This window comes from Lepeophtheirus salmonis, chromosome 1 (genome assembly GCF_016086655.4).
Source record: "Lepeophtheirus salmonis chromosome 1, UVic_Lsal_1.4, whole genome shotgun sequence".
Lineage (NCBI taxonomy): Eukaryota > Metazoa > Arthropoda > Copepoda > Siphonostomatoida > Caligidae > Lepeophtheirus > Lepeophtheirus salmonis.
The window spans coordinates 13703962-13776050 of NC_052131.2; the positions used below are offsets into that span (position 1 = coordinate 13703962).

At 31.7% G+C, this 72089-nt stretch overlaps 6 protein-coding genes and 1 long non-coding RNA gene across 8 annotated transcripts; 4 read left to right on the forward strand and 3 right to left on the reverse strand.

Moving 5' to 3' along the window:
• Positions 1-2160: 2160 nt before the first annotated feature.
• On the forward strand, positions 2161-2628 carry LOC121132105 (THAP domain-containing protein 1-like). Its single transcript, XM_040727553.1, has one exon. It carries the CDS (start codon positions 2161-2163, stop codon positions 2626-2628), a length of 468 nt encoding a protein of 155 aa, XP_040583487.1.
• Positions 2629-6194: 3566 nt separating this feature from the next.
• On the reverse strand, positions 6195-8700 carry Rheb (Ras homolog enriched in brain). The gene is made up of 5 exons (XM_040711557.2): positions 8375-8700; positions 8236-8307; positions 7814-8021; positions 7239-7368; positions 6195-7175 (listed from the first exon to the last, which is right to left on the reverse strand). Exons 1-5 carry the CDS (start codon positions 8424-8426, stop codon positions 7083-7085), a joined length of 555 nt encoding a protein of 184 aa, XP_040567491.1. The 5' UTR covers positions 8427-8700; the 3' UTR covers positions 6195-7082.
• Positions 8701-8855: 155 nt separating this feature from the next.
• Positions 8856-11057, forward strand: LOC121117210 (uncharacterized). The gene is made up of 2 exons (XR_011779917.1): positions 8856-10672; positions 10732-11057. It is a non-coding gene; the product is annotated as an uncharacterized lncRNA (long non-coding RNA).
• A 2989-nt stretch (positions 11058-14046) lies between these two features.
• Positions 14047-23615, forward strand: E(bx) (nucleosome-remodeling factor subunit NURF301 E(bx)). Of its 2 annotated transcripts, XR_011779918.1 has the most exons (10): positions 14047-15815; positions 15902-16197; positions 16260-21514; positions 21581-21748; positions 21808-22003; positions 22066-22150; positions 22202-22534; positions 22738-22819; positions 22883-22982; positions 23039-23615. XR_011779918.1 is itself a non-coding variant. In XM_040711574.2 (7 exons), the coding sequence occupies exons 1-7, from the start codon at positions 14291-14293 to the stop codon at positions 22399-22401; spliced, it is 7725 nt and encodes a 2574-aa protein (XP_040567508.1). In that variant the 5' UTR covers positions 14047-14290; the 3' UTR covers positions 22402-22658. The 2 variants fall into 2 exon arrangements, 1 of the variants encoding a protein (XP_040567508.1); XM_040711574.2 differs by lacking the exons at positions 22738-22819; positions 22883-22982; positions 23039-23615 and having other exon boundaries at positions 22202-22658.
• On the reverse strand, positions 22821-23303 carry LOC121117244 (BAG family molecular chaperone regulator 2). The gene has a single exon (XM_040711617.2). It carries the CDS (start codon positions 23301-23303, stop codon positions 22821-22823), a length of 483 nt encoding a protein of 160 aa, XP_040567551.1.
• LOC121117234 (AP-4 complex subunit epsilon-1) lies at positions 23322-26178 on the reverse strand. Its single transcript, XM_040711607.2, has 6 exons — positions 25835-26178; positions 25484-25742; positions 24583-25418; positions 23752-24530; positions 23602-23686; positions 23322-23546 (listed from the first exon to the last, which is right to left on the reverse strand). The coding sequence occupies exons 1-6, from the start codon at positions 26036-26038 to the stop codon at positions 23445-23447; spliced, it is 2265 nt and encodes a 754-aa protein (XP_040567541.1). The 5' UTR covers positions 26039-26178; the 3' UTR covers positions 23322-23444.
• Positions 26179-30089: 3911 nt separating this feature from the next.
• On the forward strand, positions 30090-46290 carry Su(z)12 (Polycomb protein Su(z)12). The gene is made up of 7 exons (XM_040711596.2): positions 30090-30354; positions 30450-30496; positions 30559-31035; positions 31340-32053; positions 33932-34200; positions 36954-37142; positions 44761-46290. The coding sequence occupies exons 1-7, from the start codon at positions 30243-30245 to the stop codon at positions 45413-45415; spliced, it is 2463 nt and encodes an 820-aa protein (XP_040567530.1). The 5' UTR covers positions 30090-30242; the 3' UTR covers positions 45416-46290.
• The last annotated feature ends 25799 nt before the right edge of the window (positions 46291-72089 follow it).

Below are 72089 nucleotides of genomic sequence, written 5' to 3' on the forward strand. Positions count from 1 at the left end.
AGATTCTCCTCATTATAGCAGTAATTCATTTATCTCCCAAAAATTATATAACAGACAGCTGATTTTATCTTAATTCAGATGTACCATATGTCTCGCTCCTACCTTCTCCCGCACTCTTTTTTTCCTTACAAACATATCAACTCTACCTAGGGATATGGTCAGTTTATAGATAAGTATAGATTGCTTAAGGGCGTTGGTGTCGCTTAAGATAACGTCAACTGTTGTTAAACCCGTCCTCACAATTTTTTGGGGGATGGATCATATCAATTGCCCTATTATTTGTTAACCATTTCTATGTTGACCAACTACCAGATTTTTTTATTAGTTAAATCCAATTTCAATGAATCCCTTTAAAAAACATATCATTGCTTTTTATTGAAAATTACTTTGAAGTGATAATTACTGGAGCTATTACAGTACTCTTGACTGATCAAAATCTAAACACAACCTTTTTAGATCCTAGAAGTGGAGAAGATCCTATTTTATACGAACATTTATTTTGATTTTTTGGCCATCCCGAAGTTCATATGTTCCTACAGTATGGTATATTACTATATAGTATGCTATCGTGATGGGCAGTGATTAGCGTGAATTTGAACAGCCTTACCTAGTTTAATATTATTTGTAGTTGATATGCCTTCTTTGTATCTATTATACATATTGACGAAATATAAAAATTTTGATTTAGGTGTAAAAGTAAATGGATATCAGTAATATTGAAGTTATGATATGTACCTTGCTGAAGGATTACTTTTAGACTGTTTTATGGTTCCAAGAAAAAATACTGCTCTTGGTCAGACTCGGCTATTAGAAAAACATATAGGGGAGAGTGATAATACATGTTACAAAAAAAGTTTTTTTAAACTCTGATAAGTTTCACGATTTTAAAGATAATTCAACCCGAGCAATATGACATATGTAGTTACCTAAGACAAATAATTCCAAAGTATTTTTGATGTAGTGCAATAATAAATAGCCACTTATTAGTGTTTCAAAACTAACTAAAAGTAGGATACTTGATATACCAGGAGGAGACATGACACAGGCTATGATGACTGATGAGACATGTTACAAGAGGAAACATGTAAAAACAGCCATTTGTTATATTTAAAAATTTATTTTAATTTCTATTTCAGTTTGTCATCAGGAAGCAAATACTTATTACATTATACTTATTAAATATTACATATTTAAGATAAACAAATAAAACATTTACAGAAATACAGCATAGTTAATAATAAAAATATATAAATAGATTTTCTACCATTTACATTGATTAATAACTAAACTATAATATGAAATTGCACTAAAAACAAAATATAATTAAATATAATATATGTTCCAGTTAAAGTAAGAAATCCGTTAATATGCAAAGTAACTGTTTAATGTCCATAATAACTGAAAAAGTTAGTTAATGTACAAAAACATTGAAATTGAAGCAGGTTTTATGTTGATTTGATAAACAAAGGAAAACATTAAGTAAGAACAGGGTGGTTAGATAACTTTACATTTTACAGTTATTGGATGTGTAACATGTATCCTCCGTAACAAGTACCCTCACTCTCTCCTAGCCCTAATTTTACCTTTTAAACCCAAGGAGACTATAAATAAGGTTTGTCGATAAGAAATTTTTTTGCTCATGTTTACTGGATATTTTAATGACGTCACAAAGGAGCCAATTTGGGAGGAAATTCGATAAAACAATGGTATTAATACATAATATAGTATTTTATTTACTCATCATACGATACTAATATTGTAAATTTTTATCCTCCAACGATTACAGTACTAATTTTTTTTTTTAAATCATTAAAAAATTGTTTTTAATCGAAAAATAGGTCAGAATATAAATTTTCAAATAAATATACAAACATAGTGCATATCTTATGGATTTGTACAGGTTGCTATAGCACAAATACGCCTAGTATCTTTAGAAGAAGACATGATTCTTGGAATAATATGACTTATGAGTTAACACCACCGAACTATATAGTAACTGGATGCATAACCTATAGAATAAAAAGGAGAAAAAGAGTGAGTTACCCTTCTACTGTTGGCAGCCATCTTGAGTACCTATTTGTACGAAACACTCTTTAGTGACTTTACTTATTCATTAATAAGTTAATTCAAATTATTGTTGCATACAAGTCGAGGATTACCATGTCTTGTGTCACATTTGGTTGCAAAAACAAGTATGCTGCTGGCAATTCAATTAATTCAATTTCATATCATCGCTTTCCTACCCAGGATCTAGAGACGTGCAGACAATATGTAAGGAATCTCAAGCAAGATGAATTTACTCACAAAAAGTTTTCGAGAATTTGTTCGGAACATTTTACTCTGGAATCCTTCAATCGGACTCTGGGCGTTGTAAGCCAGAGAAAAAATGCTGTGTCTACTCTATTGAAAGTATTCCTGCCTCGCCTTCAAGAAGAAGTTGCAAAAACTCTTCGAAAACACAAGTCTCCCACAAGGAGGTCCTCCTCACCTCCTAAAAAGGTCAAACCATCTGGACTCGAGATAGATCCTTCCCACTTTGACGCTACGGAAAATGTGCAATTGGTCATCCCTATTCTCTTCCATCAGCTCAAGTCATTAAGGAGAAACTCCAATGGCAAACCAATATGATTTCCGAGCTTGCAGACCGTTCTAAAAAATCCAGATGTCAACGGAATACAATCTCCAAGAAGTTAGGAAACTTGATTGACGTTCTAAAAGACCTGAGGTCAATGAGAATGCTATCAGAAGAGGCTTTATCGATTCTTGATACAATGTCTGACGTTACTAAAAGCCTATTAAAAAGGATGCAAATCGGAAGTGGTATAAAGGGAATTCGCAGTAGCTACTCTCCTGAGCTCCGAGCATTTGCTTTGACATTGTCACTCTACTCGACAAAAGCATATAGTTATGTAAGAAAGCCCTTTGACTTATGCCTACATAGTCTCATTACCATTCGAAACTGGTATTCGAATGTGGATAGTGATCCGGGTGTTACTCAATCTTCCTTTGATATTCTTAAATTGAAAGCCAATAAAGCTCTCGAATCTAAAGAAGAAATTATCGTCAATTTGACATTAGACGAAATATCAGCTTTCAAAAAAAGTCAATGGAATGGGAAAAGATTTGATGGATATGTCAACATTGGTCTTGATGAAGAAGAACCTAGTGAGACTTTACCGTCAACACAGGGCCTTGTCTTTACGGCTGTGTCTTTTAATCAGAATTGGAAAGTTCCAGTCGCTCATTTTTTCATTCATAGTTTGACTGGCTCCGAAAAAGTAAATCTTGTCAATCAATATAAGAGTAACTTTCTTAACTTGCGTAGCCATCAAACTATTTTTAAAAAAATTGTCCTACAAATATGCAATAATAAATCCTAGATATTTAAGGAACTTTAATCTCATAGTCTTGACAGCTCATCATTAAATTACAAAAGCGTATTATATTGACATATTCTAAAATGGCTTCATGATGAAGCCTAATTTTAGAATATGAATGATGAAGCCTAAGCCTCATTTCTGAGCATTTAAAAAAATAATTTATACGAAAGTCTCTTTCGAAACAGATTCTTTTTAAGAATCAATGATTAAAAAGCCTTAAATATCATGTGTATATTATATTTGTATTTTCTAAAAATAAATAGTATCAAAGATTGTTGTAATAAAATGATTCTAGTTTATTGTTTGTTCTGATGCAACATGGCTTCTCAAAGAACACTGACTTTATTGTATAACATTTGTTATCAATGAGAAGGATTAGGTCACGGCGCAAGATGTAAGTGAGTGTAGACGCTGAACGTTGAAAGTGTAAGAATGCTTTAGCTAAAAGAAGGATTCCAATTATAGGCATTAACAGACGACATAGTACATAAATGAATTTGGATTAAAAGGGCAAGGAGAATAACTTGAATCTTATCCTTATCTTAAGCCTTATACAGCTTCGAGAATATCGTTGTGCCTCCAATGTTCGAAGTGAGAGAGAAGTCTCCTAGATATCTTCATATACAAATTATAGGTACCTAAGATGACTACTGACGGTTGACTCTCCTTTTTTTTGCCTATTGAGTATACAGTTATTATATAGGTCGGTGGTTAACACTTAACACTAGTCACTAACACTGAACTTGGCTCCGTTGTGACGTCATCAAAAAGTTGTAAACTAATATCAACCAGACGGCGCTGCAATTTTCATATCGACACACCTTATATATAGTCACCTTGATTAAAAGAATGTTACAATTTATAGTTTCTTCTAAAGAACTAGGAGTTAAAACATAATTATTATTTAGTGCAGTAATCCAGGTTTTGTTATTGATGGGGCAAGTGTGGAGTTACTATGGTGACTCATCCGTTTTAGGGCCGATAAATAGTTATTGAGGCTAGGCCTCCCTTCAATAATTACGGCCATGTTATTATGATGATGCCCAGTTCTTTCAATCCTTAATGAGGTCTACATATACTTAAAACTGAAACAAACATATATAATGTACCTATGTTTAATTTAAATCAAATCTAAGTAATTGTAGATTGCGTGCTGTACGTACTCGGGAGAATGAAATTACTCAAGACCGATATATCAGTATAACATTAAAATGTAATTTTAAATTAAACTCTTCGATAATAGATACCTATATTTTTTTACAGCTTCTTAATTTACTTCACTTTTACCTTCCGCTTCTTAAAGTAATGTTTTTCTTTGTGATGAATTAACTAGATAGATAATATTAACAATATTATTATCTTGGAAAGAATGAAGGGGAGCAAACGATAAATACTACATCCATTTTGAAAAATACTAGTGAAGTATGTTCATAATTAAAGAGATTAAAAAAGGTGACCAAATATGGTATCAAAATCTTTCGTTATAACACTAAAGAATTGATCCCTTTAAAAAAAAATGGTTCTTGAATAGACAATGAGTACCTGACTTATACAGTAGATTTCCATAGTTATGAAATGCATGGCTGGTCAATAACTTCGTCCATGTAGGAAAAACGATAGTAGTTTATGTCTAGGCTCGGTTTGGGTTGGGGGGGAGTGTCACAAGCTCCACTCATAATTAGGCCCCACGAGGGGTGGAATTTTATTTTAAATATATACACCAAAAATATTTTTTTATAAGAGACATAAATATTAAACCTTTTATAAAAAAAAGGTATTTTTATGAAATTAACGAAGTCATTAAATGAAATATACACAAAATAATAATAAAAGGCTATAAAAACAAAATGGAACATATGGATAGGCTCTGCATTCCTTGTTTTCTAAAAAAGTGATTTTTTTTAAATCACGCTAAAATCAGTCCTGTTTATGTCCCGATTATAGATAAATAAATATATAGACAGATTGTTTTTATGGAAATTTAGTATTGTGAGGCATGCATCTTTTTTTAGTCTAAAACTCGAGTAGAATAAAGCATTAAACATTTAGAGTAGTAGAATCCCGCTGCTATAAAACGAGAATTGGGTAGGGATATTCATAGTTTTAGAACATTTCTACTTTTTTTCTGTTAACAAAGAGGGGCGTAGTCGAGACCAAGAGAATTGGATTGTCTCTTGGTAGAGACTACACCCCTCTTTTTTAACAAGTGAAATTTAGATGAAGCCTTTTCCTAAATTGGTCGACTTTAGACGAGCACGATACTTTTTTGAAGTTGCAACCTGAACAGTATTTTATATTTTCCTCAGATGTTTTCCATTATTATTTTATTCTTTAAGCAAGAAAATCCAAGTAGATTTGTTAGAGAAGACAAAAACTGGGTTGGGCTGAGCCTGAATTTTACCTTTTTTTCATAAAAGAAAACTTATAAAAAAAATCTTACAAAACGATAATTTCCAGCCAGCATTTGTGCTCATAAAAGACAGAAAAAGTACCACTTAGGATTGTTTGGAAGACCTTGTTGGAATAGGACTAAAATGGAGGATCGACATGTGCTTATGTCCTCGCAAGAGACGGAGAGGGGTTTTTGCTTATTTCCTTCATCTCATCGCTATTCTCAGCTAATCTAATTAAACGTGATGAGATCTAAGCTCCTCTATTCCAAAACATTCTTCAAAATGTCAGGACTACCACGTTGATTTTCGCTTTCTTTTTTTTTAGCTTACCAACGGGTAATATATTTGGCAACTCTATTAACTGGCTTAACAAAAACAAATACATAATAGAAATAGGGATAAAATAAGAAAAACATACATATTTTAGTGAGAAAAATAGCTTTTGTTTATTTCAAAAAATAGGCAGTATCTTTCCACGTTACAAAGTAAATTTCTAAAGCTCAAATAACAATATCTCAACAAAAGAACTCTTAACATAAATTAACAACCAATCTATCTCTTTCTTTTTTTACCCGTAGCAATTTTTTTTTTTTCAATAATAATTTTTAGGTTTGATGATAATAATTGGAGTTTACAAATAGATAATTTCGTTAGAATGCCATGATAATAAAATATTATATGTCTTACAACTTTTGAAGACGTACTTGTGTGTATGTTAGTATTAAGCAAAGAAAGCAGTTACCATATGTATAATATAATATATTTATTTAAATTGATTCAAAATATTGACACATTGAGCTTCTTTTTAAGTAATGGTATGTCACATTTCTGTTTATGTTAAAAAGTGAATAAATGGTTATTATATCATCTACTTTTTTATCTTTTTTTGCGCTAACTCAGAAAAAAACTATTACATAGCAGGTAAACCGATAGAAATTAACTAATAAAACATGTTTTCAACATTCAATTTAAAAAAAAAAAAACATAACTCATCAGAACAATTAAAACCATGTATGTTTTGTGTCTCTTTATGTCTATACAGTAAAAAAAAATAATTCAAGAAATGCAAAATGTTCAGCTACTATAATAAAAATATCTTATAATTATGATTTGTTTAGTCTTTACGTGTTATTGAACAAAAAATTAATAAATAGAACAAACAGTTTTCCCGTTGAACAAAACTTCAAAAAATTATGGACTTTCTTTCCTTTCATTCTCAATATTAGTAATTGTAATCAAATCAAATTGCTTTGAGATGAAAGGCCAAATTTTGACTATTATAGTTATCATGGTTATTTTCTTTAGAACATCAAGAAATAGTACATTTTTTCTCCTCTTCTGGGAGATTTCCATCCTGTTTCTCGATTTCTGAAATCACCTTATGAAAAATATCTATAACACACTATAAAAGAAAAAAAAAATTCATAGATAGGCGAAGAATGTATTTTGATCATTGTAATATTACTTGGTTTTCCTTGGCAGAGGTCTCAAGAAACACTGCTTTCATTTCTTCAGCTCTTCTTTTGCCTTCTTCAAAAGAAACATATCTTTCCATATACAAATCATTTTTATTGCCAACCAAGACAATGGGAACACTGAATAAAGTATTAACATTAAGTTATTATTATTATTTTATTTTTTTGCTAAAAAATATAAATAAGAGAAGCACGGTGTACGCGCATGCATAACTCTTATAATGAAAAATATGCATATATTACTTAACTTGAATAACTTTATAAATTATAACTTCACTATTCAGGTATTTAAACTCTTAAACATTAATAAAATAGCTTTTTATTAAAGTGAATATAGGTTAAGATATGTACAGATCGTTGCAAAATATAGATAAATGTCTAAAAAATAGGAAAGTAAAAATCATTTCTGATATGGAAAACAAAAAATAATATCTAGTAAATAAAAATGGACTTTTAATATCGTACATAGAATGAGATATTAATATTTTCTTTAGATCGTCATCAATTATGATATTTTTAAGTGGATATAATGTTGTGTTTAAAAAAAAGATAAAGTAGAAATTACTTTGGGTTTCCTGTGAATTCTATTAATTTTTCCTGTATGATTTGACAAACTTCTAAGCTTTTAGGTGAATCAATGGAGTATACAAGAACATATCCATCTATTCCTACAGAATATTCCAATGGAAAGATAGAGTATTCATTTTGGCCTGCTGTATCAACAAGACAAATTTCATATTCTTGTCTATTAATTTTAACTGTTTTGGTAAATGCTAGAAAGAAAATTAAACAATTGAACATGAATGTACTTAAGGAGATAGAATAATATTGAAGTGTCAGCACTCATTTGAAACGAATAAGTAATTAATAAAAGAATGTACTACGTAAATCGAATACGAAATCCAATATGGATATGAATCAACTCATAATTAGATGAGGAGTCTCAAATTAGTGCACTAAGGCCCAAGAGAAATAAAATATATCTACTATTTTCGATTGTTGGTTCGTAGGAATCGACAAATTGTCCTTGTACAAATTGGATGGCCAGAGAAGATTTGCCTGTAATCATGAAAATAATTAATGTTCAATGACTTTGATCGATGTGATGTTAATGTAAGACACTTACCCACGGAAACAGCTCCCATTAAGGCAATTTTACGAGACTTGGGAGGCCCCATGATATTTTGACTGGGTCTTACAGTAAAGATAAAACAATTGGCGAAAGGGTTTTCTTGTTTTTGGGATATACGAGAATAACGAAGCTGTCCAAATGGAAATAATTACATTTTTTTCTCAGGGACTGAGATGAGATAATTATACTATTAATATTATTATATAAATAAAATACAAAAACCGCGAGAGACTTTCCTCCTATTTTTTTTTTGTTACTACACAGAAATATCATTCACATTTATACTGCGTACTGAAGAGTCCACTTATGACGTCATCAGTGAAAATATTCCTGTCTCTTCACGTAGTAAATTTTAGGGACATCCTTTTTTTTATGAACGTTGTAGATTATTATCTTCAAACTTTGATAATTCTCTTTGAAATTAAGGAGGTTTTGTTATTGCTAGTGTTATTTTTTCATAAAAGAAAATTGCCACATTCAGTTGCTGATGTAATTCCAAAATTACATCCTTAATGTTTATTTTATCTATTTCTCGTGGCATTTCTTCATATAAGCAAAAAACGTTTGTGCTAACAAAACCTCTATCTTTTGAAAAAGAAAGCTGTTGAAAGTTTGTAGAAAAAAAGTGCAAAGTCCTTATAAAGTTATGTAACTGAATTTGTGATAATTACGTAGTGATAAATCAAGACCTATTTGAAAATATGTATTCATGCCCTCATATATATTTTTGAGGAAATCAAATGCTGACTCGATATCTTAATCATCTAAAAATTTCATTAAAACATGGCCTAGGTATATATTTTCCTAAAAAAAATGATGTTGATTGAACGCTCCAATGATGTCATATTTTCAGTTATATTTTACATGCTGTTGCGATTACCTCTCCGTACTACGTTTGTACGTGTAGTGTTGGATCGGTCCTATGACTGATTATGTAATCAGTCTCCCCCCTTTTTAGTCTATTTTTTTATCGCTCCAATCTTTTTTACTATTCAATCGTTCCAAGGACCGATACATCGATCTTTTAGTCCATATAATGCTATATTTTTAGTATTATAAGTTCATTGCTACAGTCATAGCTGTCTTTTTATTTTCTTCACTCTTCACAACTGGGATTGAAGAATATAAGAACTAAAAAATAATGAATAATGTTTTCCAGTCAAACACCCCTTACTTTTAACTTCAAATATCTTATCTCTTTCAAGATACTATGAGACAAGTATCTGGTCTCATAGAGAATATACTTGGTCTCATTGAGAGAGGTTAAGAATTATGATGAAATTTCAGCAACTCAAATGACGTAGTAGGTAGCAACTGCAGAACTCGGTAGTAACTACATCATTTGAGCTGTTGTAGTTTCTATAAAAGACTGATAGGTGATAAAAACCTGTCCTAGGACTGATAAATTTAATTAGGACCGGACTGTAGTCTTTTTAGACCGATCCAACACTATTTACGTATATTAATAGAGAGTTGGACAGGTTGTCAAACTTTATGTGTTGATAATCATTAATATTATATTGACCAAGGTTAATAGAACTACAATTAACCTTGATATTGACAAATTTTATCAATCATTCAATGACTGATGGATATGTAATACACGGTCATTATGATTCAAGCTTAAGCAGTGATGCTTAAAGTTATTTTTTACAAATTGCTTCATTAAATTTTAATAAATCATTGTAAGTTAGTTATGAATAAGGGGTTCAAACAATTTTTTTCATGGGACTAATTAGAATTATATCAAAGATTCTGACAATATTAATTAATGCCTATTCATTAAGATTTGGTTAATCTTTGGAATAATTTATGTTTGTAGGAATAATTAATAAGATCATCTGAAGGCCCGATATAATCGTTATGATTGATAAAAACAAATTATATTAATTTAAAAATTGATTGGCATACGGTTTTAATATTATAATATAGATGTTTTGAACAATTTAGAAAGTAATAGATACATAAACAAGTAGATATTTAATGTTAAGATATCATTTTTGTTAAGAAACGCATTGATTAGTTTAATTATATCATCATACTTTTATTATATAAGAAGAATATAAGATTTGAAAATATATTTTAGGTGGTCAACATGTACTAACATCGTTTTTTAAAGCTCCTACTCCACAACTCAAAAGTACATATCGATCGAAGTATTAAATGCCATCCCACTCAATAAGTTTTGTAAATTCGTTCCTCGACAGAAGCTTACGGAGTTGAGAATAAATAAGATAGAAGCCTCAGTAACTCCTGCTAGATTTCTTCCATATGATTTTAAACACTGCTCTGGTGAGTGATGACTTTTAAGGTATTCATTTTGTATTATTTACTATGTGAAAATGTCGCAGAAATGAAGGAACCTGAATAAAAGCTCGCTCAAATAGATAATTCCTCAAATGAATGTTGTAAGATGACACTCGCTGAAATTAACGTTGCTCAAATGGACTGACACGGTTTGGACTATTCCCCCTAAGGTGAAGCTTATTTTTTTTAATTTGAATAATGTTCAAGTTGCAAGGGTCAGAATTTTTTCCTTTTAGGCGAAAAACATCGTATATTGAAATTTTACGATTTATAAAAAAAAGTGTTTTGAACTGAATATCAACTAAACCTTTTGTGTTACAACAAACTTTATAATACAACAAACTTAGTTAAATAAATTTACAATCGAAAATATTTATAATTTTTTTGCTTATGTTTGGTTCTAATTGGTCAAAAAGTGCGAAGATTCTCATTAATTGCATTATTGCTAGATATCTATCTGTTTTTTAAGGGGTGTTTCTGCTTGAATCAAGGACATATAAGCTTCGATGGTCTTCGGCTACTTGGAGGAGGAATTGGAGCTGACATTCATCAGATGTTAGTAAGACTCGATATTCTTTAATGAGACCGACTCTAAGCTTAGCAGGATCATTAACTACTTTTAAATTAATGATAGTATCAAGAGTTTGTCGGTGGTCATCTCAATCATTCCATAAGTTAGAATCGTCTCAAGAAATTTATCTTGGAAGTGCAGACTTTGAAACAGTTTCTTTGATTCTTCCTTAGCGAAGTCTTTCAAGTTTTTGTATATTAATTCAATTGAGAGTAAATCACGGCCTTTCTTAAGTTTCATTACTCAGATTTTATATGGCCTTTATTATCATCTTTTTAATTCTGAACTTGATGCACTGTCAAATAGAGATAATCCAACAAGTTCCTTGGACAAGTACCTTAAGTTCCTGAATATTTTTTTGATATTGAAATTCGAGATGTCTGATTAAATAGAAGAATGTTTAAGGAGGGACTTTATTAAATTCAGGTCATTATTAGATAAACTTAAGGCTTGAGGAGCAGACATCCAGGCTCGGAGATACGCTCTCGCTATAAACACAAAAATATTGCGCAATCCTCGTTCCTCTATGTCTGTCAATTTGAATTGTGATCGAAACATCCAAATTTTTAGGCAGTATAAAACTTTTGATAGCCAACGGGCGTTGTGTAAAGCAACCAGGTTACATAAATTTTACAGATCGAGCATGTATGTACATCATCAACGAAAATATAATTACTAGCTCTTTATAGTCGTGTCGAGGAAGATTTGTTTCCATAAATTTCTTCGCAAAATCAAGGGGCTCTTGTCGCACATCTTCTACAAGACTAGCTAATTTGAAATCTTCAATTCTCGTATCATACTTATACATATGTATTAATGGATGGCCATTTTTATTGAAATCTTTAGAACATCAGGAGAAAACGTAGGTCCAACACATGACTGGAATGCTGTGCTTATGGTTAATTCCATAATATGGTGTCTAGATACATGCAAGAGGTAAAAGATTTTTTTCCTAGTTTTTTTTTAAAGTAGTGCACAAAGCAGTCCCACCCGTATTTGAATATATTGTGCACATGCCTTGAATTTGATCACGTATTTTCTATCATGAAAATTGGAACTAAATAGCAGTGCTCAGAAATGTTATCTCAGTTTAAAATAAAATAAGGTTTAATTACTTTAATTATTAATTAAATTTTGGCCATTAAGACTTTTTGGATCAAGTAAAGGTCAGAAAAAGGTCAACATATATCCAATGAGTGTTTATTAATACTCAACTACGAATTATTTAATACATTTAGCTTATAAAGTCTTTTTATTCAAAAAAAAAAAAAAAAAAACTCAGTAAAAGTTCGGAAAAAGGTCAAATTTATCTTAACTGAAACTGATTTTTCGATTTTGAGTAATAAATTAACAATTGCTAATAATTATTTGGGACACATAAATTGTTAATATGGATACTATATCTTTCAACGAGCATCAGATAGACATAGAACAAAATATTCTAAGATATGGTAGTCTTTGCTCTTTTTGACCAATTAGCACAAAATGTTAGTGAAAACCCTATAAGATATTTTCGATAGCTCATGTATTTAACTAAATTTCTTGTATACTAAGATTTGTTGTAACACAAAGTCTTTCGACAATATTTAGGTAAAAATACTCATTTTTGCAAAAAAATGGTAAAATTTCAAAACTTTGGAGCCGTTGAGCTACCTCTAAATATTTTTTTAAACCGTTCAAAATTTGTATACGATGTCTTTAGTGTAAAAGGAAAAAATTTAAGACCCTCGGAACTCAACATTTGTCAAATTTAAAAAATAAGCTCCACCCTATACCCCAATGCATTTAAAAAAAAAAAAAAAGAACCAGTCAAACGTATATATTTTTTTAGAAACATTTTAATGGATTAATTAAGATGGTTCATTATTACATTTTATCATATTTATTGAGCAATTGATTGTGTAATATGGTTCAAATATCTTTGCTTTGCATTAATATATGATAGGAAATCGATGAACAAGGCGGAAATATTTTATACAATAATACAAGGAAATATATAGATTTTCTTAAATAATACTGTAGGCATTGAATTTTAATCATGATAGCTAGTTACAAATCTCACAGATTTCGCGTCAGGTTAAAAAATATCATATAAATAAGTAAATAATTTTCTATATTTCACAATCTATATCATATTAATTTCATCAAGTGGTGCAAAAGGTATATTTTATCTTAGTGTTGAAATATATCTATACATAACATTACTTTATGTATAAATAACTTTTTGGCGGGAAGTTTAAGAAAGACGCTTGTGTGCTAGCTAGAAAAAAAGACGTCGTTCAACAAATCAGTATAATTGAGAGATTCTTTAAATTATTCATTTAAAGTCTATTGAATACTGTCTATAGTTTACAATTACATAAGACGTGTATCAATTTAATTAAAAAAACTAAATACGACTAGTGAAATTCCATGGATATGACAATTGAACTTGTGTTATGTCAATACTGTATATTTATATTTTTTATGTACTAAAAGTAATCCAAATTACTCCAAACTTTCAAATCATGTGATGATATACATCCAATCAATTCTAATTTATATTAAAATAGATTTAAAAAAGCTATAAAAAGTATACAGTAAAAGGTGAGGAGGTGTGAAATTTGGGTAGAAAGAAGGTAAAAAAAGAAAGAAGAATACCATCATGGCTTTTAGCTATTTAGGAAAGAAGAGGAAAAAAGGAGAAAAAGTGGAAAAGTGGAGTGGAAGGAAGCGACGCCATGTTGAAGTGGCGGGAGACGGGAGAATTGGCAGGAGAGAAGGGATGTTGGAAGAAAGAGAAGAAGATAGATAGACGGAGACAAGGAGGCGAAGAGATTGTGAGAGTGAGTGAGTGAGATAAGGGTGAGGGAAGAGAGAGAAAGATAGGAAAAAGAAGAGAAAGAAGAAGAGAGCAAGCTAGAGACTCAAAGTGGGTAACCTTAAGGGATATCCTTTGGAAGCCCGGAGGAGATTCATGAAAACAAGAACAGCATATAATAATAATAACAACAAGAAGAAGAAGAAAAAAAAACAACAAAAGTCAAAGAAGGATGAACACCTCGGCGGCGGCAGCTCGGAGGAGCTCCCGGAGGAGTCGTTCGAAAACTCTACGAGCCCTTGAGTCGGACGCACAGCAGCAGCAATCCCGTTCAGAAACGCCGAGGGGAAGCCGGAAAAGCTCGCGTGCCTCTTCTCCTGCTCCTACTCGATCTCGGAAAAAGAAGAAAAAGGGCGGCAAATCCTCAGGAGGCTCCAGTTGCAAAAGTAGCAATACCCCAAGTTCTTCAGGAGGCTCTGGAAGAGGCTACAATCCCAATTTAGTCAACTACAAAGACTCTGAATATCACTATGGATCCGATTTCGAGGATGAGGACGATGGAGCCTTTGATGAGGATCAGGATGGAGATGAGGATGACCCAGACTCGAGAATGGACTCGGATGAGTCGGATATGTTATCCAGTATTTGCTCCACTGAGGAGTGCGACGTGGAAATCAACCCTGAGGACCCCGTCTTCATCCCCCCGGACACTCTTCCTCTTTGGCTCGCCCAAGATGAAGAAGCCCCTCAACTGCATTTGCCAGACAGCTCCGAGGATCTGGCTCTCCCGCCCGAGGGCCTTCTCGATGTTGTTGCCATCTATGAGATTCTCATTCATTACAGACTTCTCCTGAGGTTAAGTCCCTTTCTACTAGAGGATTTCTGCTGGGCTATGAACTCTGATGAGCAAAGCAATCTCTTAAGTGAAATTCATATTGCACTTCTCAAAGCTCTTTTGCGAGCGGATGAGAAAGAAGGCTCCACATATGGACCTGTAGACCAAAAAGACTCTTTTCAATGTACTTTCTATTTTGTGGATAGTGTCACATGGCCAGAAAATTTAAAAGCTTTCCTTTCTTCCAATGACATTCCTCCATTCCGTGAAGCGGTTGAACTCATGAAAGAGAACGAATATCCTTTTGGCGAGGACTATACTAAAGTTAGAATACGCGTTCTTTCTATACTTTGCAATCAATTCCTCGCTACACTAGCCGTTAGGGAATACATAACGAGCGAAGGAACTCCTTCAATTGAAGATCATTGTCGGGTTTGTCATCGCTTAGGGGATATGGTGGTATGTGATACATGTGGTGGAACTTATCATTTAACTTGTCTTAATCCTCCACTTACGGACGTCCCTGATGAGGAAGAATGGACTTGTCAAATATGTAAAGATAATTACATTAAAGGAGTTACAGATTGTTATTCTAAAGGTGAGGAAAGCTCTAAAATTCGACATGAAGTATTAGGCTACGATCGACGGGGAAATAAGTATTGGTTTATATCTCGTAGAATTTTTATTGAGCATAAACCGGAAGAAGACGATGATAATAATGAACCAAAAGTGTCCTATTTTTCTTTTAAAAGTCAATTTGAGGAAGTAATGTATGCACTTGATCCTGATGTCTACGAAACGGAACTTTGTGCCACAATAGAAAATATGAGACCTGAAATTGAAAGGCAAATACTTATGACAGAAGAATTAACGCAGGAAAATAAAGATAGTAGTCGAAAGACATATTTAGAAATAGAAAATGGTAAGTGAATTTTTAGGTTTTAAAGTTGTTTTCTTTGCTTACGATGAATATTTAAATGTTTTTTTCTCTTTGTTAATCCTTTGTAGAGGCCATAAAAAAGGTCCAGGATCAAAGATCTGAGGCAGAAACTAAACGTTTCGAAGAAGAAAAACGTGTTCAAGAGGAAATGCGTAGTGGGAATGACCACGAAGATGAGATAATCGAGAAGGATGAAGGGGAAAAAATTAAAGAGAAAGATTCAGATCGTTCAGATGAAGAGACTGAAATTAAGGACGAAGATCTTTCATGCAATAATGATATAGATATTAAAGATGAGATTAATATTGACTCGAAAGAAACTATTACTGATGATTTGAAGGAAGAAGATGAAATAAAAAAAGAGGTTTGTTTATATATAAAATATACTTAATTTTTATTCTTTAATTATTTCATTATATTTTTAAGACTAATGAAATATCAACGCCAAGTAAAGAAAAAGTAGATGAAAAATTAGCCGAAGAACTCCGTTTGACGCGTCAAAGTGTACTTCAACTCAATGCTGGTACTTTTTACTATAAATTGGGACAAGAAGGCAATTATCGAAACTATGTCAATTCTTACACAACGAATGCTTTAGCTATCAGTAAAGTTCAAGCTAATGAAGAGAGAGATAAAAAAAGATATATTAGCCACAAGTTCTCTTTGACGGATGCCTCTGTATTCAAATGGCAAGGAAATCTTTTTGGTACTCGGAAGTTGTTAATGAGCACTGTGCGCCAAACACTTATACATTTGGAAAATAGTATACCTAGTATGTTCATGCATGCAAACTGGAGCATTCTTCGTAAACCCTGGATTGGTGCAGTGAATCAAAGTGTGACATCTAGAGATTTTAGTCGTGCTTTAACTGTCCTTCAGTGTTGTATGAGGCCTTGCATTATGCTTAATGTTTGGAGGGATCAGCTCGGTCATATCAATCTCAAAAGGATTACTGCTGGAATGAGAGAGGAAAAGAAAAAGATGGAAAAACGCGAAAAACGTGAAAGCGATGATCGAGATGAGAGGCTGAAGCCATACATGACATTTGTTAAGTATACATTAGGAGTGAAACATTTGATTGTGAAGCAAAAAGGAGAAGAATATAGGTCCCATGGCCAGCACGGTTGGCTATGGCTTTCGTCAGTACGTAACTTCAACCCAACAGATTCACGTACGTTAGGACTTAGGGCTGGTCCATATCGTCTTGCAGTGAAATATACTGATACCAGAGATGGCTCTAGTAAAGTTGTTCTGATGGAGCCTCGGGCGTTTGAATATCTATTGAAAAGACAAGCAGAAATAGAAGCAAAAAAGAACTCCATGTCATCTGAAGAGGAGGAAAGTAAATCCTCTGATAACTCAAAGATTGCAATTGAGAAGAAAAAGTTGGAAGAAGCCTTAAGGAATGCTAGACTTGATCGCCAAATACCTCCCGAGGATGCCTTAGTTGATGTTGTAGACGTTGAAAATGGATTATCTAATCCTACACGAGTTTTGTTTCCTAAAGTTGCTAAAAAAGCTCATGTGATTGATGATTTTCTTGCTCGAAGATTGCAATTAAAGACTATTGAAGAGCAATGTTTGACAGAAAAGAAAAATGAATCCGACGAAGTTAACGATAGCGAATCTGTTGAATCTATCAATGATAATCCTCACAATCAAAAGTATGAAGAAGTTCTTTCAAAAGTAAAAAAAGATATATGGATCATCATCAATAAGCTCAAAGAAGACGCAAAGAGTAGTTTTCAAAAGTTTAACTGTTTTTCACCAACGTGTCGCAATTATAAATCTTTCACTTTGTCCTTGACACCTTGCTACTCAACAAATTGTCCTAGTAGAAGATCCCCATTGAAAGAAGCAAGAGCATTCTACATCTCTGTTATCAATAAAGCACCTCAAGAATACGGAATTACAGTTTCTGAATCACTTTTTTATCAATCTTTTACATCTCATAATATGGCCCTTCAAGCTTTCATGAATCTTTTGAAGAGTTTGATGCAAAAACCAAGAAATATTAAGAGTGGCGGTTCTTCACTCCAGAATGGATCTGTTAAATCAGAATTATGTGGAACACCAGAATCAACTGCCAATGACTCTAGCGCCGCAAACAAACGATGTAATAGTACTTTCTCCGATCTCACAAAGTTAGATACTGAAAAGGAGGAATCTGATCGTATTTATAGCTCTAAAAAGACCTATAAGAAAATATATTTAAAAAGGGTTAAGAATTCAAGTTCTGACAAAAAATCCAGTAAGATTGTAAAATATCCAGTGGCGCCTCATTTTTTCTCTAAATCCCGCAAGAGTAGGAGTATTTTAATTCTCTCTAGACATGACAGTAAGCACCTTGCACGTAAAGCTGGAGCTATTAATGCCGAGGGGTTCAATTACTCAGCGAAGGTGAACAATTCATTTTGGCCATATCCATGTCCAAGGCCTACTTTTCGTACTTCATGGCTGTATCGTACAGCTTCTCTCTCATCAATCCATGCAATTGCCTTACAAATGCGCATTCTTTGGGGTTGTATTCGATGGGACGACATGTTTGCCAAACCTCTTACTGCCGAAGGAAAACATCAAGTTACTACTGACACCAGTATTATTACAACAGAGATACTTAAACAACGATGTTCCGGGCGCCATCTTGAAAAAAATGAATTTCTTGTGAGGAAAGTTATCATACCACTTGACGCACCTAAAACTGTGGTTGAAGTTATTCCAATTCGATCAGGTCTAAGGAAACGTAAACGGGCAGAATCTCCACAACAATCTGAACCAAAAGTGGAAGAAGAATGGTCCGATGAATCTCTATTAGAATTATGGGAAATTAGAGCTTTTCGAGAAAAAATTGAGAAGGAAAAGGCAATGAATACTGTAACTCGATCTAGAACTGGAACAGCGATTAGAGAACCTGTTAAATACGATCCTGGTCTTTCAAATGATTACCCTAGGAGAGAAAGAAATGTTAAAAATAATGAAAATGAGCAACCACAACCAGGCACACCTCAGCAAACAAATATTAAGACGAACAGAGAGACGATTCAGCAGTCTTCGCAGTCAAAAAAACTTTTGGGAACTCAGGTTAATAGTTCAGTACGGCCTTGCACTCCAACTATAATTCGAAGGGTTACTAACCCTGATGGTACGATTTCTCTTGTAAAATCTACTCCTACTATGAAATCAATTGATTCGCCATCACCCACTTTGAATACTCAATCCTTAAACAGAGCACCATCTACAATTGCACCCACAACAAAGAAAGTATTTATTTCTAAGGATGGAAAAATAATTGGAACACAAGTTGTTCCCCTCGGGGGGACTGGGAAATCCACTGTTAGTACCCCTACTGTTCCATCAAAGCCGACAGTAACAACAACAGCATCTTCTACTCCTACTCAACAGAAAGTCCAAATTGTTCGTAGCAGTGATGGTAAGATCCAAGTAAAAGGACTTTTGCCCGGCCAGCAACTTGTACAAATGCCAGATGGCAAATTACAAATATTTTCTCAACCCAACAGCTCTACTACAAGCACCCTTAACTCCACGAGTAATTCTACCATCTCTAATTCGCAAACATATTCCAATACTAAACCTGCAGGCTATGAAATGAAAAATACAAACAGTTCTACTATAGATTCTCCTGGTAAACAACAAATAGTTGCCCAACAACTACCTCCAGGCTCTCAAATTCCTCCTGGAATGACGGTGTTTATGTCCAATGGAAAAACTTACTGCATTCCAAAAGCAGCTACACTAGCTGCTCAACAACATCAACAGCAGCAGCAACAACAACAAAGTCAAACACAGTCCCCAACGATTACTATTAAGAAACCATCTCTTCAAATTTCTCCGGCAACGAATAAAGTACAAGCAACATCTCCTCAGGCCCAAATACAACAACAACAACAGCAACAACAACAATCACCGAATCAAAAATCTCAGACTGTTAGTGTTATGTCGTTAGGTTCTAATACAGTAACGTTTAGGGGAAACCAAATGATAGTATCTGGGCCTGACCAGGCTCAGGCCCAATTAATTGCAAAACATTTAAGCTCTGGGACTGCGCGCTTAGGTAACATAGGTGGTAAACAGGTTTTGATAATGGCACCAAACTCTCAGGCGGAAGAACAGCAACAATCACCCCAAATGTCTAATATCACATCTATTTTACCTCAAAATCCCATATCACCATCTCAAATTCAGCCAAATATTTCAGACACTGGGAGTATTTTGGCCAATACCTTATCTTCTCCATTGAAACAAGATGTGCCATCAGACGTACAGTTGCCTAAAGAAGCTGCAAATACTTCTTCTGAACCTCAAATTTCATCACCTGCTCAGGTTACGGCTCAACTCATTCAAACTCCACAAGGTCCTAGAATCATTCTTCAAGGCATTCAAGGGGCAAACTTATCTAGAGAGCAATTACAGTCTATTCAACAACAAGTAAAAACTCAGCTTCTTAAAGCGCAAGCTGAAGCTAAGCTCCAAAATCGTGTGCCTCCAACAAAAATTGCAGTTGTTTTACCGCCTTCAATCCAATCAAGGATTGATCAACAACATAGACTTCGCCAAGAAGCAGAACAACTTAAAAGAGATCAATCCATGGCCTCATCTCCTCCGCCTACTGTAGTTAATCAAGAGCCCCCAATTTATGAAACCCCTAAGCAGCCATCCTCATCACCATCCGTTTCTCACCAACAGCAACAAGAAGAACAAAATCTGGTATCTCCTTTACCACATAAAGTGGTTCAAGCAGCTCAGAGACCCACAGCCGTTCACCAAACAACATCTGGCCAACGTATGCTTGTTGTAACACAGTCTGGCCAAAAAATATTGGGCGTTGCAAATCCCAATATAATTTCTCATGAAGAGACAAGAGGGGATACTTCTGAAATTAGCAATAGTAGTAAAGGAGCTCCAAGTGACGCAAGTAAGTTTGAGGTTACGCAGGAATATATTCAACAAACAATTCAGAATGCTCTCACTGATCAAGACTTGGAACCAGAAATTGAGCAAAAGTTATTGGCATTTCAGGAGAGTCAAAATTCTGAAGATATCAAGGATTCAAATATTGAATCAACTTCTGGTGAGCCTATGGAGGATGAATGGCAACCAAATGCTTGGGAGGAGAAACAAGCCTCCAAAATTGATATTGCGCATGAACAACCCCAACATAATATAGAAATTGATTCCTGTATTTCTGAGGAAACAACCATCACTACACAAGAGGAGGAACCAGCACATATATCACCTCCTAAAATTAATACCTCTATTTCTACACCCCATAGACCTAGAAGTGTCTCGTCTTCATCTGTTAGAAGACTCGATGAAAAGAGAAGGCATCATATTGAAAACAAAATATCATCTATGCTTTTCCGTCAGAAAGAACAATTAAAGAAGGACATTGCTAAAAAACGAGCACTACAAGAGAAAGAACTTCAGTTTGTAATTCAAAAAGAAATTGATAAAGTAAAAACTAATCTCTCCGATCTAAACCGTAAAGACACATCATCATCCTTTAAGCGTAAAAAGGAAGATGAATCTACTTCACCGTCAAACCGAAAAAAGAAAAAGAGTGGAAGTTCTTCCTCAGTACCACCAGCTGCGGCCATTCAAGCTGGAATAATAAAAAAAGATAAAGTCTATTGCATTTGCAAAACTAAATATGACGCTACAAAGTACGTACATTTTAGGAAGTTTCTGTACTTAACTTTTCATTAATTATACTTCACTCATTATTCCAGGTTTTACGTAGGCTGTGATACCTGTAACAACTGGTTTCATGGAAATTGTGTTGGTATTACTGAAGAAATGTCCAAAACCATGACAGAATATTTTTGTGATGAATGCAAGAGTGCCAAAGACAATCAGGAAATTTATTGTCTTTGTCGTCAACCCTATGATGATCTACAGTAAGATTTGTTTTTTCCAAGTTTTGAACTAATTATAACTTTATTATCCTCCTTACCAGATTCTACATAGGATGCGAGCGATGTGCTGATTGGTTTCATGGACGATGTGTCGGCATTTTACAAGTTGAGGCTGATAATATTGACGAGTACATTTGTCCCCGCTGTGATTCTAACACATCTTATAATTACGCAAATCTAAAACCCTTGAATGAAAGTGACAATGAATTGGTCAAAAAACTTGTCAAACAGCTAATTGTGAGTTGTTATTTTTTAAATAATCGTAACTCAAACACATTCATTCACCTTTTTATTCATAGTCTAATCGCAACAGTTGGCCGTTTAAAGAACCGGTGGATCCAAATGATGTGCCTAATTACTACACTGTTGTTAAGGAGCCTATGGGTAAGTTTTTCTTTTAAATAAGAAATGATTAATCTAATCATCATATTTTAGATCTCCAAACTATCGAACTTCGTGTCAATCAAAGTCAGTATCAACGACTCAGTGATTTTGTTGGGGACGTCATGAGGATATTCGAAAACTGTCGATACTTTAATCAGGATAACAGTCAAGTTCTTAGATGCGCTGAAAGTCTTGAAAATTATTTCGCTCAAAAGTTAGCCCATGTTAGAGAAAAAGTGGCCCCTTCGTAGAATTAGGCCCAAATGGATCCACTCTTAAACTCTTATTTATTTTTTACCTTTAGGAGGCATTCCAATTGAATTGAAAAATAACAATATTTATATTTATTTAAATAAACCATAGAGATCCGAAAAAACATTTGAGGTATTTTCAACTCCAATGTGTGCTTTTGTTATAATATTGAAAAGATTATTATTATTATTACTATACTATCAAAAGGAACATTTCTTCTCTTAAATAATATATATTTATTTATATATATAATTAATACATAGCATGTTTGTAATTTATTTATAGTAATTCTCTCTCAAAATTAATTAATTAACTATTCAACCATTATCCATTAGATATTCAAAAAATTGCACCAACCGACAAATGATATCTTCCTAGTCATCCATGTAGCACAACACAATATTTTCTTCAGAAACCGTCAGTTAATCTCTTTTATCCTTTTTTCTAACTTTGATTTAATGAATTTTTGATCATCTATAGAACACGCCAAAAAGATACTCTCAAATTTTTGATCGAAGGGATCTTTTCCACAGGTCGCATTGTGGAAACTCACAACCACATTTTTTGGTAATTCGTCTAGGTGAGAAATAAATTTTTCTAACTTAATAATGGCATCCGTTTGACAAGAATCTCTAGGGATCTCAATATATATCTTGGCTGCTGCATCAAGTCTTTGAGAGAGCCTTTCGGCCTTCACGGCAACTTCTTCACTATCAATATCACTGTGGCTTTTAAAATCATTTATTATAACTCCTAAAGTAGATTCTAAACGGCTTTTCTCTTCAGCAAGGGATTGCGCCTTTTTCTTGAAAGCTTCGATTTCTTTCTCAATATCATCTAAAATTTCTAGAATGGAGTCTAGTTCAAATTCTTGTTCAGGCTCAAGTTCAGTCCGATCCATATTATGGAAATAATTGTATCTGTAAGTAATGTTAAAAATGCATATAAAAAGAGTTAAATAAAATCCCAAAAATTAACAAAAGTATATTCTACAGCTTTTAGAAATAAAGTATTTTATGTTTCTATGTATTTTGTATATTTTCTATTCCTCGTCCAAAGCCGTTAAAAGATCATCTTTTAATAAAGAATCCAATCCAAAGCTCTGATTCTTTTCTTCAACAAAAAAAGATTCCATGGAGTCAGACTATAAGTTTTGAATAATTATTAATTGCATTTTTAATCAAATAAACAAGACTCACTAATTTATTTGAAATTATGTTGTTTTCGTCTTTTTTACACCCATCAAAAGACCATATCGAGTGCTCAACTTCCGACAATTCATCTCTGTAATAATATCAAAGAAGGTACGTATATAATATACATATCATAACGTAAATATGTAAAATTACTCGGCTAGTGTGTTTAAAACTGTATTATTGTTTGGATTTAGAGAGGAAAGTTCATTATATGGTGCTAGCCTCAATTTGGACTTATCCACATTGATATCCTCAAAAGGTATCACAGCTTCATGGTAAGGAGACCTTTTTTTATTGAATGGATTTTGTTGCTTTGTTCCAATTTTCTCCACAATGTATTTGTCAAGGAAAGTGAGAGTAAAATCGTCTAATGTAGAAACTTTTGGAAGGGTCTCTCCTTCTAAAATTTTAATTAGAAATTTGATTTCCCTAGCCTTGTCTTTGATTCTTTCATTTTGATTTTCTAAACACTTAGTTATAAACTCATGTACTTCCATGGGGAAACAAACGGTTGGATTATGAATGAATATATAGGAAAGAGCGTCTATAACTGATTCTTCATTATCTGCTTTAATAGCAAGTTCAATAATGGATGAAAAATCTTCAAACTTAGGATCAAAGTGTGACCAACACCATATATACAAACTTGTAATTGATTTTGATATCTTTACGCCATCACTAAGAAGAAATCGACTCAAAATAGATTTTAACTTTGACCCAATACTGGATTGCTCCTTCGGATTGGAGCATTTAGACCCTAGGGTACTTTTTATTCGATATAAAAAATCATATCTCATTTCGGAGGGTGACAGTTGAGAAAGTCGAAGAAGGACATTAATATACCAATCCATGCCTTGACTATCAATGAATTTATCTGCTAGATCAGATGTTTTGGTGATAAACTCTTTTCTTTTGTATTTATCATCAGATTCCTAAAAAATCATTAAATAAATAAATAGATATACGAAAGTTGATGATGCCCACCTTAATATAACTAAGTAAAGTAGTACAGATTTGTCGAACATTCTTATCATGAGCCAAAACATACAAAAGACTCAATGTTTTACGACGAATACTCTCATCAGGATAGCTTAAGCAGCTGGATATGATATTCTCCTGTTCAGTTGAAAGAACCAAATCTGTGTCCATGAATATAAGTTCCATAGAAGCAATACCCATATACTTCAAATTAGAACTTTTGTCTTGAAGAAATTTGGAGACGGCAGGAAGGGCTTTGGTTATTAAATCGGTTTTACTGTTTTTATCTATCAAGATACTGATAGCTTTAATGCACTCAAATATAATAGCACATGAAATCATTTCTTTTGATCCAAAAGATTTACTTATGACTCGTTTCAAAAAATGTACGTAGCGTTCACTTAACTTGGAGGATACATTATTAGTTTCCTTTTTATTGATACGAGAAAGAAGACTAATTGCATCACATAACATCCAAGGAGCAGACAAACTTTTATATTTAAACTCATTTGGAAATTTATCATCAAGAATTTGGTCCGCAACATCGAGTATTCCTGGTAAAATGTCAAACAAATCTACTTGTTCAACTAAATCCATAGCTACCTGAATAGCGACGGCAACCACACCTGGATTTGGATCAATTAAACACCGCCTTGTTGGACCTTCTATAGAACAAGCCAATTCAGGATTTCTTTTCAAAAGTTTATGTAAAGATGCCAATGCTTTTTTACGAATAAAGTCCTTTATATGTGTCGTCTTGGATATGAGAGATGGAAGAAGGAGTGGGATAACTTCATCTGGAATCAAGTGGCTTGAGGACGCACATAGAGCAAAATTTATTTCTATAAAAAAGAAAGAAATATTAGAACTTAAATATTACTCAAAGAAATATGGTGATGGGATAAACCAATAGGGTTTTTGCTGGATAGATCCTTGATGATGGTGTTTACTAATAATAGATTTAATGGATCTTGTGACTCTTTTAGTAGTGCAACAGAGGTGAGATACCCTATTTTGCGAAGGGGAAGAGAGTCTCCTTTCTGCGCCAGCTTTAAAGCATGGACTCGAGCAAACTCTACATTAAATCCCAACATATCCGCCATTGTCATACGTAGTAAACAATCAGCAACTGCATGATTCTTCACGTCAGGTTCTTCCAATTTAGCCTAATTTGGGAAACAGACTCAGAGTAGTAGTTAATACGAAATATTGTAGTGACATCACCAGGAATGCCTCTGGAATTATTAATAGTTAATACCTTGACCAAAGTGATGTTGTCCTCTATAATTCTTTGATAGTCTGGCTGAGTCACCAAGGCTTTAAGGAATGAAGCCAGGCCTTTAGGTAAATCAGATCCCGGACTTGCCAAATCCTTCGGGGGAGTCCATTTTATGGTGGAATTGGATTCAGGACTCACGGCTGCAGTAAGATAATTCCAGGTACGTCCAATCATGGCTGACATGATTGATAATGCCTCTTAGAATGAGATATATTCAATCATTAATCATGTGCTCATCAAAACACAGCTTCAATTATAAATTTAATTTTTATAGAAAAGTAAATATTATTCCTGGCTCTTCAAAAATCACGCAACCAACTCACCTCAAACACATCTTTTTTCTCAAATATATAGAACGTTTGGCAATTTGGTAGACTACTATTAGTTACTTTGCAACTTTGAACGAAGTCAATAATTTATTAAGAAAAAGTAGATAGTATGAATTAAACATGAAATAATCATGTGAGAAACAGAAACTAACAATAATTTGTAATTTATCTTGAATATAATAAATATAGGGTTTAATCTAATTATCTTGCTAACAGAACCGAATATGATGCCTTGGGATTTCCACTATTCTCTCTAAAGATATTTAAATATTTTAGTAAATATTAAATAATACTCGGGAAATCCAATTTTCTAAAGCATCTACTACCATATGGCTTGAACAATTTTTAATACCAGAAATAAAAAGGATTTTGAAACTTCTACTCGCCGGACAACAATCACAATAATGAAATAGCATTTGCATTTCTATAAAAAAAAACCGAATGATCAATAAGATAAAATATTAAAGAACTCATAAATAGGGAATTTATATTTTGAAGAATATTATTATGTTCTTTTTTTTTAAACAATGTGTCAAATTAATAGTAAAACACGTATTATTATTTTGTTACATTTTAACAATTGTATATAATAACACAGCCTATAATTAGCTCATATGGCAAAAGTTTAGTAATTATAAGTAAAAAAAAATATTTGTGTGGAAATCCTAGATCTTCACAACAGTAATATTCCAATATGGTGAGGGGCGTATCATCATTGGGAGTTCTTGGATCAATAAGTTCGGGAATTGATATGGCATTTAGATATTATAATTTAAGTATACACAAGTTAAGTAATGAAATTAAATTATACCTACACGCGTCCAAGGGTTTTAGCGAATCAAAAAGAAGCTTAAGCTGCACTTTGTAAGTCTCAGCATTCACTTAGGCAAAGTACCTATCAATTAAATTTTGCTCCATCAAGAAAAATGAAAGATCACATTACGAACTCTGAACTATCAGAATATAATATTAACTATCAAGTATCTAGTTTTTTAATTCAACTTAAGTTGATGGATGGGATTTGATAATACTAGCAAATTTGATTTCCACCAACTTCACATACATATTGAGACAATTAGCTCAATAAAAGCATTAGCGAAGTTTTTCATTGGTATTCAAAGGTATGTTAGTTGTGTTGTGATTAAAACTCCCTTACCTGAAAAGTCTAAAACTAAGAAATTGGGACTAACATAAACTGCCTCTAGTCGCTTTGGTCTTTGCAATAAAACAAAGTGCTGAGACAAAGACAAGACTATAAGAAGACGAGATCAAGACCATTAAAAATTAATTCAAGACTGGTCATGAGACCCAAATCAATTTCGAGAAACATATTAGTAATAACCATTAGAAAGTGAAATTAGACTTCATCAAATGTAACACAATCTCATTAGTGAAAAAAAAGCAACAACAAAAAAACTGATTTTTCTAATATCTGTCATACTGTAGAGGAAAGAGAATATGATAATTAATAACAATGGATTAATGACTAAATAAATCCTATGTTGCTAATAATTTAAATAATAATAAAAAAGTACTGATCAATGTGTTTTCTTAAGTTTCGAAAGTTCACTATGAATTAAAGCCTTTGGAGGTTCCCATGAAGAGTCAGTTCTTCTCAAATAATCCTTTGAAAACAGCAATAGATTTAAAATAGAACTATCATTGATTTTTTCTTTTTCTTCTAGTAAGTTTGCTTCTTCAATAAATGATAGACAACATACTGAAGAGTGAGTTATTGTCATGAGATTCATGGCCAATTCAGATAAATAAGGAAACCGTCGATGACTTCCAATCTTTTCACAAGCAACCTTTTTCCAAAAAGTTTCAGGGTCTGACGCCTCTAACCTATCATCATCTTTGTAAACAGAGAGCTCTCTCCATTCTTGATTCAGTTTCTCATAGTGAACTTGAGATATTAGGTTAGGAAATTTTGATGCCAGAGGAATAATAGAGGCAGGTTTTCTTCTAAGAGCATTATAAGGGTCCAGCCCATCAAAATGATCAAGATTTCTCCACCAAAGAGAATTTGAGGAAAAGTTTTCCAAAAGGCCTTTTTCAAGATGAATATAAAAATTAAAAGTCTTAAAATAGAATTCATCAAGATCTGTTTGAGTCGAATCTCTTTTTTTTCAAAATCTCATGGGTCATTGTCCCTCGATACACATCATTCAAATTTAAATAAGTATCGCTGGTGATTCCATTAGACACTTTATCCAATGAAATAACACTTGAATCAATAAAATTATGTAGTATACTTCTTACACTATTTTGTAATGAGGATTTAAGTCGATGTAAACGAAAATCCTCACATTGGAACTCGGACTTCATTTTACTTAAACACGGCAAAATATAGTTTAAAAAAGCAAAATACAGCTCCATTGAAGTATTATCATAAAATCTCTGCAAGAATGAGGAACTTTCTTCAATTAATTCGACAGAAGCTAGCCAAAACATTACAGAGGACCAATTTGAAGTAATAAATTCAACTATTTCTTCTAAAGACAATCCCTTTCTTCCCTTTAAAATATCTTTATCCGAGGATATTCCTTTTTTAAGGACAATGTCTCTGAATTCACGAAAATGATCCGTACTTTTGATACTTATAAACTTGGCGATTTCCCAAGAGCCATTAATACACTCAGAAGGCAGTGCTTCCAAAGCAAATGCTGTGATGTCTTCAATATTTTTTTTTCCAAGGATTCCAGTCTTAAAAAAGTATGCAAGGAATGTTTTTGAATAGTTTCTACCGCCATCAGTGGCGCATTGACCGTAGCTATGAGATTGGCCCAGTTCACGGAACTAGACACTCTCTCATCCAGCCAGGGGAAATGACATGTCTTAATTTGAATAAGAAGAGGATCCACATAGCGAATAACAGCTTTTTTCCCCAAAAAGATGAGAGAAAACTTTGTTTTTTTAAGTGTGGAGTCCAGGAATTGATTTCTCTGATACTCTCCAAGGCTCTGAAGAAGGGAAAGAGCACGGGTCTGAGTTATGGGGGGATTGAGACGGGCTCAAGGATCTGAGAAGCTGAGACAGGGATTCCACGAGAGAGAGAGGCAAATCTTGTCTTAGTAGGAAAGCGGCCACCTTCAACTCACAGGCCTTTTCGGATTCGAATCCACCGGAGCTCAACCCAGAGCCAGAGAGTTGCCCTTTGCGACGATGCAAAATCAGAGTGCGATGCTTATTTGTACTTTTGTGTCTTTCCAGAAAGGTCACGGAACCAGCCAATTCTCTTTCGCAGATTTGACAGAAGGCCTTGTTTGGGTTGTAGGGACTTTGGCCCAACCATCCAGAAAAACGAGGGTCGCCCAGCCATTTTGAAGAAAATTTACGCTCATAGAGTCTGGAAGAACGCGTCTTAGGGGCAATATCCTCCATTCTTGAAATCAAGGATGGATCGGATAATCAATCACTCACGGACTTACATGGTGGACAATGATCAGTGATCACTAAGTCCAAGTCCCAACTGATTACAAAAACACCAATTAAATATCTAAATAAATAAACAGAAGAAGGAAGAAAAACAAGAGAAGGTGAAAGTAAAGACTTTTTCCGAAAAAACACTCAACCTTTTTCTATTATTATTTACATATTCTAAAAAATATCTACCTAACAATTGTTTAAATGGATAATTTATTTGTAATTATGAAATACTAAGGAGACATCAAGTAAGAATAAAACACTGAAGGTATCAATGACTGTTTTTTTACATTGGTATGCTAATATAATACTACATTATTATTCATCTATTCATACCTACCTTCCATTTTATATATGATGATTTATTAGTGATGATTTGTGTGTGTGACCATAACCTGTGGGGTCTTTATGTATAAAGGTTGAGGTGATTGAGCAAGTTGTATGTTGTAGCTGGGGAGGAAAGAAAAAGAAGCTGAAAAAGAAGAGAAGAAAAGAAAAGAAATTCTTAATTTTGGGGTGAATGAATGAAGTTAAAAGAAACAGAAATTTCGCCAAAACATTGAAGTGTGACGCGAAGTACTAATAAGTATAAACAAGTGTAGAAATTGGGAATATCCATTGGACTCCAGAGGATGGGGCCCAAAGTAAAGAAGGCCCCACAGAATGGAGGAAGTAATGTGAATGAGAAGAAGGATTTAGAGCAAATTCAAGCCGATTATGAGCTTTTTCTACAGGCCTTTGAAAGTAAGTGAAGCTTTGACTCTGCTCATGAGGGAGTCAAGTTAAGTTATTAGTTAAGGATCCCTCATTTCTCCAACTCTGACTCCTTTTACTTTTAGAACCTACACAAATCTATCGCTATCTTCGAACCAGAAACCTCATCTCGGTAAATGCCACATTGTCAAGTCACTCATTACAATGATTTAAAGCCTTTTTCTTATTTTATAGCCAATATTCCTGCATCGAAACCTTAGTTTTATGCAAAAGAAGCGTTATTGCCGGCGAAAGGAATCTCATGTTCGGAGTCGAACTGAATTTAAAGTGGACTCTTTGCTAGAAAGAAAATACAAGGAGCTCCGTTTAAGCTCATCCATGTTACTACCCCCAAATGCAGGACCTTCTTCCTATCTTCTCCTCACTTTCTTGGGATACTATTTCGACGAGGAAGAAGAAGACTTTTCCTCTTCCCCTTCCAAAATGACAACTGAAGTGTTCTTAGTCAAAACAAGTCATAGACATCGGGCAGAGTCTCATGATTCTTCTATTAAAGTACCTTTTGGTGTGGTTGAAGTGCCAGTTAATCCAAGTGAGGAAGATCCTCCAGAACAAGCACCAGTATTATCGTTATCTTCAGATGTCTTTAGAAACATGGATAATGGGCATCAGCTTCAAAACTATACACTTCTTTTTAATGTTAATCCGAAGGTGAGGAATCTCCTGTAAAAAATGTTAAAACTATTATTCTGCATTTGCCTGAAAACACTTGTTTGCTCATTTTAGTCTTTAACTTTTATTCATTTTTTATATGGCACTCAAGTCCCGTATCATAATAGGATTTTTTTTTTTAAATAATTCACTATTTATCTGTTAGAAAATATTAGTAATAGTACGTTTCAAATTGAACTGTTTTCTATAAGGTAATTTCACACACTCAATGCATTAATTTTTTAATTTTTCAAAAAAATTATACGTATGTCGAATGATTTTTGAGTTACTATTATTATTATAGTTGGATATCAAAATGACAAATGGCTCAAGAAATAGTGATAAATTGGATGCAGATGAAAATACGGAGCCGCTTTGTAAACGACGGAAATCAAATTGTATTGACAGTGATGAGAATGAGACGTCCAACTCTTGCCTTAGAAGATCTGCGGATCTTGTAATTTATGATAAACATTCCAAATGTTTATTATCCGACGGTGAATATGAAGTTGTTTTGTCAAGTTCTTCTCTTTTGTATAGTAAATCATCTTCGAGCCATTCCATGATAAATAATAAGAAGAACTGGGAAACTTTGAGTGGGAGTACCCAGAATTGGGAGAAAAACCCTTTTGATGCATTTTTATCCAATCCAACTCTCAAGTTCAAGTTATCTTGGAGCTCAGATAAAACGGGTTCTTTAATACAAAGACCTCGACCTCTCTTGCCCCGTGGAGATGATAATAATTCCTGTCGTAGCAATGGATATCGTCCTCCAAATAATAAAAACTATTTTTCATCCTCCTCACTGAATAATGGTGTTAAATCCGAGAAACGTTCTGATAAAAAGAAGGTAGCTCCACGGATCGTATATCAATTCCTGTACAATAATAATTCCAGGCAGCAAACTGAAGCACGAGATGATCTTCATTGCCCCTGGTGTTCTCTGAATTGTATGGAACTCTATGCCCTTCTTAAGCATCTGAAACTATCTCATCCAAGATTTTTATTTACTTATGTGGTAAGGTGTTTTTTTGTATATTCTAATTACATATGCAGCATTAAATTGAATAGTAGAATACAAATCCTTAAACTATCATCAATATTATTCTAACCCAATTTCAAGATTTTCTCCTTGGCCCCTTCTTTCCTACTTTTTTTTTCCATCTTACTAATGTAACTTTTTCTTTATTTTTCCTTTTTCTTTCCCATTAGAAACATTGGAAAAGGGCGATCATATACATATATATATATATGTATGTATATAAGAAAGTTTTTTATATATTTTTTTAAATCCGTCTTTTTTCTATATAAAGTATTTAATAATTCATTTTGACTATATACCTAAAAGAAAGAAAAATGTTTGCCGAACTCAATTGGAAGAAGATTTCCCCACTTTGATTTTTTTCCTCCTTTAGTTTCTTTATTTTTTTAAAAGAAAAAGATAGATGTGGGGCTTTTTCTAGAATCGACCGATGTTAAAACATTGAGGAAAGTTTATTTTTTTTTAATATAAAAGAAAATGTAAAAAGCTGCCCGGGGCTTTAAAAAAGTTTTTTTTTTTCTTCAAAGAATTGATAGATTTTAAATAATTTTAATTAATTGTCGAGTCATCAAATCATAATAAATTTGATTAATCAATTAATAACAATGAAAAAAATAAGAAATGATGTTAAAAGACGGAAAATAAAATAAATGTATGTAAGTGATGGCACTCAATATGGTCTATTTCTTAATAATTATAAGTAATACACACATACATTGTCTCATAAAGCTAAAAAGTTAAAAGTATGCTAGTTAATACTTAGTAGTAATTATAAACAAAATAAATACTTAATATTTATGTATGTACAGGGTGGTTCAGAATTAGAGTACCATTTACTTTAACGTAATTAATTAAGGATTATTTATTGTATGTAGAGATTTCGTTAGCCAATTCAAAAGTATTGTAGTGTTGACTGATCTTGACCCCCTTGACTTTGCAATGTAGGTTATCAATGAGATGAGGCTAATCCAGTTTCCCGACTCAGTAAGGATTAGAGGGTGCCTGTCAAAAAAATTCGGAGAACGCTCTGCGTACTACCTATAAGTTCGTGATGAGTATAGATGCGAACATTTTCACATTTCTTGTGAAAAATTGGCTCGGCCAAGTTGTTCAGAACAAGGGCAAGAAATTTTAATAATATATTGAAAACTCTTGGGACAGTATTAAGTCTGTAAAAAGTATTGAATGATAGGCCAATACAAACCAATATCTGTGAATAATTTAATTTTTTTGGCGGGACTCTCATTCGAAACCACCTTGTGTGTATTCTTATTGTATATCCTTCATTATTGAGTAATCTTTTTACATATAAAATTGTAAGGGATGATGATGATGTACATACATATTTTTTCATCTACGTATTCCTTATAATCTTTTTATGGTATATACATACATATATTATAGAGATTTGGATTTATTATTTTTTGAGCAAAAATTCTTGAGTGTTACATAAAGAGGTGATCGAGAAATAAATAAATGTATAAGGAAAAAAAAAACTTCTTATATTCTTTATGTTAGGTAAGAATAAAATAATAATAATAAAAAGGAATGAAAATGTGGCTCAATCGTAAGTCAGGCTTCTTATGATGTAACTCTTTTTATATAAATATATATTTTTTTTCTTTTTGATTTGTTCGTTTAAGTGTATATATATTATAGATACATTGATATAATATATATAAAGAGGTGTTAACATGTACATGTGTTATGTTATATATATGTACACTTGAATGAATCAAGGAAAGAAAATATTATAATCTTTTCTTCCTTCCCCTTTCTTATGCTTTCATATGCTTGCTTTTTTTTTTCACTATGAATGACTATAATTATTATATTATTATTTTTTTCTTTTAGCCTATTCCGGAAGGAGCTAGGATTGACGTATCCGTGAGTGAGCTCTATGATAGCACCTATGTGGGTAATCCACATGATATGATTAGACAGCCACCTGGATTTGCTTTTTCCCGTCGTGTCCCCACACAAAGAACCTCAGTAACGAATGTCATAGTCTGCAAACCTAAAAGACCTCTTCGAAATAGTTTAAGTGAATTCTTAGAAATAGACGACAATGATCTCAACGGACCCTATGATGGTCAAAGACCATTCGTTACGGGCCATAATAGGTAGCTATACATGTTTTTATTTTAAGTATTTTACGTACTAAGTTCAATCCATTACTGCATCAACGAATGAGAATTGTGTACATGCATCAATATGAAAGGAAGAAGGACGAAAGAGAGAGAGATTTATATCTGCAAAAAGTCGATATTAGTATTTTTATGTACATCATTATTATAAATGGAATAGTAATCGTGGTAGTAAAAATAAGGTTATTATTATTACTATTTAAGAGAAAGGTAAATGTCATGATGTATGATTTATGAACATAGAGATACGTAGGTACAAAAACGTCGTGGTTTGGGGAGAGGAGGAGGGGGTAGAGAATCTGGAAGAAAAGTTATTATTTAACAAAGAGAGGGATGGATATGGATGTTGAGGGCCTGTCCTCCAACTATGATATTATATACTCATTACTATACCTTCTTTATTTTTTTAAGAAGGAGCCATATTAATCAAATATATGTATAATGTATTATTGTACATTATCCAGGTAAAGGGGTTCTCTCTCTCTCTTTCTTTTCTTTTAAATAAAATGAGAAATAATGATAAGTTGTAACTAGTAAAAGCAAATTGAACAGATTCTTGCCTAAAAATGAGATGAATAATTTACAGCCGCCTACTTATGATGAGAATAGTGCAAATATCCAATATATTAATTGTGTAATTTTTGACTTTTTTAAAGTGAAAATTATTAATTGACAAGACGTATCCGTGGGTCCATTTTTAAAATTCAAAAGCCCATGGTTATATTACTCGTAAATACTTGATAAGTGTGTAAATTCAATGAATCTAAACGAAATGATAGCATCAATGACTAGTTTGTAATTAAAATGATGGATGTTGTATATAATTACATAAAGCGTAATGAGACGTAGAAATTGTAACTTGTACAATCACTTTCTACAAGTTTCAACTTGTACAGAAATAGCAACTTTTACACTACACAATATAACGTTATGCTATGTCGTATCTGTCCCCTATCCTCGAATAAGTAAGCTAAGAAAAGGGAATACCTAGGTACATATTTATTTGTAGCATCATCAATGTACATGTTAATATGCTACGTTTTGTGTGTATGTGTGAGTGCATGATAATGACGGTATGTATGTACGTAGTACCTATCAAAAAGAAGATATGCGTATGTATGTATAATGTATTATATTCATACATTTCATAAAGAGCTGTTCCTTTTTAAATGTCAATTCATGGTTTGTAAACCTGGATATTGTTTGATTTTTGTTGTTATTTCACATTGAATGAATAATTGATAACCTCATTTTAGGAGATTTATTTTTTATTGTCTTGCTCTTCTTCTTCCTTTTCCTACTTGTGTGTGTGTCTCCTCCACCCAAATCCAAACTACTTGCTTTCATTTATCTATTATATTTAAAGGTTAGGTCTTATCTAAGGATGCAACTCAGGTATATTTATCATCGACCATCGTCATCAGCATCAGTTTTTCCTTCTAAAGAGGGGAGAAAGGAGCTAGGGAGGAAGGGATATATCAGATATTATGTATGTTACGTAGGGAGAGATAGGTACGTTGCGTGATGTACCAAAATATTGAATTATCCTATCATGGTTTACTATTAGTCCGTCCATACTCCATACCTACATATAATGTATGTAACTAGGTACTAACTATAAGTGTGTTATATTCTATTAACTACCTACCACTCATGAATCCGTATGCAAAGAGGGGATTTAATTACTTTATCATTACCATAAAAGCAAAAATGAGTTGACGACGACTAATAAAATTGTTTTGCTTCTTGCTTCTTTTTCTCACAGCATGACAATAATAAAAATATTGACTACAATTATGAGTCATGATAGGTACAAATTATGTAGGTACCTTATTTTATTATCACTTCATACATTGTACACTGTTACACACGTTTCCGCCCGCTTCCTTTAGGTAAATAATAATAATCACAATAAAGAGGAGCAAAAAGATGGTTGTTGTTAATTGATGTGTATTGTAAAATATGTAGCTAATACTTATACTAATAGGTATGTAAAAGTGTGTTGTTCGTCGTACGTATGTATGTACGACGAACATGCATAGAAGTATATTGTGATTTTTATGGGCTTATCCTTAATCCTTTTTTGGATCTCTTCTTTCTTTACGTGTAGGATCCTATAATAATAATAAGTAAGAAAAAGGAGAAATTTCTCGCATTTAATCTCATAGTCACTTCAATTTTCTTTGTCTTTTTATCGTTACTATTAGTATTTGTAGTGGTATGATGTCTGTATATCATCATGAAGTTTTACTCCATCAACAATGCATATGGATTGGATATTAATATTAAATATAAATGTATGCATGTACATCTTTGGATAAGCGGGGACTGAGACATTTATGTATATATAAACACATTATTATTATTATTATGACTTTCGATTCAAAAATCCCATTTTTTTAAAAATCATGAAAGAGAGTGTTATGCATGTGGTAGTAATCCTTACCAACCAACCAACCAACTGATTACTCACTTTGATTTAATCTAATGTACTTACGTCTGCACTTCTTATGAATATGAAATCTAGAGAAATTCCTAATAGTGAAGGAGGGAGGGAGGGGGGGGTTGGTTGGTAAGCCTATTAATTTTATTAGAGCAATTAATTTTATTTTTATCGATTGTGAAGAAGAGAGAGAGAAATGCACACTTTATTAATATTTTTCCTTATGGACTTTTTGAGACATTTCCTTTTATTTACTAAATGCTGAATATGTATTGTATGTTTTCAGACTTTACCACTACTCCACAACTTGCTTAGCCATGCCACCCAATGCTATACTGGAGCCATTGGAAGAGGACCAAGTGGACCCTCCTTGGCTTATGATAAAGATTTGTAAAATGTTGGACGAATTCTCGGATGTGAATGATGGGGAAAAGGAGTTTATGAAAATGTGGAATCTACATGTTCAACATCATACGTAAGTTCAAGTTCATTTACGTATAGATATAATATACAATGATTTAACAAATATGGACGTTTAGGTATGTCCATTGACCATATCAGATGGAAAGTGAAATAGTATATTATTAGTACCGCTACTAGGTGGTAGTAGTTTTTTATTCTTTTCATTCCTTACCCCCTCTTTATTCCTCGAGAGAGAGCAGCGAATTCCTTACTTACTGTTTCCATACATTTATTCATTTGTTTACTCCCTCCCTCCCATGATTTACTTATTTCATGTGGTCAGTTACTCAATACTGAGGAGTTTTTGTTTGTTAAATGCCATATTTAATTCAAATGAGGAATCTACATGTACATATACACACTACACATACATGCGTTTGTTGAGATCTCCTCAAAAAAGAAAGCCAAGAGGTCCCCTCTTTTCTTTTGGGTTCATTTTATTCTTGTGAACATACCTACTGTACATAAACATATATATATAAAAGGTATTTATGTGAGTTTTTTCTTTGAGTATGTATTGTTTCCTTTCTTTTTCTTATGAGTTGAATTGAGCGTGTATGTATACATATGTATATTTATATGGGGGTGGTAGTGGTGAGACTCTGTAGTATGTCTGGAGAGGAGAGGGTGGAGGAAGTAATAGTAGTAGTAGGGCAGGAAGAATGTTGGGTTCTTATTGATCCCCCCCCCCTTCCTTCATATTATTACTTCCCGTGAGTTATCCTTTATTTTTATTTTTTAAGTAGACTGAAAAAGTTATCTAATCAATATCATACCTGAGTTGTATAAATTGGGTCGGTGTTGTGTTTCTACTCCTAGTACTACTGCTGCTGTTTTTTTCTCTTATGTACATCTGCTTTTGAAGGGAGGAAGTAGTCGAGATACATACATACACACACCATAGATAGATAGATACAAATACTATTAGTATTACCTACCTAACAACCACCTACGATAGATAGATGGATATAGATATTTAAAAAGCACTAAAAGGGGGCTATTTTAGGGTGGGTGGGTGGGTAAATACTAGGGGTAGTAATCAAGTAAGCATGTAACTCAATAAGTATGTAAGCTTCTTCCCTCTCCAGCAGAGTGAAAGCTCCCTCCTCTATGTACTCTTCTTCTTCCTCCTCCTCCTCATGTTCGCAGAGGGATGATGTTGATGAATGCACCCTTGGCTTCTTCCTTGCAAAATATCCAAGAGGACATTTCATCAAAAAGTAAAATAATATATACATTATACTACATAATAGTAATAATATTCATATGGCTTCTTCCTTAAAGATAGAGAGAGAGAGAGAGAGAATAAAAAGTCAATTATAGATACATAAACGAATGCTGAGTTATGCTAATATTTTATATATGTACATATAGTTATTGTTATAAATACTTAATAGGATATTATATACAAACATTATAAGAGTTATTCTTATAATAATAACAAAGGAAAAAGAGAAAATAAGTTTAAACCCATTAAAATAGATGATACCTTTTTTTCCTTCTTTTTCGTCTTCTTCTTTCTCGTCATGGTCTGTCGATCTATTCAATTTCTAAGAGAAGGGTTTTATAGAGTTGCGTACCTACATATATATATATATATATATATGTATATTGTTCCTCATCATACTACTGCCACTATTATTTCATTCAACGGTTTGATATATATTTACGAGAACGGGGGTTTGTGTATCATATATATATATAGTGTGTGTGTGTGTTTTGACATCCCCCTGTACCATAACGGAAGTAGTCATGTCATCGTCATCGTAATAATAGCAATGGCAAATACCTACTAATACCAACTTGTTATCTACTAGTATTGGGTTTCCGTCTAAGACCGCTACAATTTTTGTAAGACCAAACTAATTGAGACCAAATTAGTACCGCTCTCGTAATAAAATTTGGTCCACATACAAAAAAATAAATCTCAATAGGTGCCACACAAAAAAATGATTAGTTGATATTTTAGGAAAAACAATAAAAAAAATATTATGTTTCAGGAAAAATAATTTCTTAATTCATTTTTCCTCGGCCCATGGTTTCAGACCGCTATCAGATTATCTAGAAAAAATTACTTACGATCGAACCAAAAAAACATAACTCGGTCTCAGACCGAGTCTCAACACTAGTATGTAGATTGTAAGTATGTCCCGTTTTATACTACTTATATCATATGTATAATGTATAGTAGAGTATATGTATGTAATGGGGTGGGTGACTCATTCCCTCCTCATTCCTCTTTTTTCTGAATATATGTATTCCTTTAAATAAAAAGCAGAGAGAGAAGGTAGGTAGGTTCTTGTTTGGTAAACTAAAAACTAACGGGGGGTGAAGAAAGTAGTAGTGGTTGTCGTACCAAAAAATGGGAAAATAAACGAAGGAATGGGTCTCATTTTCCTTCCTCCCTTCCCTTACTTTCTTCTCAACAACCCTCAGCATTTTCCTTCTCCCTCCAACCCATTCACGTGGAATACTTCTTCCGAGTCTTTTTTACAAAAATATAAAGAAAAATATGATTTACTCATAATTCGATAGATAGCAAGCTAGTTCCACCCCTAAGGGGGAGGGGGGTAAATTCAAATTTTATTTTAGCCCTACTTTTCGGATGCAAGAGCATGTTTAAGCACTCTAGAATAAATTATTTTTAATTTCCGTAAAAAAAAAAATCCTACCCCGAAAATTACTTTTTCTTATAAATACTCATGTAATCAAATTTTACTTTAGTTTTTTTTTTCCCCGACATATTTATCAAGTATTAATATTGTCGATGATAAATGATGTATATTCCATGAATCAATATGTAATTTATACTACAAGGTTCACCCCACCGGTGGAGCCATGAGGGAGTATGGCCCCTCACTTTTTTGCAATTTATATAGCAACAATCAATTAATATTGAGAATAAATAATATTAATTGATAATTGTTTTTTTTTTGCTTAGACATTGCCCTCCAAAATATATATATATATATATAAATATACAGTGCATTCCTGACGACCGCCATGGGCCAACACTATAGCAGACAAAAACAGTTAAACAATCATCTCACCAATATTTAAATCCTGATTTGAACTAAAAATCATGCAATCAATTTATATGAATTTGAACATAATTTAGTGTGGGAGTTTACCCTTGTGCCGTGATTTTTTTACCTTTATCTTTGATCATTTTAATCGAAATATAGACGTAACCCAATAAGTATTGCTTGCAGTGTCATTTGAGGAAGTCAATTTACTCTAAATTTATCAAATTGTGACATATATTAATTATTAGATGTCTATTTATTATAATATTTCCCTACGATCAGCAACATCCACAAATGTTTGATTCAATAAATTAGTAGTTAATATAATGTAATTTTATCTTGATTTGAAAACAATAAATCCTTGAGATATCCTAGATATTTCCGTACTAGCCCGTCTTTCAATTAATTCAAACATAATTGTAAAAGTAATTCCTCTTCTCAAACTAACCGAAAGATTACATCGACAGAGGCCATTTATGTTTTTAGATTTTGATATTATTATCTTTCTACTTGGCTTTGAAAGCTTAGTATAAAGTAACTGGAACCAATGAATCATTCTAAGTCATGCCTGACGTGTTATATTTTATGAAGTTTTAGTAATGTTGGGCGATTTATTTCCAATATTAAATATGGTTTCTTTTAAAAGAAAAATATAGGCTAAATAATTTAAATAGAATTCATTATTTGGTACTATCGAAGGGTGTTTTTGACCGCATATCTATGTACATTGTACACCTTCACCCATAATTTGGATGCCATCTGGATATGAATTTATATATAGTTACATCAATACTAAAATATCCAAACTATGCATTTACGAATATTAAAAATACCCTTAAGAAATTATGAATTTATTTTTTATTTCCTATCTTACTTCATAAACAATTTTCCTTATTATCCGTTGTTCAACTATGTTTATATTTGATTTTGACACTCCACACAACTGTAATTTCTATTAATTTAGCAACTTGCAATAAAATTTCGGATGTATACTTATTTGATTCGATTTGGAGGTCAGTATAGTGTTTCCTATCGTTTGAGTATCCGAAGTATTTCATTGGGCTACAATTTGTTTTGTTTTTTCAAAATGAAAAATATTGATTATATTCCCATACATCCATTTAGAAAAGGAACTTAAATAAACTTATAAAATTGAGAAACATAATTTTAAAATTGAAACATCTGAATACCTTTACAAATAGAGAATGTTGTCATAAAAGTAATTTTCAAATGGTTATAGAAGTAAAAAAACCGCCCTTTGAAATTGATGACTAAAATTTAACAAATATTACTTTTTTATCAAAATAAAACAGAATTAACAGGTGACACTAAAATTAAGATACCCTAGTACACACCTTTAAATTATAAATTAGTTAACTGAATAAGTGTCCTAAATTAATAGTACTTAATGCTTATAATTTATAACTATTTAGAAAATAACATTACGAATACTCAATATAACCCTTAGATTATAAATTAGTTTTGTTTATATAAATTATAATAATTTTTGTAGCTCGAGTTGTAGTTACCACCAATTTTCCGAATCCTGACTCCAACTCCACCAAAAATGGCACCAACTCCGACTTTGCTGCCCTGCATAAAACTATACTTTATTATATAACTATTACTTTAAGTATAAAAAGGGTTTAATGATCACAACATACGAGAGTTTCTTCTTATTACTTTAAAAAATAGATGAAAAAGCACGCTTTCATGGTTGAAAAAATTATTAATTAAAAGGGTGGGGGGGGGGATTTTTGCGCCCGATTTTAACTTTTATCTTTTTTCTATGAGCTAGTTTGACTCGCCAAATTTTAACACAACTTACCTACATCATCTGTCTGCTTGCTTGAATCTTTTGAAAGATTATACCAGAAATTTTTTAAATATCAAAAATTGCATTTGAATGTATCTCATCAAATGTTCTAACTTCTCTTGTAGCCAGGAGATAGTTGCAACTTTAAAAAGAAATTGTAATGCTCCTCATTGAGTGAGTAAAGATTTTTAATAAAACTGTATCAACTGATAGCAAAATAATCAATAATTTGAAAGATAGATGTTACAGCAAAAACAATTAAAGACTGACGTAATTGATAAACAAGTATTGTTCCTCTCAAAAATGACTTTCACGCTCAAAATCATTTTTTATCCAATATCTCGAAGAAAACTTCACAAAAATTGATGATTTTTTTTCAAAATAATCTGCATTGTATCATACAATTTTGATGTAAATTTTCTGTATGTAGTTTTTTTTAATGTTCGAGAAAAAAAGGTATGTTGCAATTGTCCCTGGTCTCCTCTTCTGTGAAGTTTAAGTATAGTAGAGCCCGGTCAAGGCGTCAACACTTTGTTAATATTAATAGTGGAATTTATGAAAGTCCCAAATTAGTGAAAGGGGCTATGTACAAAGTATATACACATGTAGGAGGGGTTTTGAAATTGTAAACATAAGCTATGACAAAGTACAAACATTTGTACCAAATCCAAACATGCGCAGGGGTGGGGTGTAAAAATGCAAAAAACTTGCGTACACACTTTATACATGGTCACTATTAGAGTATCTAATTAATTCGATAATGTGACTTTCATATCTAGCAAACAAATTTTGTCAGTCCCTTAAGATTCGGCTTAAAATAGTGTTTCTACTGTAATTTATTTGATATCTTAAGAAGAAAATAATAAATTTTAAGCTATTCTTATCTTAGCCTTACCTACATTCGTGAAAGATCCAAAACTAATTTATTTTTCCTACGTTAGAAGATGAATTTATTGAAAAATGTTCATTTGTTGGTTTGTTATAGATGCTTTGTTGGACATCCTCTTTTTTTTTTGTAGATGTATACCAGTGCTTTAATCATAGTTTTGTTATTGAATGCCCTGATTTTTATTAGTCAGGGTCTGATTGGAGTGATTGAAACTTTATCTCAAGCAAATCTTCAAAAATATATATTCAACTTGTCATTTAATGAATTAAGTTAAGGAAGTTTATATCTCATTATAATTAATTAAATTCAATATTTCCTGGGAAATATTATTTTTTCTTTGGAATGTCTCTCTCGTAGGTGTAAAGACAAGGAAAATCTCGAGAAAACGAGATCCGGGGAGAGACACCCTAGCACACCCATACATACAAGCATATTAATATTATTTTTTCTATCAAAGGTTGTCTCAAACTATGTATTTATGTAGATATAAAGGGGAAATTAAAAATGAAAGAAAAGTAAAACTTGTCAAATGAATGATGCTTCTTCCACTTTTATGTGTGTGTGTGTGTACATATTATATTAAAGTAGAAGAAGAAGGATATAAAAAAACCATTTTCCTTCATGGCTTTTTTTTTCTCTAAAGATATTTTGTTAAGAAACTTTGTCGTGCGTGTGTCTATATTATCTATTGATGTAAACTTTATGGAATAAAAAAGAAGCAGGATAAATTGAGCGTATCATGGCTCGTTTCCGTCTTTTTCCTCGGTTAATTAGGATTTAATCAACTTATTTTTTGTTTAGCGATTTTACATATGCATACATAGTCGAGTATATATATATATATACATATTTAGTAATGGGGAGAGAAAAAGAAGGAAGAGGGAAGAAAACAAAAAAACAAAACAAGACACAAAAAAACAATGAATTGCAATGGGAAAAGGGAAGGAAGTAGATGATGATATGAGGATGGTGTACCTTTGTTGGTGGTGGTGGTAGTAGGGACTCTTCTTGTTCTAGTAGGCGACAACACACACCTGTCCATGCTATTATTCTTTTTATTATTATTATTATTATTGAACAAACGTTGGGGCGAAAAAACGACAATATTTTCTCATACTCTTTACTACTGCTACTGTTTCAAGTTAAACATAGAACAAAAAAATCCATAATATTTATTATAATAATGAGAAGGAAAGATGAGTGTGAGTGAGTACTAGTATAACTTACAAGTTACAAGTATAAGGAATGCTCGGAAGAGGTTCAGGGAATCAACGCAGATATTATTATCTATCTATGTATATCCTAATTCCTATCTAATGTTGTTTCAATAACTTGCTATATATGTGTGTGTATATGTAAGAAACACTTCCAGAATCGTATTGAATAACTGTTGCGAAATTGTTAAAAGAAAAGAACTTAAAAAAAGATTATATTACACTATAAATCATCAAATCTGTGTCTATGTATTTAATAAATGTAGTAGGAATATATATGTATATATACTGCCTAGTAGTATGTTCTGATACTTATACTTATAATACCGGAAGCTCTTCTTTCTCCGTATCAAATTATCAATAATAATAATAATTAATAATGTGCAGTAAGAAAAAAGAAAGAAAGAAAGAAAAAAGAGGTAGTAGGCAATACTAATAAGTAATAACTACATAATACTCATATAGATATATAGATAGATAGGCACCCCCTTTCTCTCCGTCTCAATCTCTACTTCTTACTATGTATTATAATTACATATGTACATTGTAAATATAATAATTAATAACTACTTACATGTATGACTATTTGTTTGTTTGTTCGCCAATTTAGCCTTATTAATTCATGATCCATCCATCCCTATTTATTAATTAATTATAAATGACTTAATTTTTTTTTTCTTGTTTAGCTATGTAGGAGACATTCAAGTGAATTTAGCTTTGGAAATGTTTTTAGAGGAAAATGTGGAGGCTCTCCTCTCAAAATCTCTTTATCGAAACTTCCTACTCCATGTCTCGAATCTCTTTGATTTTGGAGTCATTTCCTCCTCTCTTGCACTCCAAACCATTGTCAAGATACAAAATCTCATTAAGCTCAAAGGACAAGTCATTGGTGCACACGAACCACTGTTATCATTACGGCATCTTCCATCCTCTTCTGCTCTAAAAGAGCCAAACTCTTCTCCTCTGCCGAGTCAAAGGGCTGGGGGAAATGACCACCACAAAAAAAGGATGGGTGAGAAGGTAAAGATGAAAAATAAGAAAGATTTGGATGTGGAGAGCAGCAGTACTAGTAGTAACAATAGCAGTAAGAAGAAAAAAGAGGAAACACCAAAGGAAGACGGAATACGAAAAGATTTCTCTGGTCTCTTTAATCGGAGGAAAAGTCAAAACTCTTCCCAATCATCCCAATCTCAGGACCTTGAGCCAACATCAACAGCTGAATCTTCTTTTTCTAATAATATTATATCTAAAAATCAGAGCCAGCCCATCAAATCTGTTAATAAGACGACGACTTCTTCCTCCTCCTCCGTTCCAGCATCAGCTCCATCACCTCATTCGTAGATTGTATAAAGGTAGCAAAGTTAAGACGTGTTCCTCTTAGACTTAATAATAGTATTTCTTGGGTATCCCTATCGCTACTCTTATATATTTCTTATTGTTATTGGTGTTGTGTTGTTATAAAAAAAGGACTACTACAGCTAATTCTACTCTGTATGTATGTACTCATAATGTAATGTTATTGCTTCTTTATTGCCTTAGCATTATCCTAGTTAAAGAAAGTCTTTTTTTTTTCCTTTTTTATTATTGTTCATTAATTTGCATGCCTAATGAAGGTAATTGGCGTGCTCTTGTAATCAAGGTAATTCTGGTATAAATTACAACAACAATGCCGACAACAACAAGAACAACAACTACAGGAGTACGAGTAGGAGAAGGAGGACCATGATTGAAATTTTGTTTATTTTATTTTGATGAATTTGTCAGTCAACAGCATTATTATAACTATAAGTAAATTTGTCCTTCCTTCAATATTTTGACAAACCTATGTACGCCATGAAGAAATTAGTTCGTTTATTTATCTATCTATATAACTAAAATGGTTAATCTATATATATATTTATAATATGTATACTTAATATTAATATTAATATATTTAGCATTTATGTAGTAGTATTTTAATGATTATTATTATTTTGGGTCTTTATATTAAGTGCCCCATTCTCAACACTCCCCCAAAAACATTCTTTTTGTATGTATGTATGTATGTATATACTTAACAGTAACTTCATTCATTTCATTTACATGCATCTTGCATATATTATACTTATTTATATATAATATATGCAATACACATTCATTTACGTCGGTATAACTTTTGCCTTAGAAACTGATTTTACTTACTTACATTGTATTTCCATTAAACATAACTAAATGAATTGTTTTATTTTTTTATTGTAAAGAAACAAAATAAAGTATATAACAGTAATGTGTAGTCGTCAACTACGAGAAACTGCGTGAAAAAGATTCAGTCAGTCTTTTAAAATCCATTTCCTCTTCTCCCCAAAAGAGTATGTATCCATGTATGAATGTTGGTTGAGTCCCTCATTCACTCAAATAAAGGGTACCTACTACACACAAAATATAAGAAGAAGAAGAACGAAGGAATAAATAACAATAATCCTTTTCTCAATATTTAATTTCTCCTGCCAAAATAAAATATTCAATATTTCGTTTCTATTTATAGTTGCTTCATCATCATCATCATTTAAAAGACAGAGAGAAAGAGAAATGTTAATTTCCTCATATTAGATCCATCTCTTTCATTGTACCCACATCATAATAATATATCCGTGATGAACGTTATCATTACTAATTAATTATTATTACTATGATCCTCCTCCTCCTCATCATTAATGAGATGAAAGATGATGGCTCTCATCTGCCTTCTATCTCTTTCTCTCAAATGATGTTTTCCTTTTTTTTCGCAATATATTTGATTCTACCTAAAATATGTTGTAATATGTAAATAAATCACGGGAATAGTTAGGTCAAGAGGAGTTGGCCTAGATATGTAATTATACAGTGTACGTGGTATAACACTTATTGTTAAGTGTTGGATTCGAGGCAACATTTTCGAGTTCGGTCAAGCTTGATTTTTTGAGTTCTAAGTCGGGTCGAGTTCTTGTTAGGGGAAGTACTACATCCAGATGTGAGTGCCACTTCAAGTGCGATTGAAAAAAAAAGTTAATTCTTATGTGATCAATTGTTTTTTTTAGAAGAACAAATATAATTCGTATCCCACTTTTGCAATTTTTTTAGTTACTCCAATAATTTTTTAAAAAGTCATTTTATCAAAAAAAATTATTTGTTCAAATTCTGTCTCTGTCCAAAAATCATTATGTCAAAAAAAACCAACAGACACCCCACCCAAAAAAATAAAAAAAATGCTTACTCATCTGATGACGTCACCATAATATAATTTGACCCCACATTTGTAAATTCATCCTAGTTCTGATGCTTTTATGTGAGGGTGGTACTGTAAACCAACATTGAAGTTTGATTTTTTGAGAATTTCCTCATAATAACATGTAATGTGGTGTTTCCTTTTGAATACAAAATCAACTTTTCTTTTAATTATGAAAGAAGCAGCTGTAGTAGAGTTTGATCGATCCAAAAGAAACAAAAAGGACTGTAGTGCTATCAATCTGTCCTAATATAATTTATCAGTCTTGGGACTGGTCCTTATCGGTCTTTTATGGTAACTACAATAGCTGAAATGACGTAGTTAATAACTATATACACTATTTTTTGTTGTTGAAGTTTCATGATAACCTCTTTCAATGAAACAAAATACCTGAAATTTAAAGTAGGAGGTGTGTGGCTAGAACTTATTAGTATACGTTCTGGCTATCATTCATTATTTTCTTCATTTTTATGAATATTTTTGAATCCTAGCTAGGAGTGATGAAAAGATGGCTAGGACTGAATAGCCGACAAATCGGTCCCAAGGACCGATCCAATGCTATTTGCAGTAGTTTTTACTGTCCTTTTGAGACGTGATACTACATAGAAATTTGACTAATCATTACTCGACCTATGTTTCGAATTTGGATCAATATTCGAGTACATGTCAAAATAAATTCGCCCTTAAAATATTTGGGGTGAGTTCAATTAATTTTCAGAAAATATTTGACTTCTGTAAACTCGACTTTTTTTCTCGAGTGTTGTTAATAAAAACCAAACCAAGACTAAATACTTCTATATGTAATATTTGTAGTTCTGCTAATACTAGTAGATAATATTATTGAGTTATTAAAAAAAAGAAAAAAGAAATTGCATCCGGTGATTTGATCGTTTGTTGCTTTATGTCACTCACTCAGTTAGTCGTCAGTCTTACAAATATGTTGTGTAGTAGGTAGATTTACAATAGAAACAAATATGTATGTACTTACCAACATAAGACTTCAAGAATACATACATACTTCAGTTCAAAAAGAAGCAAAGAAAGAAATCAAAGCCGAGTTTTTTTTTTTTTTTTTTTTTTTGTATTCCATTATTTGATTCTTTATCTCCATTTCCATGATAGAAATGACGAATAATACCTATGGTGTGTAGTACAGTGTATATGGTAGGAACAATCATCGTTATTGTTTTCCTCTCTTTTTTTTTTTTTTTACATTTATTTATTTGATATGGTAGGATTACACACATACATAAGCAAGAAACGTAAGGAGTAGTGACACAGGGAACTCTCAATCTACTTCAGCAGGTGTTTTGAGGTTATTTTATGTATTTTTTTTTTTTTTTTTTTTTTTTTTTTTTTACAAATGAAAAGTATCTTTATTACATATATTGTTACTAATGATGCGCGCGGGTTGACTACCCGCAGGGCTTTGTACCCCCATTTCCAAAAAAAAGGAAAAAAGTTTGTCCATTACATAGTAATTATTCAAACATTTAAGGTCATAGTTATTACATCTTAAGTGTCCTCTATTCGGGGCTAGCTCTCAAGTATCACCCAATAGTCTTGAAATTTATGAAAAACCACTCCTTCTCACACTTTGATGCCACACAATAAGTTTTGTAAACATTTTTTCAAACGTAAAAAAATATATCTTTAAACTTGATGTGAGGATTTTTTTTTCGAAGCTAAAATTGATTGTAACGGATGAAGATGTCTGATTCCGCCATTTCTGTGACAAGTTGTTGTATAAATTGTGGGGGCATAGAAGACTCTAGTTAAAAGTGTTGCGTCTAACAAGAATTTGGATGGTCATTTCGTAAATAAACTTCTAAATTTCAATTAAATACATTGAATTATATGGATAGAGCAAGAAATAAGGAGATAGGTTTTTTGTCACATTTTCCACAGTTGTCAAATTAGATACAAAGTTGCAAGACCCGTAGGCTCTAACAAATACATGCATAAAAATTAAAAGTCACATATGAACTATGTTGGTTTTTTTTTTTGCCTATTTATGGTTGTGAATATATGGGCAACTTATATGCAGGGAGGATATTTTTGTTGTGAGAAAAACACAGCTTAGCAATTAAAAAACGAAAAACAGTTGGTGTTTTCTCTCTTTTTTCTTTTTTTTTTCTTTAATAGTTTGCCGTGGTATAAACATCTCCCTCTGAAAGAAGAATTCGTGCCAATCTTTGATGTAAATTGTTTTTAAAAATGTATAATAGAATAAATGTAAAGTTAAATCCAGTTATAAGGCATTCGGATATATACGTTTATAGCTCAGATACTAATTTTTTATTATTTAAAACACTTTGCAAAGAAGTAAAAAATCAGCATGAAGTCAATTTTTTTTTTTAAATCAGCTTCATAGGAATTCCTGAGTCTGATAGAAAAAGTTTGAATGAAGAATTCCTATGAGGACTTTTCCTTTTCTATTCGTACAAATAGTGAGCTGCCACAATTTTCTTTTTTTTCCCCTGTATATTTATTTTTGAATTCATCTCAATCAATATGGATACATTTCATGAGTTCCCCCCAAAAACTCTGAAAACAACACACAAATGCAAACAAAAAATACTAAATAAATATTTCATTTTAAATGTAAACATTTGGTTGTGTTAGATTATTTTTATAAGTATCCAAAAATGGTGGTTTTTATATACTTCGTATATAAGAAAAACCCAGATATAGTCAACTTTTCATCTGAAAAATAGAAGATATTTTTATCTGGACTGTATTATGTATACTTTCCTTAGACGAATGCACTTTTAAATGTAGAAGGAACTCCTCTTTATAGTGCTAATTCATTTTCTCCTACCAAATTCGTATAACAGGCAGCTGATATTAATAAGGGTCTTAATTCAGTATTAGAATATATATCGCTCTGACCTTCTACTTACGCTCTACAAAAATAATCTCTGCAGTATACAAATGTATATAAAAAAATGGTTAGAACCATTCTCCTCTTCCAGAGAAGAAGGGATTTAAAGGAACATGTATGAGAAGTAGAAGATGATAATACTGATATCCCATTCAGTTACAAATTAAATAAAAAAATGTGAAATTTAAACGAGAGAGAAAGAAGAAGAAAAGAGTCAAGGAGGAACAAAGAGTTATCGGATGGACTTCTTTTTAAACACCTTTGTTATTGTTATTATTATTTAAATAGATTTAATTAATTGTAACTATTATTTTAATGAAAATGATGATTATCTACGACATGATCACAGAATAGTTAGTTAAAAAGAAAGAGAGAGAGAGACACATAAAACAAAATACGTGGTCTCATCAGAGAGAGAGAATATATTATGCGTATTATATCATTGAATTGAAATTGAATGGTCATTCTTCTTCGTGAGTGAATTCATTGTTCATTATGCCTTCTTCTATGTCGTTTATACACACATATTGTAAGTATATTAGGGTAATGACTTTTTGACTTTAAAAAAAAAAGAAGATTTCCTGTTATCCCAGTAAATGTTTTTTCTTTGCCTAAAAACAACAAAATTTAGTTTTATTCAATTGAAATATAGAAAAAATTCACGCATAAATCATTTTAAATATCATTGACAATATTAGTGTCAAATTTTAGCACGTAGCGCTTTATATTTTGGTGGTCCTAACAGATAAATTTATTATTTAAGATAGTAGTTTTAGAAAGAAATAGCGCCTTCTACGAATAATATATATTTGGTGGCCTTGTAGATAAATTTATTTTTTAGTAATTTAGTTTCAGAAAGAATGTATAGGGTCCTCCTATACATATGTTATTCATATATATAAATTTTGTATAATAAAATATTATTAGTATGCTCAGAAGTGTGTAAGAGAAATGTTTCTCTAAAGTTAGATCATTGATGTATTATAGGTAGCTCGTAGAGAGCTGATAAAAAATGTAAATATAATATATATCACTCTGCTAAATATTTCAAGGTACTCAATTAATGTGATGACTCTATTACAATTAATTCAGACTCTTGAAAGGTCTAAGGATTGAGATTTTATTTTGTTTCAAATATGTATAATGGCATTAGTATATCCAAAATTATATAAGATACATTAAAAATTGTTTTAGTATGCGTGACGTTTTTTTGCAGTAATTACTTTAAACGTTAAAATTTATTCAAACTCTACATAAAAAATATCCATGAAGGGCTCAGGGATATGAGATTGTAAAAAAAACATAACTCCCCTAATGTACATAGAATATTGGAAGAAGAGGTGAATTACCTTCCTCCTTTTGCTTTTTATACATATTAGTATATGTTGGTATAATATTTTCAATGGGCATTCCATAGAATGATAGTCAAATCCAATCCAAGCCCCCTTACCACTTCCTCCCGTCTTTATTTGCCAGTAAAATTGGGGTATTTATACCTATGTATAAATTTGTAAGCAGGGAAAAACACATTATTCCATTATTTAAACAGGTACGTGTTACATAATAATATTTACGATAATATGGTACTTACAATCATTTGTAGGTATGGGTAATGTGACTAATGCATAGATTTTAAAAGATCCTAGGAGTGAGGAGTGTAAAACCTAGCAAGTGGTAAGTAGAACATGATTACTTAATATTTATACCCAATATAGATATACTATATGTAGTGTTGGATTTCGGTCTGGAAATCCTAGACCGGTCATTCTTTACTTTTTTGTAAGAAGGAACTAATTTAGTCCAAGTTTGATTGGTTTAAAAAAATATTTTAAGTTAAAAATATATAACTATTGAAGACAGAGTTGTTTAAGTCCCTAATATGGCACATCAAATCCGTTGTCTGTCCAATTCCTGTTATAGTTCCTTGAAAAACGTCTAATAAGTTTATGTTACTCCCTCTAGTAGGCAATATTTCACTAATTTTACAAACAAGTACCTCAGTTTATCAATAGAGCTTGACCAAACTAAAAAATATATATTCTCCGCAAGGTGGCGTGACTTTCTGTAGTCTGGGCTAATATAAGTATAGATTGATTGAGGGCATGGTATAAAAAAAAATTATCATTGAAGGAGTTGTATTATTTGATGCAATATGGCACCAACTTCTGTTGCCTTATTTACAAACTAATATAGGTAGCCCTATTGGATTTATTTAGTAAAAATTTAAGGATCTTTCGTGTACAAGAATAGTTTATCATTATTGTTAATTGTAGCCTAATTAAAGTGTGTATTATTCTTAGAAAATTTGACCAAGATTGTTTGATGATGACGTCACTGGCTAATAATTTGTTGGCGAAAAAGTAATTTCGTATTTTTTGCTTTATTTGTGTTAATAACAATTATCCAATTTAAGCCAATTATGCCCCATTTTGTTCGATAAATCGTTCCCAACGAGAATCCAACTTCATAATACCCTTCTTGTAAAAGACCTTATCCCTATTGCCAAAAAAACTCGGACAACCAATTTTTACAGATCTTTATTGAAGTCAAAGTTGTACCTCGCCCCCAAGCGCGTTACCCATAGACAGGACCAGGTGAAAGTCACTTAGTGCAAGGTCCAGACTGTGGGGTGGATGCATAAGAACTTCGCAACGGAGCTCCCAGAGCTTCTGGCGCGTCATCAAAGATGTGTACGGCTTGGCGTTGTCTGGTGGATGTCTCGTTGTCTCCTATTCACCAATGCTGGCTGCTCCTGTTCCATTGCCAGCTTCAAACGGTGGAGTTGTTCATAGTAGATGGCATAATTGAGTGGGGAAAAAATCGCTTGAACAACTATTGTGCAACACGAACTGAAAGAGTATCGGGCCCATATACATCGCAATTTTGTTGGTCGCTTTCGACGTGTTTTTCCCTTTCAGGTAGTAAAAATAAAAATATGGCAAATTTCTTCCTTTGAGTCCTCCATACTCGACACACAGTAATTCACAACTAAAATGTCTAAGCACAATACTGTCTTAATTACAATGCCGTATCGTTTGATCCTATGTTACCAAAAATGTACAAGATATACTTACTTTAAAAAAAAAGAGGCGGGATATACGAAATTAGTTTTCCCGCAGTCTAATATACGAGTCTATTATGGTGTCATTTAGCAAGGCTTATTCTATTGGACGGATCTTTAATATTTAGTACGGGACGTCAAAATTTTAGAACCAATAAATCCTACACAAATCATATTTCTAGGAAGATATCAGTCAACATTTTCGGTCCATCATTTCAAATTTTCGGTCACTGACTATTATAATTTTGATGCTGTGGTCTGGATTGTAATATTAGTCCCGATCTGTAAGTCTATAAAAAAATAAATAAGACCGAACCATAAGAAAACTTGGTATCGGACCGAGTATCAACACTAACACATACATAATAATAAGCAATAAAAAGTATTTTACGCATCAGATTCTCCTTCATCATGGTCAGAGTCTTGAGTACTGTTTCATGTATGCTTATATGTATAATATTGTTATTATTTTTCCATGTGGTTTCAGTTCGTTTCTTTCATTGATGATAATAATATGTATTTGATTTTAGTTTCTCATTCATGAGCTACAATTATCTACTACTTATATACTTGCAAAGTTAGGCATTTATAACGACTTCCTCTCTATCTCTTCCTTCTCATCAAAATCTTACTATAATATGTACTAGTCAAATACAAAAATGCTTGACCAAACGATTTTGCAACACTTTCAAATCATATTATCCATGCATTAAATCAGTAATGTAACTAAGAATGGACGCTAGGGCAGGAGCGTCCGCAGTTTGGAGCATATATTGGAGCAGGGGGTCTTGTTTTTTTTTAATTCTTTGCAAAATTAAATTTTTTTGTCCGCTGCACAATTTCATCGAATGACTTTTTTTTAATGAGGAAAAAATTTAATTCATTTTTTCCTATTAAATTTTTTTTTTCAGAGCGATAATTTTTCCTAGTCTAAGAGAAGAAAAAAAACTTATTTTTTTTTTTGGGGGAGGGCTGTAGCGGACGCACCTGGGAATGATGCTCCCCAAAACAACAACAAGGATGCAAGGTCTAAGGTAAAGATTATTTCCTTTTTTTATATTTGAATTTTAGGAAAATAAGTTTTAAAATCCTCGTTTTTTTTCTATATATTTTCTTTTTAATGTTTTTTTTTTCAAATGATTTTTTTAAATTTTACTAAAATGTAAGAGAGTAGGATTCTTTATTTCGACAATTGTACGTGATGACAGGGTGCTTGTCTACAATTCCCAATGATACATACGAAATGTCCTGCCGGTATGCAAAAAAAAAAAAAAAACGAAAATGAACTTGGCAATCCTTACTATTTGAAGAATTTTTGAGAGGGGAGCAGCTACTCCGATGTGAATCTTCAATTCTACTCCGAGTCCAGGGAGAACTTTCACTTATAACTCCCGAGCAAACCATCATTGTTAATCTACGTCTTTCATGAGTACACACACGCTAGTAATTAAATGTTCCCTTCTAAAGAATGAAGTAATAATGATATGATAACAGCTTTTGAAAATTAATTAAAAAACCCTGTTCTGATTTCCAACGAGAAAAAACCGCTCAATCAATTAAAAGGTTTATTAATATATTCTTCTTCTGGAGAGCCCTAGTTTAATTTTATGTAACTAAAGACTTTATATATTTTTATTGACCACTTAGTAATATACTTTTTCAGGTGGTAGAGGGGGCTGACTTCCCGGATTTTGAGTTAAGTCACCACTATTTTTTTATGGGGGAGGGGGACTGGTACTCAGTGGTAGGAAAGCACGGAACCTCTGACGACGAATAGGGCACAAAAGTTTGAGGGGGCTCCAAATTAGGGGGTGAATTAAAAAATTTAACAAAATTTTCTTGAAAAGGTCATTTATGAAAAAAAATGAAAATTCTTCCGGTTTAAAAAAGGGCTATTAAAAAGTAGTCAGGGTAAAAAAAAAAAGCTCATGTAATTTTTTTCTCTAAAAAATGACTGAAATTATATATAAAAACACGCATACATTTATTTTCAACAGACTCCCACTAATATCGACTAAATATTCTGAAGGAGGCTCCGAGAAAATCTGATTTTTTTCTTAAAAAAATGCAAATCTCCTAAATTCTCATTAGAAAGAGCTAAATTAGTAAAAATTACTTTTATACCTCTTCAGCGTAGTGAGACTAAAATTTATACATGACTCCTTGTTTGCAAATCGTACCACGGGGTTCAGGTACTGACTGTGATATTACATAGCAGTAATACATTTAAAATTGTTGAAATCCTCTCCTACAATATATACTCATATATCTTTTGAAATTGCAGCAACTTAAAATTGAACTTTACTGCAATTTAAGTATAATTGCCTCTCACATTAATTGTTACAGATGGGCAGTCCTTATTTTTCAATATGTATACAATCATAAATAGACACCTCATACTAATATTTCTCATCTAAAAAAAAAAAAAAAGGATTACAACAAGGACCTTTTTCGACTAAATTGTGCTTGCAATTTTGTTCTACTTATTGTATATATTTGTATCTATGTCGTATGTTTAGTACATCATTAATTATCAAGTATAAATACGGCCTACAAATGTTTTGATTCATTGAATACACTTGTACTATGACACTCAAATATCTGGGAACAGAAGAAAGGATTAATCAAATGCTGAAGTGTAAATAATCACTATCATGCCTTAATAAATGTGATGCGTAAACATAAAAAAAAATCATGAACAAAAATTAAGAAATTGAAGAATCACAATTCATTTTTTTTTTACTTCATATATAAGTACAGCCGAATATTTAATAGACATATTTGAGTCAACTAAATGCGTTGTAGTCAAATTAATGGGATAAAACAAGATACCCAAGAATGTTTACTATAGTTTAATAACGTTAAAATTTCAAAAAGTCACAGCCATTATCAAAAAAATTCAAAGATCAAATTTTTGTTAAAAAATTTCCGAAATCCATAGATTTTATACTGAAAATTAAATTATAGATACTAAATTTTTTATTAAAAAGGGGGAAATTCCTCGTTTGGGAGGGGGATACTGCCCCTCCAGCCCGTCCCGAGCAGACGCCCCTGATATATGAACTCATCCTATTATATTTTTGACATAGGTTTATTTATAGGGCATTGTGTAAAATTCTCTTAAATTAGGAAGGAAGGAAATCATATTATATATGTATTGTGTATAAATAATAATATGTAAACTGGGTTTTGACGGAATCAAAATGTCGTGCACTATGATGATGATGACTATTTAAATAGACAATAAAAAATGGAGGCTTTGACTTAAATTTTCTATTTTTTTTTTGGCTTTGTGTTGTTGTTGTTGTTGATAATATACATCCTTCTACTTATATGGATATATATATTATGAGTGAGTACAGGCCACCATCGTATGCACTATGTTACTAGATATTATGTACCTTCCCTCTCTTTCACAAAAAAAAGAGAAAGAAAAACTTTTTCCGTTTCTACCCCCAAATTAATTGAAAAACATCTGCAGCTCAAACGGAATTATTTCCGTACCATTTTTCGACTAATTGGTTTATATTTGTACATGTATCTATTGTGTACCATGTACATAGAATTTAGGATGTATGTATCTTGTGTTATTCATATACGAATATTATGTAAGACGCCCCATGTTTTTTTTTCAACAACCATTTAAAGTACATCATTAATCCATCATTAATAATATTCTCTTTCTTAATTCTCCCAACTCTATGTAAACTGTACATTGTCTGTAGCTACTTTGACCATTCTCTACGTTTTCAGAGGGTAAGTTGGTTCACTATTTGGCATATTACTTAGCTAGTAAACGTAATATTGAGATTTGTGTGTGTATTTTATATTTTTACAAAGTTAAAAAGAACTATTGCCCTCAATTTAATGTCATAGTATGGTATTTACTTTAGCTGGTGCATCAATTTTAATGTTGGAAATCGATGGAGGCTCTTAACTTCGAAATGTTACATCTTATCATTGTTACTCTCAAAATGCAACACTAATCGGTGGTTATTCAATGAAAATCCTCCTTTACAACTCATAGAAACTTCAAACCATCGAAGAAACCCAATTTCCAACGCTCTTATTGTTGGGATCTACTTGATTGGAACATTATCATTAGAATAAAGTTTTCTATGGAGAATTATCGTTATGGAAATAAAAAAACAATTTTAACTTTATTTTTGATTGTCGAAAAAAAAATTCTTAATAATAATAGAAAATATCAGGCTTCTGAAAAAAAAGAAGAAGCAAAAGTGTACGGCGTTCCATGGAACGTGCTTTCATTGATCAGGACCGAAACAATTACCTCTGGATAGGTGGAAAAGGGCAAGCCCACTTCCTTGAAGACGTCCTGGTACTCCTTACCCCTGATTTTCAGGCATTTCGGGAACCAATACGAGGGCATCCTCTTCCCGTCTAATGCCACAATTACCAGCATCATTGCGTAGGCCTGGAATTTAGTCTGATGGACCTGCAGGACCTCATCAAGAGTGTAGTTCATGTCATGATTGTCTAGAAAAAAATATCAATTACCCTATAATTTGAACAAAAAATCTAAATTGCTTCAAATTTAGTTTCGTTTGAAATTTTTTTACTTCAAAATAAATAATTAATTTTTTTTGTCTGTTCTAAAAGAATCACTGAGTCAAAAACTTTTCTATCAAAATTGTCAAAAAAAGCCCAACAGCCTAGCCCTCCTGTCCAAAAATAAATTAATGCAGTTATACCTCATGACTTCAACATTATATAATCTACCCCCCCTAAAATATATCCTCTGCTAAGGCAGAATTTGTCTTCGGTCCGTAGATAGTTATAAAAAAATAGGATCACCATAAAGAACAAATTTCTAAATAATAGACAATTAAAAAAGAGCTTCACATTATATTTTCTCAAAGAAAAAAAGCAAAAAAAAAAACAGCTAGGAATCTAAATTAAATTCTAATTTAATAAAAAAGATCCCTGCACATTTATCTTTGCCCTAGGCCATGCTCACGGTAAAACAAGTCCCGTCCTTGACTGAGCATAATTGGATTTCCATAGAAGATGACACATTGTCGAATCATTGACTCTTTTAGGGGTGTAGAGGAAGTTTGTGCCTTGATATTTTGATAGAGATATTAAGATTTAAGAATATCTAAAATATTGATAGATTACTTTGTACTTTTGTATGTTGCTTTTTTTTATTTATTTTGGTTTTTCCTTATTTTGAATTGGACTTATATTCCAAGTTTTATGAATATCAAATTAAGATAACTTAGGAAAACTGAAGTTATATATTTAAAAAAGGTTCCCGGATGCTCCTGAGAGGATGTAAAAAGTAGGCAATTGATCACTCTACTGCGGTATCCTACTCCCAAAAACCATATAAGTCGAGGGTTTCAAATCCTTTTTCCTCTTCCCCCTTTAGCTTTATTTTGTCATGATCTTCATGAGAGATATGCGATCGAATCTGTCTCCCTCCTTCATTAATTTCATCTATATACGTGCGCTCTATAGAAGTTATCCTTGTTTCCACCCAATTTGAATTGTATTATTCAGAGTGCTTCAACACAAATACATAGGTAGATGCAGGAGGTAAATTCTTCTTCATTAACTTCCGCCCCATAATCGTGATATTATTCCATCCTCTTCCGCTCAAGATAATGAGGAGTCTTCATTTCTTTTTGTACATTGTATCTATATACAACATAATATATAATAAGTCTATCATCATATCTTTTCCCATTATCTTATTATCTTTCTCCTTCCCAAAACAATTGAATTCTTTTTCCTAAGCTACAAATGTAGTTGTATTAGTGGGAATGCCCCCAGGGTGTAGCTGGAGGGCTGTACCCATCATTTTGAAATATACAAATTTCAAAAAAATTCAATTCTTCAATGTTTAATTCGAAATTTTTTGATTTTTTGCGGATATCTATAGATTTTTGAAATTGTTTTCCAAAACAATTTCATTTTTTTTCGAAAAAAATTGATATTTTAAATTTCATTTTTTTGTTAATAGCTGTGGACTTTTAAAATTATTTCCAAAAAATTTTGATATTGAAATTTTTTTCAAAAAAGTTTAATTTTTCCATTTGTTTTTTTAGAAAAAGTAAAAAAAAATTTACTAAAAATAATATTTTTGAATATTTTTTTACAAAACTTAAAATAGTTATAGATTTTTGAAATTATTATTGAAAAAATTTGATATTAGAAATTTTGTTTTCGATTTTTTTTTTCAATTTATTTGTGAACATATTTTTTAATACAATTTTTTGTTAACAGCTGAGAATTTTTGAACTTTTTTTCAAAAATTTGTAGTTTATGGATTTTTTTTCCAAAAAATCCCAAAAATCTATCTCACATCCGCCCCGCTAAAAAAAAAAAATATTCCTACGGGCGCCCCTGATTAATTTTCATATTATCCTCGTTATGACTCCTTTGTGAACATGTCCAAAATTTGCATTTCATATGTTTGTATATAGATACACACTATTCATCAAAATTATCTGACGAACATATGTACTTATATTTTCAACAGAAAATAATTACCTATTATTATAAATATTTGAAGGATTTTTTTTATCACAAATTACGACAAAACTCAAATGAAGAATAATAATAACAATATGATCCATCAAGCTTTTGATTCAACTGTTGTTGTTTTTTGGGATTTATTTAATCACCACTTCTCATGGATCTCAATCCATGTTCATCTACAATGTGAAAGGAACCTTTTGAAAATGATTCTGCCAAAAATTAATCGCTTCAATATAATAGAGAGTAATCATTATTTTGTTCTTGTTATAAAAGTGTTTAATTTTAAATTTGCTTCCATTCTTTTTTTTTTTTAAATCTTTTAGTTCATAATTTTAAATCATAAAAACCGTGAATGGTAAATAGCAAATGAAATTAACTACAGATGAGAGGAGAGGGATCCTCTTCTGTCCAAAAATTTTAATATTCAACAATAGATCCTGAAAATAATGTATGTCAGAAAATGATACTAATGTTGTCAATGGAAAAAAAAAATATCCTTATAAAAATACTGAAATTTTTTGGCAATATTAAAAATGATCAAATTTTACATCCTCTCTCTCCCAAAAAAAAATCTTAGGCCCTATAGATAGTAACACAATCAAAGTCTTAAAATTTCAATCACTTATGATGTCTTATTAAAAAATTATAGCGAAAAAACTTTTAATCAAATATGAATTGACCCAGATTAGTAATTTGTTTTTCAAATGTATAAGTACAAATTTTCAATCACGTGTCTTCCCCAAAAAAAATTATGGAAGTCTATTTGTTATAAAATATATCCTTTCTTTCATAATTTTTTTACTTTAAAAAAAATTGGTATTTTCAGTATAGACAAACATTTGATTGTTTTAGTAAATTAATTTGACAAATTTGGTCGTTACTTCCTATGATATGTCCAATTTCCATATCCTACATTGATTGTGTGAGAAATAATTTTTGATGGTTTTGATCTCATTTTCTCCGTGTCTTTGTCCTTTCTTGGTCTCCACCACTTCCATGCATTGGTCTTGTGATTGTGTTGTTTCAAAGTAATAATAAATGAGCGTATTTTTATTATGTTTTGTTCTTTTTTTTCTGCATCTCATAGATGAATGCATTTTTTGATATTGTGTATGATGATATAAATCCCTGCAAAATATGAGGCCATGGGTAAAAGTACATACTATATACATCTATATATTATGTAGTTCCTAATCAATACATTATTTTCTTAATTTTTTAGTGTAAGAAAAAAAATATATAGGAATTGAGAGCTAACCTGGAAGGAAAGAAAAGAACGAAAATTAGTCTCAAATTACGGGATATCAAAAAAAAAGTGTTCATGGCTTTTAATAATAATAAAAACATATGTGATTTATTATTATTAGCCCACATTACTAATACTAAAAAAAATTTTTTTTAGCCTAAATATTTTGTGTGTATATGTGAGTGTGCATTATTATTGGCTGTTAACGAACAAGGACACATTAAATTATAAATTATTATTGATTTAAAAGAAAAAATATTACTTTTCAAAATGTGAATTATAATTGCGTCCTTACTTATGCCTACTTCATATAAATTGAACTGCTTTAAAAATAATATATATACCTATATATAGATTTTTAAATAGAAAAACCACCTATATTCCTATAATTGGCCGAGTAATAAGATATCCATTATTTTTCCAATAGATCTCTTTAGAAAATTGTGTCTCGCGTTGTATAAGTGAGATGGGTTTACTACACTTGGTTATAAAGATAAAATTTCCCACTAAGAAAAACTTGACAGTTTTGTGATTGTTTAAATAAATATATTGTTTTGTTGCGTGTCAAGGATGTACAGCTGCAAAGAGAAAATAGGCAGTATTTTATAGTTTTTCTTCGATAAAGGCGAAAATGTAAGTCAGGGGGCTGAAAATATGATTATTGTTTATGGTCCTAACATTCTCATGACCAATTTTTTTGTTTTTGCCAATTCCGTTCAGGTAGTTTTCTTGTCAAAGATGCACCACGCTCTGAAAAAAATTGTCGAAACTAAATAAGGTTATTTCTTTGCTCAAACGCCTTTATACGTCCTCAAAGTGCTACATTTGATGATTAAAAGATGAATTTCTAAATAAATACACGAAATTTGAATTTTTTTCGGAAAATATGGACTAATGTTATGTCGGACCTTATTTATTCTATCCAGTCTAGTCTTAGGATCATTCCAATGGGTCCTTGAGATCGGTTCTTTAAATTTTTCTTAAAAATACCTCTCAATGACGTAACGAGGGTTAATTTTTACCTATTCTATGCTCCAAAAAGTGGGACTGGATTGGACTGCGTTCCTAAATAAGGTCCAATTTTTTAAGGTCTTATAAAATTGTGGAAATTGTCTAACCAGCATGTAAAACAGTTCATTTTGATTGACAAGGAGAAAAACATTCATAGAGAAAAAAATATGTACAGTACAATTTGTAACTTGTATAAGCAATTTGTACACGTTGCTACCAAAAAATTAAATGGAAGAATTTATAGTCGAACTTGTGATTAAATATTAATTGGGTAATTTTAACTTTTTGTTGAAAATTACTAATTTATAAGACATTTTCTGTGGCACACTTTAAAGGTCAAATACCAAAAGTTATATTACTCATAAATATATAATAACCAAGTAAGCAAACGAAAAGATAATATATCCATTTATAGTGAATAGTTTTAGCATGAGCGTGGTCTGGGGCAAAGATGAAAATTTCTTTCTTTTTTTAAAATTTGATTTTTTAAATATTTTCACAAATAAAATCCGGCCCCCTTTTGAATTTTTTCGAGCTTCCTTTTTTAAACATTTTTTTGGAATGCTTTATTTTTTTATTTTATTATTAAACAAAACTTTTAGTTAGGCATTTAATGTCGATTTTATAGAAAACAAATATTCATATCTATTTAAAAAAAAAAGCTCAATCCTTTTGTTATTTTTAGGGTCTCCTTTTTGCATATATTTAATTATTTTTAAATGTTTTACAGCATGGGGCCCCAATTGTAAGCGGGGAATAAGGAGCGTGTCCTCCTAAAATTGGCACTGGTTACATAATCAGACCTAAAAATTGTAAATTGTAAAAGGAGATTTTACAAATTACTAGTTGTACACAACATATTTATGTATTACAAAGTAGTTTATAAAAATTATCACACTTTGAATTTTAAATTCAACAAGATTTAGTTTATTAATTAACAATAGAATATCAACAAAATTAATAATATATATATAGATGTATGTCTGAGCTCTTTTAATCATTAATTTAGCGTCCTTTGCGCCAATGATGGCTTCCAGGCGGCGAAAGTCCTGGAAACGAGGCAGATATAGTCCTCTGTCATGGCGTCACAGTGATGGTTAGTAGTGACTTTGAGCGCTTCGGTGTTTGGATGACGGACACTGCAGGCCTTTTCCTCCACAATAAAACAAAAGGTCTACTCGAGAGTGTTGGCATCAGTACTCCAAGGGGCTAAAAGTGTCAACAAAGAGTTCAAAAGAACTCACAAGACGCATTCAAAAAAGTTTTACAAATGAGGAGATGGGGTTCTTTCATTGCTATTGTCTGAAATAGCCTCTCCATTCTCACAAGGCTCTTTCGATCAATTTTTGTATAGCTATCTGGACTGACTGGTGTGAAACCCCGAGATCTCCTGCATGGGCTCTCATGGACTAGAAGGGATTGTGATGGACTGTTTTGTTTAACTTCTTCGGGTCCAGTTTTCCCTTTTAACAGACCCCTTCTTCCTCTCCAACGTTTTGGACCTGCTGACGGCGTAGACTGTATTCCTGGAGACATCCAGCTGATGGAAGTGCGTGAATGGAAATTTGTAGATCAAGTTCAAGTGACATTTTTTCGACTTATAAATAAGCTAAAAATGTCTAGTTTGTTTTGTTTTGTAACTAATTGATTATTCTTTAATCTATCGAAATATAAATTAATTTTAATCACTCAACCTTCTTTACTTATTTAATTAGTAAGTGTTCAGATTTCAATGGACCAACCCAAAGTATTGGAACTCGATCCAAGATCGTTTTTTTTTAGTTTGATCTTAATGATTTTTATAGAGCGAGACTTTCGTACAGACTGTGATCTCAGACCAAAATTTCATCGTTTTTAAATATAGACCGACTTTGTTCGGAATCCTTCTGTGGACCCACTTTCTCGCCCATCTTGAATAATTAGTTGTACAAATATAATTTATGCAACATATTTAACTTCATATGATGTCGTTGTATTGAATTTCACAATTTTGAAACACAGTTGACGTCAACAACAATTGAATTGAATTGGTACAGATAAAATCTTAAATGAGACCCATTCAGATGTATTCTTTTTTTTTTTTTTTTTTTTTTTGGAGGGATCTAGACTAAATTTTTCTTCAATACTTTCTAAAGGATTCAATAAGTTTAGTGAACTTAAAATAATATCCGCCTCAGACCGGTCTAGGATTTTCAGACCGTACACCAACACTAATATATATGTACTTCCATGCAAGTTTGTTCGAACATCAAGGAGGAATGTTCTGAAGAAGAAGAAAAGTGTTGTTGATATTATGTGATCTTATTGCAAAACGCAGTGGGAGAGGAAGATGACCTAATAATATGGGCTCTGTTTTATCATCGTAAGATATGTAATGTAGCCTTGAAACTCCGCTTTGAATTACATGCAGAGCTCATCATTTCGTTCGTTTGTTTCTACATAATATGTAGGATATTTGCAATCTTGCCGGATGAGGAATATCAAATAGACCCGGATGCTTTTGGATAGTAATAATTATACATGGAATCATTATGATATAAGCTTCTTTTTTGAAGAAATAGGAGCGAAAACGGATTTTCTTTACATAATAATATATTATGTTCATATTATAAATGCAAAATATGCGCTTATAATATGATTATAGTTTTAACTCTTTTTTTTCTTTTTTACAATAATGAAGAACAGATTCCGCTCTTAAGGACTTTTCTTCTTCTATTGTTTACCTTATCAACATTCCAGGGGCATTCGTATGAGGTGGCTTGGAGGGTCTGTAAGACTCCCCACCGCAAAAATAAACGATTTTTTGCTATTTACTAGAAAATTTAATATTTGAATTTTGTGTGAAAAGCTGTGAATTTTTGAACTTTTTTTTCCAAAAAAAATAATAATTTTATAGAATAGCTATGGATTTTTCAAATTTTTATAGAAAAACAATTATTTTTTCTGAATTGCTGTGAATTTTTGATTTTGTTCCCCCAAAAATATAATCCTTCGGACGCCTCTGTATTCAGATTTTATTTTAAAGTATTCATATCATCAATTGATTCTGTAAACAAACCCATATCCAAAGAGGGGTATTTCAAATTGAAGATGGGGCCTGGGCCGTGACTAATATTTTACTTACGAGGTTGACTAGCTTAAGATGACATTTTTATTTATATGTTCTTCAAACATTTTTATTACTTTTTATATTAATTTTTTCTTTTTTTTGAAAAGACAATTCATTTTACATTTATATTATTATTAAACAATTGTTAGGCACAATCATTTAGAATTTATTTAGCAGTTTTCGTAGAATAAAAGTTAAATTTTGTTTCTACTTACAATTCATTTAGGAGGGATGACGAAAACCTAATTCTCCTCTAGTTTTACAGCACTTACTTCAACTTTTATGTTACTATTTTTATTTTATTTTTGCATATATAAATTGTCCATATTTAAGGTATATGTTGAGTACTAGTTGGAGTTTCTACGTTTCATTACGCATTATTAAATTAGAAAATCGGTCATTTTAATTACCAACTATTAATTGATTATATAAATTAATTTTTATGTATTGAAATTTCGCATTTATAATGTAAAATGTACATATTTAGTAGTGTTGGGTTTCAGTCTGGAAATCCTAGACCGGTCTCAGCCGCTTTAATTTTGTAAAACGAAACTAAATCGTTATGAACCGGTCTTGTAGTAAAATTAATTTTAGATTGGGTTAAAAAAAATGTTATGGAAGTTGTTTTTTTTTGGTTAAACGTGGAATTTTCATATACTAGTCATGACTAGTATAAATATATTCGTCAACAAATGTTTTTGCATGATGATTATGAGACGAAACGAAACAAATTTTGACTTTGTAGAACAAATCTTTACTTTTTTTAACGAAATAAAGTTAAAAATAGTACAAAATTACATCAAAATAAGTAAAAATGAACATTGGCAGGGGTAAATTTCAGTCTACCGTTTGATAACTTGACAAACTCACTTAAAATCGTACGTAAATAAAGATAACTAATATTTACGAACATCATAACTCTAAGCAATTAATCTTTATAATGCGTCACAAAATTAGTAATTTTATCAAAATAGTTAAGTATTATGCTATTAATATAAAGATAATCATGGGAATATTCAAGCGTTGCATTATCCTCATCTCAAGTACGACTCTAAATACTTCATCTCATTTTTTGATTGTAACTTGCACTATTTGCTTATACAAGTTACAACTATTACTCAATAAAAATAGATATGTAACACAAATAATATCCATCTACATTTATATATATGATAATTTTAGATTATACCAATATCTAAGGCTTCGTCTATTCAAGCTCTCTTGAGTCATCAATTTTGACTGATTAATTTGACACTTACATCTGACTAAATGTATTTTTTGATACAAAATAAGAGCAAAACAGTGCAGCTATTTGCATGAGAGATTAATGCAGTAATATAAAATAATATACATATGTTTATTGTGTGCTAATGACTTTTAATCGTTGTTAAAAAAAATAAAAACCTCTGGGTGCAGTACAAAAGGGAAAAAATTATCCTATTTTCTCATTTATGGCGTGATTGGAATATATGTAAATAAATAAGAGGGTAGATATCTATCCTTTGGGTCATACCCACATACTACCTACCTATATAAAGAGTGAGCTGCTGCTCATATTACGCTGGAAGAGTTCAACAGGTTTTACCTCCTCCCCTTCTCTTTCTTCTTATCTCCGCCAAATGATCTGTCAACACTTCATTCTTTACATACACTCTCTTCTTTTGTCGCTCATAAAGTGTGGATACCAAAACAAGTCGTCTTCTATTGTACTTATTATTATTCACTTACTCTGAGTTATTCCCATTTGTCATCCTTTCCTTCCCCATTCATTGGCGTGTGCAGAAATTATTCATGGGGCTCGTGTCATCGTGGATGAATGGAAAGAATAGCTCAGAATGAAAACACCTTTGCATTTATATATGTAGAGGTCCTTTGCTTTTTTTGGGGACTTTTCTAATAGGAAATGACTTTATATTTTGAAAAATAATAATATTTTGGCCTTTTCGGAAGTTATTCATATTTATTTATCGAATATCGAGTTGTTGTTTTTTGAGGAAAATAATGTCTTATTATATTTTTATAAAAAGCCAAGCTATTTTTTCCCTTTTTTTTAAAGTGGGTAAATATTTCAATGAACAACACGTATTTACAAAATAATATGTACTTTTATTTTCTTTAAAAAAAAATAAGGGCAATATTTTTTTTTCAAAAGACCCTCTTCATTTTTTCGATTCACTTATGATTTTTTTTAAAGCACAATAATTATATAAATAAGAGTCAAACTTTGTCTAAAGGCCACCTGTTTTAATCGTTTCACCATACTAAGGTTTCCATATCCAGTTTCAAATTTAGAATTTTTACAAAATAAAAAAACCTGGTTTAAAAAATCACCTGCACTAAGTGGCCCCTTCTTCAGTTTCCCGTTCCCAACCGCTTAATACAGGTTTGACTGAAATTCAATTTTTTTGCTTGACACACAATTTTTGGGTATCAACAGGGGCATCTTCATTGGGTAGGCAGGAGGGACTGGAATTTTTTTTTTTAACAGGCAAAAATTATCGCTTTGTGGGATTTGATCAAATTAAGCCCCCCCATTAAATCCTGTGGACGCACTTGATTTAATAATATATGGGTTTGAACAGAATCAACCGTTATGAATAGCACAACATACATAAATGAGGAAGGCTTCTGCAGGATTTGATTTTGGGGGAGGGGCTTAATTTTTTGGCAAATAATTACTAGTTAACATTTATTAGTAGGGCAGGAATTTGACCAAATGACCTTTTTTTACCCGTTTTGGAATTTATAACTTTTCCCACTACGACATCATTTTTGGGTGATATAAACAAAAATTCCCCTGATGGGGGTCGTCTTTATATACATTTATTTAGTTAGGTATATATGATGAATGTGCTATAGGTATGAACCTACTCAGGTTTATTTATATTATTTTGTTTCTCCTCCCACAAAAAGGTAGGTATGATGTTTAAGAGTCGTTTTCATTGAGTAGCAGCAATGAGTGAATCTTGTTACTATAATACATATATACCTATGTAGGTCTTGTATTACCGTATATTTCTTTGTACGTAACAATGTATTCATATATAGTAAAAAATAAGTATAATTTATGTAATTTCTCTGTTGGTTCTCAATGCAAGCAAATCCTTTTTGCTCTAATATTTTTGTATTCACCTGTATGCAATTAATTATATATTTTATGCTGTGCTCATATGTTAAGAGTGATTATGACACACGAAAATGATGCTAGCATCCTTGAATGAAGTAACCCATTTTCAATATTGTAGATAATTTGTAAATGCGAGGTCTGATCAAAAAGAAACCATTCCTTGTTCAATTCTCAAATTAGTTTTTTTATTAAGTTGGTAGAACGTGTCCACTACACTGCAATGTTAGCTTATTTTTGACAGGTAAAAAGGTTAGACGTTTTTTGGGTGTCTCTGCAACTTTAAACTATTAAAAAAAAATCAATTTGCTGGAAAATTCTTTGAAAACTTTTGAAAGATTGCATATTCCTAAAAGTTTAGCCTCTAAAAAAACTGTTTTGAAGAATAAACTATAATTACAAAGTTTTTTAAATAGTTTTCCACTAAATTGATGTTTTCCCATTATTTTCAATAATAGAAAATCGCGGAAGACATTTAAAGACGTCTAATTTTTTTTTCTGTATAGAATTACTAATGAAAAATGGCTAAGATTGTCATCTTATGTTGTGGACATGTATACGAACATATTAAAACAATAAATTTGAGAATCAAATTCAAAATAAGAAAATAACGCTTTCTTTTTTATGAGGATAGTATCTCCTAGGTAAAGGGTCGGTTTTACTGTGAACGGGGTCTATGGCAAAGATAAATGAACTAATCCTTTTTTTTTTTAAATTTGAATTTAATATTGAAAATAAAGTAACTTTTATTTTATTTTAAAAGTAGACCCTCCTAATTTTATTTAAAATTACCTTTTTTGAGAAAATATATGTTATTTTATGTTTGCAGGATCGCTGATTGTTATATTCAAGTACAGGACTGGGGCAAATGACCCCATTACTCCCTTCTAAAATTGGCCCTCATTAGAGATATTTCGGTTCCAAAATCTTCACGCCTGGCTCTGTCCTGAATATTTAGAACGCTTCCAAATAGGAAAGAAAAATAGTCCCATAGAACAATATTTTACATTATCAATCTATATTAGCTATTTCGACGTTATTAACATTCAATGTTTTTAAAAATGATTCATTCTTTAATTAAGTCTTAATTTGTGTATGGAATATACTTGAAGTTTTATTAAACGAATTTCATGGGTAAACTGACTTGGTACTTTAATATAATATATGTAATAATTATGTGTTGTAGAGGGCGTTTTAAATATTGAATATTTGTCAATAGCCGATTTTTGACAGAAATGCCAATTTTTTTTCCTCTTTATAATGCCAATACTATGCTAAAAGGCATGATGGAACTTTTTGAAGATCATATTTTTATATGCTATCCTTCAAAAAAGACAATTGAGCACATATAAAAAACTTTATCCCAAAAATAGGATACTCTTATAATCTTTATATATAATACAGTTTGTGTATGTTATGAGTACCCTCACTGTTAGGGATAGGAAGGTGAAACTTTTCATGGGTGCTTCTTTTGAACTTGGTTAGGCTAAAACGAAGGTGCCGATTTTTAGAGGGGGGGGGAAGGTCATATAAGGGTGATAAATTCTATACCCAAGACATAAAGATTGGTTTTTGGACCTCAAGGAGACTAGATAGGAGGTTGAACTTTTGGGATATCTTGTATAAGTTTGCATCAAAAAGTGACTGGCGTCTCAAAAAAAAAATTATACGAATATAGACGTTTTCTAAATTTATTGAAAATCAAAAAAGTTAAGAGTAGAAAAACAAAAAAAAAATTGTTTCAGGTTAAAAAGAAATGCAATAATACGAAAGAATATTGGATTTGTAGATAAAATAAAGTTTGTATAAATTTGTCTGGAGATTCGTTTGCATATAAATTTGTCACAAAAAAAATGATGTTTAACAAATATATTTGTCATATTCAGGTTAATTTTTCAAATTTTCTCTTTTTTCATCAAACATCAATTTTCAATTTTTTAGAAGAAATGTCACAAAACGATTCCTTTTGGACATACAATTTTACACCTAAGTAAAAGGAGTGTAATTTAAATTTCAGGAACATTTTATTACATAATTTTTGCAATATTCGCAAAAATGGAACAGTTATAGAGATTTATTTTTTCAACGTCATTATTTTCCATAACTGGTTTGATTTTGCAAGTACGAAAAAAATCTTGGTTGGATTGTGTTCCTCTTTACAATTCCAATAAATTTTATGTACACTTTTTTTTGGAAAATTAGTGCAAAAACAGTTATTTCCAAATTCCTTCGAAAATTTCTATTTGGCATTTTTTTGCCAAAAATAAAAGATGGACTTCACATCTAGAATTTTTCCATGCATATATGTTGGTATCCCATTTAAAGTTTATTACACAGGTTTTTTTTTTTTTTAATTCATAATAATATGGAGGCGCTATCTTATAATATTTGCCATACCAAAGGCGTCTAAATATTAAGGATAAATAGCATTGCCCATTTTCAATGCTCCCTTCTTGGCTCTGGCAATGCCGGGTAACGCTTTGCTAATTATAAATATAGTATTTATCCTTAAACAATTATAGACGAAACCCTCTCTCATAATTTCTTAGTATTTACTTATGACTCTGTCAAAAAAAAATTGAAATATTTCAGGTTAGAGTTTGAGATCGCAAACACATAGAAATAAACTCTATTTATATGATCTAAATTGATAATATTCCCAGCTTAACTGTGACACTGCAACCAATGTATAGTTAGACCTAAAAATTACATATTGAATGAAGATAAAGCCAATAATGCTGATGTCATAATATACATAATATGTAAAGATACAGTGCGTTTCCTCTGATGCTACAAATTGCTGCATAATTGAAAAGTGAAACAATTATTAGAAGCCTTGTGTTAATATATTGACAATTTTTTCATCAATCCTTATGAAACTTTGTCAAATACTTCTAAAAATAAAATAAAACATTAAACACCTGTATGTTATTCTAGCAATATAAATTCTTTTTTAAATTCTGTATATAGACATTAACAATTGACAATTAAATTTGCAAAGATATACATATACTTTTCCCTAATTATCTACATTTTTTTGTCACTCATCGTGATCCAAAAAAATAAATAAATTGTAAAAATCTATCCTTTTCATAAGGATTTTCAATAATTGCATATATTTATTTTAAATATTATCACTGTCCGTCTAATATACAAATAAAACTATATTTTGATAGACAGTAATTGTCTGTCATTTTATTTGTTAGTCTCATTTTGACGTCCAAATACATGTCAATAGTTCAAAATTTTCTTTATTTTAATGAAAATAGGGACATTGTCTTTTGGACACGTAATTTTCCTGCAACATTTTTGCCGCCGGTAAATTTGCCCATGTACCTCTCTCAACTGGTAAAAAATGTTTTAAAAATATAAATACACACACTAAGGAAAACAGTAAAGTAGAACAAATATTGCAAAATTACCGGAGGAAAATGTTTGCAGCAATGCCGAGAGGTCTATTGAAATTGGAACACTTCCAAAATCAATATTTAGTGAAGGTTGAGTGATTGAAATTTATTCATAATTCGATATATTAAAACATAAACAATTAATTACAAAACAAAACATACCTGAGCTCTCTAGCTTACCTACAAGTTTAGACAATGTCACTTGTCAGTGATCAACGAATTTCCAGTTGGGCGTCTCCAGGAATACCGTCTATGCCGTCAGCAAGTCCAAAACGCTGCAGAGGAAGAAGGGCTCTGTTATAAAGGCAAAACTGGACCCTAAGGAGTTAAACAAAACAGTCCATCACAATCCCCTCTAGTCCATGAGAGCCCATGCAGGAGATCTCGGGGCTTCACACCAGTCAGTTCAGATAGCTATAAAAAAA

Coding starts and splice junctions, on each gene's coding strand:
- LOC121132105 (XM_040727553.1), top strand. CDS start 2,161: ATGTCTTGTGTCACATTTGGTTGCAAAAACAAGTATGCTGCTGGCAAT.
- Rheb (XM_040711557.2), bottom strand. CDS start 8,426: ATGGGGCCTCCCAAGTCTCGTAAAATTGCCTTAATGGGAGCTGTTTCC. Junction 8,308..8,374: donor AATGGGAGCTGTTTCCGTGG/GTAAGTGTCTTA, acceptor TCATGATTACAG/GCAAATCTTCTCTGGCCATC. Junction 7,369..7,813: donor GAATTCACAGGAAACCCAAA/GTAATTTCTACT, acceptor TACTTTATTCAG/TGTTCCCATTGTCTTGGTTG.
- LOC121117244 (XM_040711617.2), bottom strand. CDS start 23,303: ATGGATCGGACTGAACTTGAGCCTGAACAAGAATTTGAACTAGACTCC.
- LOC121117234 (XM_040711607.2), bottom strand. CDS start 26,038: ATGTCAGCCATGATTGGACGTACCTGGAATTATCTTACTGCAGCCGTG. Junction 25,419..25,483: donor ATCCAGCAAAAACCCTATTG/GTTTATCCCATC, acceptor TCTTTTTTATAG/AAATAAATTTTGCTCTATGT. Junction 23,687..23,751: donor GTTTTAAACACACTAGCCGA/GTAATTTTACAT, acceptor ATATTATTACAG/AGATGAATTGTCGGAAGTTG.